General features: G+C 43.0%; 2 protein-coding genes and 1 pseudogene across 2 annotated transcripts; all 3 read right to left on the bottom strand.

Annotated features, from left to right (window-relative positions):
- Window positions 1-25,417: 25,417 nt before the first annotated feature.
- Window positions 25,418-27,232, bottom strand: LOC141022619 (uncharacterized). The gene is made up of 5 exons (XM_073498888.1): window positions 26,783-27,232; window positions 26,545-26,694; window positions 26,221-26,469; window positions 26,159-26,172; window positions 25,418-25,856 (listed from the first exon to the last, which is right to left on the bottom strand). Exons 1-5 carry the CDS (start codon window positions 27,230-27,232, stop codon window positions 25,418-25,420), a joined length of 1,302 nt encoding a protein of 433 aa, XP_073354989.1.
- A 227-nt stretch (window positions 27,233-27,459) lies between these two features.
- On the bottom strand, window positions 27,460-32,470 carry LOC120964609 (uncharacterized). Its single transcript, XM_073498887.1, has 3 exons — window positions 32,330-32,470; window positions 29,901-31,136; window positions 27,460-29,168 (listed from the first exon to the last, which is right to left on the bottom strand). Exons 1-2 carry the CDS (start codon window positions 32,468-32,470, stop codon window positions 30,216-30,218), a joined length of 1,062 nt encoding a protein of 353 aa, XP_073354988.1. The 3' UTR covers window positions 27,460-29,168; window positions 29,901-30,215.
- Window positions 32,471-50,133: 17,663 nt separating this feature from the next.
- LOC109743036 (F-box/LRR-repeat protein 14-like) lies at window positions 50,134-52,855 on the bottom strand (annotated as a pseudogene).
- Window positions 52,856-72,089: the final 19,234 nt, after the last annotated feature.

Raw genomic sequence — 72,089 nt, 5'->3', positions numbered from 1 at the left:
CAAGGCGCCTAGGGTTGGAAACCCTAGGGGGTCGTTGCCCCGAGGGGGCATGCGCCCCCTGGTTGGAAACCCTAAGGGGGCCGTTGCCCCCCCTCTAGATGGGATCTCCAAAGGGGGCATGCGCCCCCCTAGGCCCTATATATAGTGGAGGGGAGGGAGGGCAGCCGCACCCGAAGCCCTGGCGCCTCCCTCTCCCTCCCGTGACACCTCTTCCTCCTCAAGTAGCGCTTGGCGAAGCCCTGCTGGAATCCCGCTGCTTCCACCACCACGCCGTCGTGCTGCTGGATCTCCATCAACTTCTCCTTCCCCCTTGCTGGATCAAGAAGGAGGAGACGTCTCTGCTCCGTACGTGTGTTGAACGCGGAGGTGCCGTCCGTTTGGCGCTAGGATCATCGGTGATTTGGATCACGACGAGTACGACTCCATCAACCCCGTTCTCTTGAACGCTTCCGCTCGCGATCTACAAGGGTATGTAGATGCACTCCTCTCTCTCTCGTTGCTAGATGACTCCATAGATTGATCTTGGTGATGCGTAGAAAATTTTAAATTTCTGCAACGATCCCCAACAGTGGCATCATGAGCTAGGTCTATGCGTAGTTTCTATGCACGAGTAGAACACAAGTTGTTGTGGGCGTCGATTTTGTCAATTTACTTGCCGTTACTAGTCTTATCCTGATTCGGCGGCATCGTGGGATGAAGCGGCCCGGACCGACCTTACACGTACGCTTACGTGAGATAGGTTCCACCGACTGACATGCACTAGTTGCATAAGGTGGCTAGCGGGTGTCTGTCTCTCCCACTTTAGTCGGATTGGATTCGATGAAAAGGGTCCTTATGAAGGGTAAATAGAAATTGGCATATCACGTTGTGGTTTTGGCGTAGGTAAGAAACGTTCTTGCTAGAAACCTATAGCAGCTACGTAAAAATTTGCAACAACAATTAGAGGACGTCTAACTTGTTTTTGCAGCATGTGTCATGTGATGTGATATGGCCAGAAGAATGTGATGAATGATATATGTGATGTATGAGATTGATCATGTTCTTGTAATAGGAATCACGACTTGCATGTCGATGAGTATGATAACCGGCAGGAGCCATAGGAGTTGTCTTAATTTATTTATGACCTGCGTGTCAACTGAAATGTCATGTAATTACTTTACTTTATTGCTAACCGTTAGCCATAGTAGTAGAAGTAATAGTTGGCGAGACAACTTCATGAAGACACGATGATGGAGATCATGATGATGGAGATCATGGTGTCATGCCGGTGACAATGATGAACATGGCGCCCCAAAGATGGAGATCAAAAGGAGCAAAATGATATTGGCCATATCATGTCACTATTTGATTGCATGTGATGTTTATCATGTTTTACATCTTATTTGCTTAGAACGAAGGTAGCATAAATAAGATGATCCCTCGCTAAAATTTCAAGAAAGTGTTCCCCCTAACTGTGCACCGTTGCGAAGGTTCGTTGTTCCGAAGCACCACGTGATGATCGGGTGTGATAGGTTCTAACGTTCGCATACAACGGGTGTAAGCCAGATTTACACACGCAATACACTTAGGTTGACTTGACTAGCCTAGCATGTACAGACATGGCCTCGGAACACAAGAGACAGAAAGGTCGAACATGAGTCGTATAGCAGATACGATCAACATGAAGATGTTCACCGATGATGACTAGTCCGTCTCACGTGATGATCGGACACGGCCTAGTTGACTCGGATCATGTATCACTTAGATGACTAGAGGGATGTCTGTCTGAGTGGGAGTTCATTAATAATTTGATTAGATGAACTTAATTATCATGAACTTAGTCTAAAATCTTTACAATATATCTTGTAGATCAAATGGCCCACGCTAATGTCAACCTCAACTTCAACGCGTTCCTAGAGAAAACCAAGCTGAAAGACGATGGTAGCAACTATACAGACTGGGTCTGGAACTTGAGGATTATCCTCATAGCTGCCAAGAAAGCATATGTCCTTGAAGCACCGCTAGGTGAAGCACCCGTCCCAGCAAACCAAGACGTTATGAACGCCTGGCAAACACGTGTTGATGATTACTCCCTGGTTTAGTGCGGCATGCTTTACAGCTTAGAACCGGGGCTCCAAAAGCGTTTCGAGCAGCACGGAGCATATGAGATGTTCCAAGAGCTGAAAATGGTTTTCCAAGCTCATGCCCGGGTCGAGAGATATGAAGTCTCCAACAAGTTCTACAGTTGTAAGATGGAGGAGAATAGTTCTGTCAGCGAACACATACTCAAAATGTCTGGGTTGCACAACCGCTTGTCTTAGCTGGGAGTTAATCTCCTGGATGACGCGGTCGTTGACAGAATCCTTCAGTCACTTCGACCTAGCTACAAGAGCTTTGTGATGAACTTCAATGTGCAGGGGATGGAAAAGACCATTCCTGAGGTATATTCAATGCTGAAATCAGCGGAGGTGGAGATCAAAAAGGAACATCAAGTGTTGATGGTGAATAAAACCACTAAGTTCAAGAAAGGCAAGGGTAAGAAGAACTTCAAGAAAGACGGCAAGGGAGTTGCCGCGCCCGGTAAGCAAGCTGCCGGAAAGAAGACAAAGAATGGACCCAAGCCTGAGACTGAGTGCTTTTATTGCAAGGGAAACAGTCACTGGAAGCGGAACTGCCCCAAGTACTTAGCGGATAAGAAGGCCGGCAATACCAAAGGTATATGTGATATACATGTTATTGATGTGTACCTAACCAGTGCTCGTAGTAGCTCCTGGGTATTTGATACCGGTGCGGTTGCTCATATTTGTAACTCAAAGCAGGAGCTGCGGAATAAGCGAAGACTGGCGAAGGACGAGGTGACGATGCGCGTCGGGAATGGTTCCAAGGTCGATGTGATCGCCGTCGGCACGCTACCTCTACATTTACCTACGGGATTAGTTTTAAACCTCAATAATTGTTATTTAGTGCCAGCTTTGAGCATGAACATTGTATCTAGATCTCGTTTGATGCGAGATGGCTACTCATTTAAATCCGAGAATAATGGTTGTTCTATTTATATGAGAGATATGTTTTATGGTCATGCCCCGTTGGTCAATGGTTTATTCTTAATGAATCTCGAACGTGATGTTACACATATTCATAGTGTGAATGCCAAGAAATGTAAGGTTGATAATGATAGTCCCACATACTTGTGGCACTGCCACCTTGGTCACATTGGTGTCAAACGCATGAAGAAACTCCATGCAGATGGACTTTTGGAGTCTCTTGATTATGAATCATTTGACACGTGCGAACCATGCCTCATGGGCAAAATGACCAAGACCCCGTTCTCCGGAACAATGGGGCGAGCAACCAACTTATTGGAAATCATACATACTGATGTGTGCGGTCCAATGAGCGTTGAGGCTCGCAGTGGCTATCGTTATGTTCTCACCCTCACTGATGACTTGAGTAGATATGGGTATGTCTACTTAATGAAACACAAGTCTGAGACCTTTGAAAAGTTCAAGGAATTTCAGAGTGAGGTTGAGAATCAACGTGACAGGAAAATAAAGTTCTTACGATCAGATCATGGAGGGGAATATTTGAGTCACGAATTTGGCACACACTTAAGGAAATGTGGAATTGTTTCGCAACTCACGCCGCCTGGAACACCTCAGTGTAATGGTGTGTCCGAACGTCGTAATCGCACTCTATTGGATATGGTGCGATCTATGATGTCTCTTACCGATCTACTGCTATCATTTTGGGGTTATGCTTTAGAGACTGCCGCATTCACTTTAAATAGGGCTCCGTCGAAATCCGTTGAGACGACACCGTATGAATTATGGTTTGGAAAGAAACCTAAGCTGTCGTTTCTTAAAGTTTGGGGATGCGATGCTTATGTCAAGAAACTTCAACCTGAAAAGCTCGAACCCAAGTCGGAAAAATGCGTCTTCATAGGATACCCTAAGGAAACCATTGGGTATACCTTCTACCTCAGATCCGAAGGCAAGATCTTCGTTGCTAAGAACGGGTCCTTTCTGGAGAAAGAGTTTCTCTCGAAAGAAGTAAGTGGGAGGAAAGTGGAACTTGATGAGATGACCCCTCTCGAACCAGAAAGTAGCGCAGCACAAGAAAATGTTTCTGTGGTGCCTGCACCGAGTGGAGAGGAAGTTAATGATGACGATCATGATCAAGTTACCACTAAACTTCGTAGGTCCACAAGGACACGTTCCGCACCAGAGTGGTACATCAACCCTGTCCTGGAAATCATGTTGTTGGACAACGGTGAACCTTCAAACTATGAAGAAGCAATGGCGGGCCCAGATTCCAACAAATGGCTTGAAGCCATGCAATCCGAGATAGGATCCATGTATGAAAACAAAGTATGGACTTTGACAGACTTGCCCGATGATCGGCGAGCGATAGAAAATAAATGGATCTTTAAGAAGAAGACGGACGCGGATGGAAATGTTACCATCTATAAAGCTCGACGTGTCGCTAAGGGTTATCGACAAGTTCAAGGAGTTGACTACGATGAGACCTTCTCACCCGTAGCGAAGCTGAAGTCCGTCTGAATCATGTTAGCAATTACCGCATTCTACGATTATGAAATATGGCAAATGGACGTCAAAACGGCATTCCTTAACGGCTTCCTTAAGGAAGAATTGTATATGATGCAGCCGGAAGGTTTTGTCGATCCTAAGAATGCTGGCAAGGTATGCAAGCTCCAGCGCTCAATCTATGGGCTGGTGCAGGCATCTCAGAGTTGGAACATTCGCTTTGATGAGATGATCAAAGCGTTTGGGTTTACACAGACTTATGGAGAAGCATGTGTTTACAAGAAAGTGAGTGGGAGCTCTGTAGCATTTCTCATATTATATGTGGATGACATACTATTGATGGGAAATGATACAGAATTCTTGGAAAGCATAAAGGCCTACTTGAATAAGTGTTTTTCAATGAAGGACCTTGGAGAAGCTGCTTACATATTAGGCATCAAGATCTATAGAGATAGATCGAGACGCCTCATAGGTCTTTCACAAAGCACATACCTTGATAAGATATTGAAGAAGTTCAATATGGATCAGTCCAAGAAGGGGTTCTTGCCTGTATTGCAAGGTGTGAGATTGAGCAAAGCTCAATGCCCGATCACGGCAGAAGATAGAGAAAAGATGAGTGTCATCCCCTATGCCTCGGCCATAGGGTCTATTATGTATGCCATGCTGTGTACCAGACCTGATGTAAACCTTGCCGTAAGTTTGGTAGGAAGGTACCAAAGTAATCCCGGCATGGAACACTGGACAGCGATCAAGAACATCCTGAAGTACCTGAAAAGGACTAAGGATATGTTTCTCGTTTATGGAGGTGACGAAGAGCTCGTCGTAAAGGGTTACGTCGATGCTAGCTTCGACACAGATCTGGATGACTCTAAGTCACAAACCGGATACGTGTATATTTTGAATGGTGGGGCAGTCAGCTGGTGCAGTTGCAAGCAAAGCGTCGTGGCGGGATCTACATGTGAAGCGGAGTACATGGCAGCCTCGGAGGCAGCACATGAAGCAATCTGGATGAAGGAGTTCATTGCCGACCTAGGAGTTATTCCCAATGCATCGGGGCCGATGACTCTCTTCTGTGACAACACTAGAGCTATTGCCCTTGCCAAGGAGCCCAGGTTTCACAAGAAGACCAGGCACATCAAGCGTCGCTTCAACTCCATTCGTGAAAATGTTCAAAATGGAGACATAGATATTTGTAAAGTGCATACGGATTTGAATGTCGCAGATCCGTCGACTAAACCTCTTCCACGGGCGAAACATTATCAACACCAGAACTCTATGGGTGTACGATTCATCACAATGTAACTAGATTATTGACTCTAGTGCAAGTGGGAGACTGTTGGAAATATGCCCTAGAGGCAATAATAAAATGGTTATTATTATATTTCCTTGTTCATGATAATTGTCTATTGTTCATGCTATAATTGTGTTATCCAGAAGTCGTAATACATGTGTGAGCACATAGACCATAACATGTCCCTAGTGAGCCTCTAGTTGACTAGCTCGTTGATCAATAGATGGTTACGGTTTCCTGACCATGGACATTGGATGTCATTGATAACAGGTTCACGTCATTAGGAGAATGATGTGATGGACAAGACCCAATCCTAAGCATAGCACTAGATCGTGTAGTTCGTTTGCTAAAGCTTTTCTAATGTCAAGTATCGTTTCCTTAGACCATGAGATCGTGCAACTCCCGGATACCGTAGGAATGCTTTGGGTGTACCAAACGTCACAACGTAACTGGGTGGCTATAAAGGTGCACTACAGGTATCTCCGAAAGTGTCTGTTGGGTTGGCACAGATCGAGACTGGGATTTGTCACTCCGTATGACGGAGAGGTATCTCTGGGTCCACTCGGTAATGCATCATCATAATGAGCTCAATGTGACTAAGTAGTTAGTCACGGGATCATGCATTATGGAACGAGTAAAGTGACTTGCCGGTAACGAGATTGAACGAGGTATTGGGATACCGACGATCGAATCTCGGGCAAGTAACGTACCGATTGACAAAGGGAATTGTGTACGGGATTGATTGAATCCTCGACATCATGCTTCATTCGATGAGATTATCATGGAGCATGTGGGAGCCAACATGGGTATCCAGATCCCGCTGTTGGTTATTGACCGGAGAGTTGTCTCGGTCATGTCTACGTGTCTCCCGAACCCGTAGGGTCTACACACTTAAGGTTCGGTGACGCTAGAGTTGTAGAGATATTAGTATGCGGTTAACCGAAAGTTGTTCGGAGTCCCGGGTGAGATCCCGGACATCACGAGGAGTTCCGGAATGGTTCGGAGGTAAAGATTTATATATAGGAAGTCCAGTTTCGGCCACCGGGAGAGTTTCGTGGGTCACCGGTATTGTACCGGGACCACCGGAAGGGTCCCGGGGGTCCACCGGGTGGGCCACCTATCCCGGAGGGCCCCATGGGCTGAAGTGGCGTGGGAACCAGCCCCTGGTGGGCTGGTGCGCCCCACCCAAGGGCCCAAGGCGCCTAGGGTTGGAAACCCTAGGGGGCCGTTGCCCCGAGGGGGCATGCGCCCCCTGGTTGGAAACCCTAAGGGGGCCGTTGCCGCCCCCCCCCCTCTAGATGGGATCTCCAAAGGGGGCATGCACCCCCCTAGGCCCTATATATAGTGGAGGGGAGGGAGGGCAGCCGCACCCGAAGCCCTGGCGCCTCCCTCTCCCTCCCATGACACCTCTTTCTCCTCTAGTAGCGCTTGGCGAAGCCCTGCTGGAATCCCGTTGCTTCCACCACCACGTCGTCGTGCTGCTGGATCTCCATGAACTTCTCCTTCCCCCTTGCTGGATCAAGAAGGAGGAGACGTCTCCGCTCCGTACGTGTGTTGAACGCGGAGGTGCCATCCGTTCGGCGCTAGGATCATCGGTTTGGATCACGACGAGTACGACTCCATCAACCCCGTTCTCTTGAACGCTTCCGCTCGCGATCTACAAGGGTATGTAGATGCACTCCTCTCTCTCTCGTTGCTAGATGACTCCATAGATTGATCTTGGTGATGCGTAGAAAATCTTAAATTTCTGCAACGATCCCCAACAAACACATAGTAGGTGACTATAGACTTGCAAGATAGGATCAAGAACTCACATATATTCATGAAAACATAATAGGTTCAGATCTGAAATCATGGCACTCGGGCCCTAGTGACAAGAATTAAGCATAGCAAAGTCATAGCAACATCAATCTCAGAACATAGTGGATACTAGGGATCAAACCCTAACAAAACTAACTCGAGTACATGATAAATCTCATCCAACCCATCACCGTCCAGCAAGCCTACGATGGAATTACTCACGCACATCGGTGAGCATCATGAAATTGGTGATGGAGGATGGTTGATGATGATGATGGCGATGGATTCCCCTCTCCGGAGCCCCGAACGGACTCCAGATCAGCCCTCCCGAGAGAGTTTAGGGCTTGGCGGCGGCTCCGTATCGTAAAACGCAATGAATCTTTCTCTCTGATTTTTTTCTCCCCGAACACGAATATATGGAGTTGGAGTTGAGGTCGGTGGAGCTCCAGGGGGCCCACGAGGCAGGGGGCGCGCCCCCCACCCTCGTGGAAAGGGTGTGGGCCCCCTGGCCTTGATTCTTTCGCCAATATTTTTTATTATTTCCAAAAATAATCTCCGTGAAGTTTCAGGTCATTCCGAGAACTTTTGTTTCTGCACATAAATAACACCATGGCAATTCTGCTGAAAATAGCGTCAGTCCGGGTTAGTTCCATTCAAATCATGCAAGTTAGAGTCCAAAACAAGGGCAAAAGTGTTTGGAAAAGTAGATATGACGGAGACGTATCAACTCCCCCAAGCTTAAACCTTTGCTTGTCCTCAAGCAATTCAGTTGATAAACTGAAAGTGATAAAGAAAAACTTTTACAAACTCTGTTTGCTCTTGTTGTTGTAAATATGTAGAGCCAGCATTCAAGTTTTCAGCAAAGATTATGAACTAACCATATTCACAATAACACTTAGGTCTCATGTTTACTCATGTCAATGGCATAATCAACTAGCGAGCAATAATAATAAATCTCGGATGACAACACTTTCTCAAAACAATCATGATATGATATAACAAGATGGTATCTTGCTAGCCCTTTCTGAGACCGCGAAACATAAATGCAGAGCACCTTTAAAGATCAAGGACTGACTAAACATTGTAATTCATGGTAAAAGAGATCCAGTCATAGTCATACCCGATATAAATTAATAGTAATGGATGCAAATGACAGCGGTGCTCTCCAGCTGGTGCTTTTTAATAAGAGGATGATGACTCAACATAAAAGAAAATAGATAGGCCCTTCGCAGAGGGAAGCAGGGATTTGTAGAGGTGCCAGAGCTCGGTTTTTGAAATAGAGATAAATAATATTTTGAGCGGCATACTTTCATTGTCAACATAACAACCGAGAGATGGCGATATCTTCCATGCTACACACATTATAGGCGGTTCCCAAACAGAATGGTAAAGTTTATACTCCCCCTCCACCAACAAGCATCAATCCATGGCTTGCTCTAAACAACGAGTGCCTCCAACTAACAAGATTCCCGAGGAGTTTTCTGAAGGAAATATGCCCTAGAGGCAATAATAATGTATTATTTATTTCCTTGTATCATGATAAATGTTTATTATTCATGCTAGAATTGTATTAACCGGAAACATAATACATGTGTGAATATATAAACAAACAGAGTGTCACTAGTATGCCTCTACTTGACTAGCTCGTTAATCAAAGATGGTTATGTTTCCTAGCCATAGACATAAGTTGTCATTTGATTAACGAGATCACCTCATTAGGAGAATGACGTGATTGACTTGACCCATTCCGTTAGCTTAGCACTCGATCGTTTAGTATGTTGCTATTGCTTTCTTCATGACTTATACATGTTCCTATGACTATGAGATTATGCAACTCCCGTTTACCGGAGGAACACTTTGTGTGCTACCAAACGTCACAACGTAAATGGGTGATTATAAAGGTGCTCTACAGGTGTCTCCAAAGGTACTTGTTGGGTTGGCGTATTTCGAGATTAGGATTTGTCACTCCAATTGTCGGAGAGGTATCTCTGGGCCCACTCGGTAATGCACATCACTATAAGCCTTGCAAGCATTGTGACTAATGAGTTAGTTGCGGGATGATGTGTTACGGAACGAGTAAAGAGACTTGCCGGTAACGAGATTGAACTAGGTATCGAGATACCGACGATCGAATCTCGGGCAAGTAACATACCGATGACAAAGGGAACAACGTATGTTGTTATGCGGTCTGACCGATAAAGATCTTCGTAGAATATGTGGGAGCCAATATGGGCATCCAGGTCCCGCTATTGGTTATTGACCGGAGACGTGTCTCGGTCATGTCTACATAGTTCTCGAACCCGTAGGGTCCGCACGCTTAACGTTACGATGACAGTTTTATTATGAGTTTATGTATGTTGATGTACCGAAGGAGTTCGGAGTCCCGGATGAGATCTGGGACATGACGAGGAGTCTCGAAATGGTCGAGACGTAAAGATCGATATATTGGATGACTATATTCGGACTTCGGAAAGGTTCCGAGTGATTCGGGTATTTTTCGGAGTACCGAAGAGTTACGGGAATTCGTATTGGGCCTTAATGGGCCATACGGGAAAGGAGAGAAAGGCCTCAAAAGGTGGCCGCACCCCTCCCCATGGTCTGGTCCGAATTGGACTAGGGAAGGGGGGCGCACCCTTCCTTCTTTCTCCTTCCCCCTTCCCTTCTCTTACTCCCACAAGGAAAGGAGGAGTCCTACTCCCGGTGGGAGTAGGACTCCCCCCTTGGGCGCGCCACCTCCCCTTGGCCGGCCCTCTTCCCCTTGCTCCTTTATATACGGGGGCAGGGGGGCACCCCATAGACACAACAATTGATCCTTGAGATCTCTTAGCCGTGTGCGGTGCCCCCCCCCACCATATTACACCTCGATAATACCGTTGCGGAGCTTAGGCGAAGCCCTGCGTCGGTGGAACATCATCATCGTCACCACGCTGTCGTGCTGACGAAACTCTCCCTCAACACTCGCCTGGATCGGAGTTCGAGGGACGTCATCGAGCTGAACATGTGTAGAACTCGGAGGTGCCGTACGTTCGGTACTTGATCGGTCGGATCGTGAAGACGTACGACTACATCAACCGCGTTGTGATAACGCTTCCGCTGTCGGTCTACGAGGGTACGTGAACAACACTCTCCCCTCTCGTTGCTATGCATCACCATGATCTTGCGTGTGCGTAGGAATTTTTTTAAAATTACTACGTTCCCCAACAGTGGTATCAGAGCCTGGTTTTATGCGTTGATGCTATGCACGAGTAGAACACAAGTGAGTTGTGGGAGATATAAGTCATACTGCTTACCAGCATGTCATACTTTGGTTCAGCGGTATTGTGAGATGAAGCGGCCCGGACCGACATTACGCGTACGCTTACGCGAGACTGGTTTCACCGTTCGGAGCACTCGTTGCTTAAAGGTGACTGCCAGGTGTCTGTCTCTCTCACTTTAGTTGAAGCGAGTGTGGCTACGCCCGGTCCTTGCGAAGGTTAAAACTGCACCAACTTGACAAACTATCGTTGTGGTTTTGATGCGTAGGTAAGAACGGTTCTTGCTAAGCCCGTAGCAGCCACATAAAACTTGCAACAACAAAGTAGAGGACGTCTAACTTGTTTTTGCAGGGCATGTTGTGATGTGATATGGTCAAGACATGATGTGATATAATTTGTTGTATGAGATGATCATGTTTTGTAACAGAGTTATCGGCAACTGGCAGGAGCCATATGGTTGTCGTTTTATTGTATGCAATGCAATCACCATGTAATGCTTTACTTTATCACTAAGCGGTAGCGATAGTCGTAGAAGCATAAGATTGACGAGACGACAACGATGCTACGATGGAGATCAAGGTGTCGCGCCGGTGACGATGGTGATCATGACGGTGCTTCGGAGATGGAGATCACAAGCACAAGATGATGATGGCCATATCATATCACTTATATTGATTGCATGTGATGTTAATCCTTTATGCATCTTATCTTGCTTTGTTTGACGGTAGCATTATAAGATGATCCTTCACTAAATTATCAAAGTATAAGTGTTCTCCCTGAGTATGCACCGTTGCGAAAGTTCTTCGTGCTGAGACACCACGTGATGATCGGGTGTGATAGACTCTACGTTCAAATACAACGGGTGCAAAACAGTTGCACACGCGGAATACTCAGGTTAAACTTGACGAGCCTAGCATATAACAGATATGGCCTCGGAACACGGAGACCGAAAGGTCGAGCGTGAATCATATAGTAGATATGATCAACATAGTGATGTTCACCGTTGAAACTACTCCATCTCACGTGATGATCGGACATGGTTTAGTTGATATGGATCACGTGATCACTTAGAGGATTAGAGGGATGTCTATCTAAGTGGGAGTTCTTAAGTAATATGATTAATTGAACTTAAATTTATCATGAACTTAGTCCTGATAGTATTTTGCAAATTATGTTGTAGATCAATAGCTCGCGTTGTTGCTTCCCTGTTTTATTTTTGATATGTTCCTAGAGAAAATTATGTTGAAAGATGTTAGTAGCAAAGATGCGGATTGGATCCGTGATCTGAGGATTATCCTCATTGCTGCACAGAAAAATTATGTCCTTGATGCATCGCTAGGTGACAGACCTATTGCAGGAGCAGATGCAGACGTTATGAACGTTTGGCTAGCTCAATATGATGACTACTTGATAGTTTAGTGCACCATGCTTAACGGCTTAGAATCGGGACTTCAAAGACGTTTTGAACGTCATGGACCATATGAGATGTTCCAGGAGTTGAAGTTAATATTTCAAGCAAATACCCGAGTTGAGAGATATGAAGTCTCCAACAAGTTCTATAGCTAAAAGATGGAGGAGAATCGCTCAACTAGTGAGCATGTGCTCAGATTGTCTGGGTACTACAATCGCTTGAATCAAGTGGGAGTTAATCTTCCAGATAAAATAGTGATTGACAGAATTCTCTAGTCACCATCACCAAGTTAGTAGAACTTCGTGATGAACTATAGAATGCAAGGGATGACGAAAGAAATTCCCGAGCTCTTCGTGATGCTGAAATCGACGAAGGTAGAAATCAAGAAAAACATCAAGTGTTGATGGTTGATGAGACCACTAGTTTCAAGAAAAGGGCAAAGGGAAGAAGGGGAACTTCAAGAAGAACGGCAAGCAAGTTGCTGCTCAAGTGAAGAAGCCTAAGTCTGGTCCTAAGCCTGAGACTAAGTGCTTCTACTGCAAAGGGACTGGTCACTGGAAGCGGAACTACCCCAACTATTTGGTGGATAAGAAGGATGGCAAAGTGAACAAAGGTATATTTGATATACAGATTATTGATGTGTACTTTACTAGTGTTTATAGCAACCCCTCGGTAATTGATACTGGTTCAGTTGCTAATAGTAGTAACTCGAAATGGGAGTTGCGGAATAAACAGAGACTAGTAAAAGTGAACAAAGGTATATTTGATATACAGATTATTGATGTGTACTTTACTAGCATTTATAGCAACCCCTCGGTAATTGATACTGGTTCAGTTGCTAAAGAGTAGTAACTCGAAAACGGGAGTTGCAGAATAAACAGAGACTAGTAAAAGGCAAGGTGACGATGTGTGTTGGAAGTAGTTCCAAGATTGATATGATCATCATCGCACACTCCCTGTACTTTCGGGATTAGTGTTGAAACTAAATAAGTGTTATTTGGTGTTTGCGTTGAGCATGAATATGATTTGATCATGTTTATTGCAATACGGTTATTCATTTAAGTTAGAGAACAATTGTTGTTCTGTTTACATGAATAAAACCTTCTATGGTCATACACACCAACGAAAATGGTTTGTTGGATCTCGATCGTAGTGATACACATATTCATAATATTGAAGCCAAAAGATGCAGAGTTGATAATGATAGTGCAACTTATTTGTGGCACTGCCGTTTAGGTCATATCGGTGTAAAGCGCATGAAAAAACTCCATACTGATGGACTTTTGGAACCACTTGATTATGAATCACTTGGTACTTGCGAACCGTGCCTCATGGGCAAGATGACTAAAACACCGTTCTCCGGAACTATGGAGAGAGCAACAGATTTGTTGGAAATCATACATACAGATGTATGTGGTCCGATGAATGTTGAGGCTCGTGGCGGATATCGTTATTTTCTAACCTTCACAGATGATTTGAGCAGATATAGGTATATCTTCTTGATGAAACATAAGTCTGAAACATTTGAAAAGTTCAAAGAATTTCAGAGTGAAGTGGAAAATCATCGTGACAAGAAAATAAAGTTTCTACGATCTGATCGCGGAGACAAATATTTGAGTTACGAGTTTTGGCCTTCAGTAAAAACAATGTGAAATAGTTTCACTACTCACGCCACCTGGAACACCACAGTGTAATGGTGTGTCCGAACGTCATAACCGTACTTTATTGGATATAGTGCAATCTATGATGTTTCTTACCGATTTACCACTATAGTTTTGGGGTTATGCATTAGAGACAGCTACATTCACATTAAATAGGGCACCATCAAAATCCGTTGAGATGACGCCTTATGAACTGTGGTTTGGCAAGAAACCAAAGTTGTCGTTTCTTAAAGTTTGGGGTTGCGATGCTTATGTGAAAAAGTTTCATCCTGATAAGCTCAAACCCAAATCGGAGAAATGTGTCTTCATAGGATACCCAAAGGAGACAGTTGGGTACACCTTCTATCACAGATCCGAAGGCAAGACATTCGTTGCTTAGTATGGATCCTTTCTAGAGAAGGTGTTTCTCTCGAAAGAAGTGAGTGGGAGGAAAGTAGAACTTGATGAGGTAACTGTACCTGCTCCCTTATTGGAAAGTAGTTCATCACAAGAAACGGTTCCTGTGACGTCTATACCAATGAGTGAGGAAGTTAATGATGATGATCATGAAACTTCAGATCAAGTTGTTACTAAACCTTGTAGGTCAACCAGAGTAAGATCCGCACCAGAGTGGTGCGGTAATCCTGTTCTGGAGGTTATGTTACTAGACCATGACAAACCTACGAACTATGAAGAAGTGATGGTGAGCCCAGATTCCGCAAAATGGCTTGAGGCCATGAAATCTGAGATGAGATCCATGTATGAGAACAAAGTGTGGACTTTGGTTGACTTGCCCGATGATCGGCAAGCAATTGAGAATAAATGGATCGTCAAGAGGAAGACGAACGCTGATAGTAGTATCACTATCTACAAAGCTAGAATTGTCGCAAAAAGGTTTTCGACAAGTTCAAGATGTTGACGACGATGAGATTTTCTCACTCGTATCTATGCTTAAGTCTGTCTGAATCATGTTAGCAATTGCCGCATTTTATGAAATATGGCAAATGGATAAACAAAACTGCATTCCTTAATGGATTTGTTAAAGAAGAGTTGTATATGATGCAACCAGGAGGTTTTGTCAATCCTAAAGGTGCTAACAAAATATGCAAGCTCCAGTGATCCATCGATGGACTGGTGCAAGCATCTCGGAGCTGGAATATACACTTTGATAAGTTGATCAAAGGATATAGTTTTATACAGACTTGCGATAAAGCCTGTATTTACAAGAAAGTGAGTGGGAGCACTACAGCATTTCTGATAAGTATATGTGAATGACATATTGTTGATCGGAAATAATGTAGAATTATTCTACAAAGCATAAAGGAGTGTTTGAAAGAAGTTTTTCAAAGATAGACCTCGGTGAAGCTGCTTACATATTGAGCATCAAGATCTATAGAGATAGATCAAGACGCTTGATAAGTTTTTTCAATGAGTACATACCTTAACAAGATTTTGAAGTAGTTCAAAATAGAACAGTCAAAGAAAGAGTTCTTGCCTGTGTTACAAGGTGTGAAATTGAGTAAGACTCAAAGCCCGACCATGGCAGAAGATAGAAAGAGAATGAAAGTCATTCCCTATGCCTTGGCCATAGGTTCTATAAAGTATGCCATGCTGTGTACCAGATCTATTGTATACCCTACACTAATTTTGGCAAGGGAGTACAATAGTGATCTAGGAGTAGATCACTGGACAACGGTCAAAATTATCCTTAGTGGAATAAGGATATGTTTCTCGATTATGGAAGTGACAAAAGGTTCGCCGTAAAGGATTACGTCGATGCAAGTTTTGACACTAAATCTAGATGACTCTAAGTCTCGGTCTAGATACATATTGAAAGTGGGAGCAATTAGCTAGAGTAGCTCCGTGCAGAGCATTGTAGACATAGAAATTTGCAAAATACTTACGGATCTGAATGTGACAGACCCGTTGACTAAAATTATCTCACAATCAAAACATTATCACACCTTAGTACTCTTTGGGTGTTAATCACATAGCGATGTGAACTAGATTATTGACTCTAGTAAACCCTTTCAGTGTTGGTCACATAGAGATGTGAACTATGGGTGTTAATCACATGGTGATGTGAATTATTGATGTTAAATCACATGGCGATGTGAACTAGATTATTGACTCTAGTGCAAGTGGGAGACTGAAGGAAATATGCCCTAGAGGCAATAATAAAGTATTATTTATTTCCTTGTATCATGATAAATGTTTATTATTCATGCTAGAATTGTATTAACCGGAAACATAATACATGTGTGAATATATAAACAAACAGAGTGTCACTAGTATGCCTCTACTTGACTAGCTCGTTAATCAAAGATGGTTATGTTTCCTAGCCATAGACATAAGTTGTCATTTGATTAACGAGATCACCTCATTAGGAGAATGACGTGATTGACTTGACCCATTCTGTTAGCTTAGCACTCGATCGTTTAGTATGTTGCTATTGCTTTCTTCATGACTTATACATGTTCCTATGACTATGAGATTATGCAACTCCCGTTTACCGGAGGAACACTTTGTGTGCTACCAAACGTCACAACGTAAATGGGTGATTATAAAGGTGCTCTACAGGTGTCTCTAAAGGTACTTGTTGGGTTGGCGTATTTCGAGATTAGGATTTGTCACTCCAATTGTCGGAGAGGTATCTCTGGGCCCACTCGGTAATGCACATCACTATAAGCCTTGCAAGCATTGTGACTAATGAGTTAGTTGCAGGATGATGTGTTACGGAACGAGTAAAGAGACTTGCCGGTAACGAGATTGAACTAGGTATCGAGATACCGACGATCGAATCTCGGGCAAGTAACATACCGATGACAAAGGGAACAACGTATGTTGTTATGCGGTCTGACCGATAAAGATCTTCGTAGAATATGTGGGAGCCAATATGGGCATCCAGGTCCCGCTATTGGTTATTGACCGGAGACGTGTCTCGGTCATGTCTACATAGTTCTCGAACCCGTAGGGTCCGCACGCTTAACGTTACGATGACAGTTTTATTATGAGTTTATGTATGTTGATTTACCGAAGGAGTTCGGAGTCCCGGATGAGATCGGGGACATGACGAGGAGTCTCGAAATGGTCGAGACGTAAAGATCGATATATTGAACGACTATATTCAGACTTCGGAAAGGTTCCGAGTGATTCAGGTATTTTTCGGAGTATCGGAGAATTACGGGAATTTGTATTGGGCCTTAATGGGCCATACGGGAAAGGAGAGAAAGGCCTCAAAAGGTGGCCGCACCCCTCCCCATGGTCTGGTCCGAATTGGACTAGGGAAGGGGGGCGCACCCTTCCTTCTTTCTCCTTCCCCCTTCCCTTCTCTTACTCCCACAAGGAAAGGAGGAGTCCTACTCCCGATGGGAGTAGGACTCCCCCCTTGGGCGCGCCACCTTCCCTTGGCCGGCCCTCTTCCCCTTGCTCCTTTATATACGGGGGCAGGGGGGCACCCCATAGACACAACAATTGATCCTTGAGATCTCTTAGCCGTGTGCGGTACCCCCCTCCACCATATTACACCTCGATAATACCGTTGCGGAGCTTAGGCGAAGCCCTGCGTCGGTGGAACATCATCATCGTCACCACGTCGTCGTGCTGACGAAACTCTCCCTCAACGCTCGGCTGGATCGGAGTTCGAGGGACATCATCGAGCTGAACGTGTGTAGAACTCAGAGGTGCCGTACGTTCGGTACTTGATCGGTCGGATCTTGAAGACGTATGACTACATCAACCGCGTTGTGATAACGCTTCCGCTGTCGGTCTACGAGGGTACGTGGACAACACTCTCCCCTCTCGTTGCTATGCATCACCATGATCTTGCGTGTGCGTAGGAATTTTTTTGAAATTACTACGTTCCCCAACATTTTCTTGGCAATTATTTTTATTTGATTTGCATAAATCATGGGACTGGGCATCCCGGTGACCAGCCATTTTCTCGTGAGTGAGGAGCGGAGTCCACTCCTCTTGAGAATAACCCGCCTAGCATGGAAGATACAGACAGCTAGCCCTAGTTGATACATGAGCTATTCGAGCATACAAAACAGAATTTCATTTGAAAGTTTAGAGTTTGGCACATACAAATTTACTTGGAACGACAGGTGGATACCGCATATAGGAAGGTATAGTGGACTCATATGGAATAACTTTGGGGTTTAAGGGATTGGATGCACAAGCAGTATTCCCTCTTAGTACAAGTGAAGGCTAGCAAAAGACTGGGAAGCGACCAACTAGAGAGTGACAATAGTCATGAACATGCATTAAAATTAATAAACATTGAGTGCAAGCATGAGTAGGATATAATCCACCATGAACATAAATATCGTGAAGGCTATGTTGATTTGTTTCAACTACATGTGTGAACATGTGTCAAGTCGAGTCACTTGAATCATTCAAAGGAGGATACCACCCTATTATACCACATCACAACCATTTTAATAGCATGTCGGCACGCAAGGTAAACCATTATAAACTCCTAGCTAATGAAGCATGGCATAAGCAACTATAATCTCTAATTGTCATTGCAAACATGTTTATTCATAATAGGCTGAATCGAGAACGATGAACTAATCATATTTACAAAAATAAGAGAGGTCGAGTTCATACCAGCTTCTCTCATCTCAATCAGTCCATCATATATCATCATAATTGCCTTTCACTTGCACGAATAGTGCATGTGCATTGGACTAAGCTGGAATCTGCGAGCATTCAATAAACAGGAGAAGACAAGGCAATATGGGCTCTTGGTTAAATCAACAATAATGCATATAAGAGCCACTTCAACATTTTCATCATGGTCTTCTCCTCTCGACCCACAAAGGAAAGAAAAGAAATAAAACTATTTACACGGGAAAGCTCCCAACAAGCAAAAGAAGAACGGGAAATCTTTTTGGGTTTTCTTTTAATTATTGCTACAACAAGAAAAGTAAACTACCTAAAAGCTACAACTAATTTTTTGGTTTTCTTAAGGTTTTTCAAACACACAAGAAGAAAGCATAAAAAGGGAAAATAAACCAGCATGGATATTACAATGAAAAAATATGAGCACCGACATAGAGATATGAGTGTGTAAACATAAATGTAATGTCGGTGAGAAATACGTACTCCCCCAAGCTTAGGATTTTGGCCTAAGTTGGTCTATTGCCACGGCTGGCCTGGCGGATATCCATAGTTGTAGTTGGGGTCGTACTGAGAAGAAGCCTCGGATTGCCACTGGTTGGCAATCGCCTCCGGATCCCACTGGTAATTAGACTGTCGCGGAGGATCAAATTGTGGTTCCGGCTCTAGCTCTGTAGGGTTCCGGTAGGCGTGGATGGCCATCAGCGGAACGAGATACTGGCCTGCAGATAAATCAAACAAGGAAGGAGCAGGCAAGGTGATAGTCTCAGGATGATTCTTATCAAATAACAGTTTGTATTTAAGCGCCCTTTCCCTATTCATAACAATAAAATCATGTGCTACCATACTCTTATAATCTAGATAAACAGAAGGCAATAGTTTTTCTTCTTTCTCATAGTGCCTAATAGGTATGTTATAGTATGCAGCGAGGCGCGAGGCGAAGATGCCTCCCAAGATGGGGCCCTTAGTACGGTTAAGATTTAACCGCTTTGCAACAATAGCGCCCATACTAAATGTATCATCACGAAACAAGGCATGGCACAAAATAATAATATCAGGGACACTCAGGTTTCCACAGTTTCCGTGACCAATTAAGCACCTACTAGCAAATATAGCAAAGTAACGTAGAACAAGAAAATGTATGCTAGTGATTCGTGCATCGGAAACCTTCCTCGTTACCCCTACAACAATTGTATCAATAAACCCCTCCACATCGCTACGATGTGGTTCTTCTATGAAACCCGGAAAAGGTAACTTGCAAACCTCACAGAATTCACGAAGGGTCATGTCCTTATACTCATCATATAAATAAAAATCCATCGTAGGTGGTGACCTCCTAGAATGGAAATGAAAATTTTGCACAAAGGTATTGGTGAGTAAGAGATACTGTTCGCGTTGGTTGCGGAGGAAGTCGGTGAGGCCTGCATTCTCAGTCAACTCATAAAAATCATCATAAATCCTGGCTGCTATCAAGAAATCATCGCAAGGCCATTCACACGGCCAAACCTCCGCGGTACGAGGCAGATTATATTTGGGCCTCTCTTCTTCTTCACTTTGCTTTTCCTTCGAGCTTTGGCTCGACGAACCCCTCAAAAATCTCTTCATCATTTTCTAAAAATTTCTGAATTTTTTAGTAACTTCAAATAAAAGTGAACCAAACTCAACAAAATTGATAGCAACTACTCCCACAAGTGCCTAGAGCCTATATCATGCATTAGAACTACTTGGAACCATATAAATTTGACATGCAAGCTCAAGAACATGGTCACCTAGGCAGAACAAATTTGCAATGAATAAAGCACTAGAACAAAAAATGGACCAATGGAGGAGCCACATACCAAGGAACAATCCCCCAAAGCAGTTTTGTGAGAGGTGCTTTGAGCAAGGAGATCGAAAATCGCAGCAAAATGAGCTAGAACTCGTGCTTGAGCTGGTTGGTGATTTTTTTGGGAGGAAGAAGGAGTGTGTGGGTGCAGGAATAAGTGGAGGGGAGCCACCATGGGCCCACAAGGCAGGGGGCACGCCTAGGGGGTGGGCGCGCCCTGGACCCTCGTGGCCAGCTCCCCCTGCTGTGTTCTCAGTGCCAGATATTCTCAAATATTCCAGAAAAAATCATATTAAATTGGCAGGGCATTTGGAGAACTTTTATTTTTGGGGTATTTTTTTATTGCATGGATAATTCAGAAAACAGACAGAAATACTATTTTTACTTTATTTCAACTAAATAACAGAAAGTAGAAGGAGGGTACAGAAGGTTGTGCCTTCTAACTTCATCCATCTCATGCTCATCAAAAGGAATCCACTAACAAGGTTGATCAAGTCTTGTTAACAAACTCATTCCGACTAACATGGAACCGGAGAAATTTCGAATAACACTATGTTACCTCAACGGGGATATGCACGTCCCCAATAATAAGAATATCATATTTCTTCTTGACAGTGGGAAGCGGAAATTCAAAACCTCCAAAAATAATCGGTGGATTTTTTCCAATAGAGTTTATACTATGAACTTGAGGTTGTTTCCTCGGAAAGTGTACCATATGCTCATTACCATTAACATGAAAAGTGACATTGCCTTTGTTGCAATAAATAACAGCCCCTGCAGTATTAAAAAAGGGTCTTCCAAGAATAATAGACATACTATCGTCCTCGGGAATATCAAGAATAACAAAGTCCGTTAAAATAGTAACGTTTGCAACCACAACAGGCACATCCTCACAAATACCAACAGGTATAGCAGTTGATTTATCAGCCATTTGCAAAGATATTTCAGTAGGTGTCAACTTATTCAAATCAAGTCTACGATATAAAGAGAGAGGCATAACACTAACACCGGCTCCAAGATCACATAAAGCAGTTCTAACATAGTTTCTTTTAATGGAGCATGGTATAGTGGGTACTCCTGGATCTCCTAACTTCTTTGTTATTCCGCCCTTAAAGGTATAATTAGCAAACATGGTGGAAATTTTAGCTTCCGGTATCTTTCTTTTATTTGTAACAATATCTTTCATGTACTTAGCATAAGTATTCATTTTGAGCATATCAGTCAAACGCATACGCAAGAAGATAGGTCTAATCATTTGAGCAAAGCGCTCAAAATCCTCATCATCCTTTTTCTTGGATGGTTTGGGAGGAAAAGGCATGGGTTTTTGAACCCAAGGTTCTCTTTCCTTACCGTGTTTCCTAGCAACAAAGTCTCTCTTATCATAACGTTGATTCTTTGATTGTGGGTTATCAAGATCAACAACAGGTTCAATTTCTATATCATTATCATTACTAGGTTGAGCATCAACATGAACATCATCATTAACATTATCACTAGGTCCATGTTCATTACCAGACTGTGTTTCAGCATCAGAGATAGAAATATCATTGGAATTCTCAGGTGTGTCAATAACAAGTTCACTAGAAGCATGCAAAGTCCTATCATTTTTCGTTTTCTTCTTTTTAGAAGGACTAGGTGCATCTAAATTATTTCTCTGAGAATCCTGCTCAATTCTCTTAGGATGACCCTCAGGATACAAAGGTTCCTGAGTCATTCTACCCCCTCTAGTCATAACTCTAACAGCATTATCATTCTTCTTATTATTCAATTCATTGAGCAAATCATTTTGAGCTTTAAGTACTTGTTCTACTTGAGTGGTAACCATAGAAGCATGTTTACTAATGAGTTTAAGTTCACCTTTAACTTTAGACATATAATCACCCAAGTGTTCAATCATATAAGCATTGTGTTTCAATTGTCTACCAACATAAGCATTGAAGTTTTCTTGTTTGACAATAAAATTATCAAACTCATCTAGGCATTGGCTAGCGGACTTATAAAGAGGAATATCACCTTCATCAAATTTATAGAGAGAATTTACCTTTACTACCTGTGTCGATTTATCAAGACCGTGTACTTCTTCATTTGGTGATGAATTAAGACCATGTATATCTTCAACAGGCGGTAAATTAAGACCATGTATTTCTTCAATAGGAGGTAAATTCTTCACATCTTCAGCTTTTATACCTTTTTCTTTCATAGATTTCTTTGCCTCTTGCATATCTTCAGGACTGAGAAATATAACACCTCTTTTCTTCGGAGTTGGCTTAGGAGTTGGTTCAGGAATTGGCTCAGGAAGTGTCCAATTATTTTCATTAGTCAACATATTATTCAATAGAATTTCAGCTTCATTTGGTGTTCTTTCCCTGAAAACAGAACCAACACAACTATCCAGGTGGTCTCTGGAAGTATCGGTTAGTCCATTATAAAAGATATCAAGTATTTCATTTTTCTTGAGAGGATGATCAGGCAAAGCATTAAGTAATTGGAGAAGCCTCCCCCAAGCTTGTGGGAGACTCTCTTCTTCAATTTGCACAAAATTATATATATCCCTTAAAGCAGCTTGTTTCTTATGAGCAGGGAAATATTTAGCAGAGAAGTAATAAATCATATCCTGGGGACTACGCAGACAACCAGGATCAAGAGAATTAAACCATATCTTAGCATCACCCTTTAATGAGAACGGAAATATTTTAAGGATATAATAGTAGCGAGTTTTCTCATCATTAGTGAACAGGGTGGCTATATCATTTAATTTAGTAAGATGAGCTACAACAGTTTCAGATTCATAGCCATAAAAAGGATCAGATTCAACCAAAGTAATTATATCAGGATCAACAGAGAATTCATAATCCTTATCAGTAACAAAGATAGGTGAAGTAGCATAAGCAGGATCATATTTCATTCTAGCATTCAGAGTTTTTTGTTTCAGCTTAGCTAATAATTTCTTAAGATCACTTCTATCATTGCAAGCAAGAAAGTCTCTAGCAGTTTCTTCATCCATAACATAGCCCTCAGGCACAACAGGCAATTCATATTTAGGGGGAGAATCTTCATCATCACTTTCATCAATATTATCAGTTTCAATAATTTCATTCTCTCTAGCCCTAGCAAGTTGTTCATCAAGAAATTCACCAAGTGGTACAGTAGTATCAAGCATAGAAGTAGTTTCATCATAAGTATCATGCATAGCAGAAGTGGCATCATCAATAACATGCGACATATCAGAATTAATAGCAGAAGCAGGTTTAGGTGTCGCAAGCTTACTCAAAACAGAAGGTGAATCAAGTGTAGAGCTAGATGGCAGTTCCTTACCTCCCCTCGTAGTTGAGGGATAAATTTTAGTTTTCTCGTCTTTCAAGTTCTTCATAGTGACCAGCAGATATAAATCCCAAGTGACTCGAAGAATAGAGCTATGCTCCCCGGCAACGGCGCTAGAAAATAGTCTTGATAACCCACAAGTATAGGGGATCCCAACAGTTTTTGAGGGTAGAGTATTCAACCCAAATTTATTGATTCGACACAAGGGGAGCCAAAGAATATTCTCAAGTATTAGCAGTTGAGTTGTCAATTCAACCACACCTGGATAACTTAGTATCTGCAGCAAAGTATTTAGTAGCAAAGTAGTATGGAAGTAACGGTAGCGGTAGCAAAAGTAATATTTTGGGTTTTGTAGTGATTGTAACAGTAGCAATGGAAAAGTAAATAAGCGAAGAACAATATGTGAAAAGCTCGTAGGCATTGGATCGGTGATGGAGAAATATGTCGAATGCGGTTCATCATGTAACAGTCATAACATAGGGTGACACAGAACTAGCTCCAATTCATCAATGTAATGTAGGTATGTATTTCGAATATAGTCATACGTGCTTATGAAAAAGAACTTGCATGACATCTTTTGTCCTACCCTCCCGTGGCAGCGGGGTCCTAAGGGATATTAAGGCCTCCTTTTAATAGAGTACCGGACCAAAGCATTAACACATAATGAATACATGAACTCCTCAAACTATGGTCATCACCGGGAGTGGTCCCGATTATTGTCATTTCGGGGTTGCCGGATCATAACACATAATAGGTGACTATAGACTTGCAAGATAGGATCAAGAACTCACATATATTCATGAAAACATAATAGGTTCAGATCTGAAATCATGGCACTCGGGCCCTAGTGACAAGCATTAAGCATAGCAAAGTCATAGCAACATCAATCTCAGAACATAGTGGATACTAGGGATCAAACCCTAACAAACTAACTCGATTACATGATAAATCTCATCCAACCCATCACCGTCCAGCAAGCCTACGATGGAATTACTCACGCACGGCGGTGAGCATCATGAAATTGGTGATGGAGGATGGTTGATGATGACGATGGCGACGGATTCCCCTCTCCGGAGCCTCGAACGGACTCCAGATCAGCCCTCCCGAGAGAGTTTAGGGCTTGGCGGCGGCTCCGTATCGTAAAACGCGATGAATCTTTCTCTCTGACTTTTTCTCCCCGAACACGAATATATGGAGTTGGAGTTGAGGTCGGTGGAGCTCCAGGGGGCCTACGAGGTAGGGGGCCCCCCCAGGGGGGCAGGCGCGCCCCCACCCTCGTGGAAAGGGTGTGGGCCCCCTAGCCTTGATTCTTTCGCCAGTATTTTTATTATTTCCAAAAATAATCTCCGTGAAGTTTCAGGTCATTCCGAGAACTTTTGTTTCTGCACATAAATAACACCATGGCAATTCTGCTGAAAACAGCGTCAGTCCGGGTTAGTTCCATTCAAATCATGCAAGTTAGAGTCCAAAACAAGGGCAAAAGTGTTTGGAAAAGTAGATACGACGGAGACGTATCACTTGGCAGCCAGTTGCGGTGCCAGATCTCTGTTGTTCTCCCATTCCCAATTCTCCTAATGATTCCTAGTCTCAGCATGTCTCTCCCATCCAACAATGCACGCCATATTTGTGATGGTCTCCCTCCAAGCTCGGCTTCAGGCAGTGTTGTACCCGGGAAGTAAGCCGCTTTCAAAATTCTTGCACTCAGGAAACTAGGGTCATTCAATACCCTCTAGGCCTGTCCAAGCAAAGCCAGATTAAATATCTCCATATCACGAAAACCCAGTCCACCCAAATGTTTTGGCCTGGTCATGACATCCCAAGCCACCCAACTTGGTTTCCTCTTGCCCGCCTTGCTGCCCCACCAAAACTGTCGGATGATGGACATAATATTTTCGCACAGCCCCCTTGGCAACCTGAAGCAAGCCATCGAGAATACCAGCAAAGCCTGGGCCACTGCCTTAATCAAGACTTCCTTGCCAGCTGCCGATAAGAGTTTCTCCATCCATCCTTTCACCTTTTCCCACACCCTGTCTCTGAGATATCTGAAGGTGCCCATCTTTGATTGTCCCACATCTGTTGGCATCCCTAGGTACCTCTCATTCAGAGTCTCATTTTGGACATTGATAATGTTTTTCATATTGTGTCTCAATGCCTGTGGGCAGCCCTTGCTGAAAAATATAGAAGATTTATCATGATTTACTCGTTGTCTTGAAGCATTGCAATAAGTGTCCAACAGGTTTGATACTTGTACTGCCCCCTCCACACTTGACTTGAAAAGCAACAGGCTATCATCCGCGAACAGGAGTGGTTCACTGCCGGAGCTATGGGCGCCACCTTGATCCCATCGAGTGCAGACGACTGAGAACTGTTTTTTAAGAGGCACGAAAGGCCCTCTGCTGCAATCAAGAAGAGGTAGGGGGAGATCGGATCTCCCTGTCAAATACCCCATGATGGTTTGAACTTCTCTAACTTCTCACCATTGAACTGTACCGAGAAAGAAACAAAGCTGATCATACTCATAACAATATTTACCCAATGTTGGCTGAAACCAAGTTTGATCATGATAGCCTGAAGATAAGACCACTCAAGCCTGTCGTATGCCTTCATCGTATCCAGCTTCAGCGCACAAAAGCTGTTTGATTTTGCCCTGCTCCTCTTCATAAAATGTAGACACTCGTAAGCACATATGATATTATCTGTTATCAGTCTACCAGGGACAAAAGCTGATTGCTCCTCTGATATTATGTCCGGGAGAATGCTCTTCAACCTGTTTGCAATCACCTTCGATGAAATTTTGTATATAACATTACATAAGCTAATGGGGCGGAACTGGGTTAAGAGGGTCGGATTCATCACCTTTGGGATTACAACAAGGACCGTGTCATTCACACTTTCTGCACTTTCCTCTCCTCGGACAATTATGAGAACAACATTGGTGACCTCGTCTCTGCACAAGTCCCAGTGCCGCTGATAAAAATGTGCAGGGAACCCATCAGGGCCCGGGGACTTTGTAGGAAACATCTGAAAAAAGTGCAGCCTTCACTTCCTCCTTAGTATATGGTGCTAGAAGTGAATCATTCATTTGTTGGGTTACCTTGTCCGGAACATGCTGGAGGACCCGGTCCATGTCGCTGACTCCTTCTGAAGTGTATAGATTCTTGTAAAAATCTGCCACCATGACTCTCAGTTCTGCCGGATCATCAATAATGGCTCCCGGGGAATTGGCCAAGGCCTTAATCATATTCTTCTTCCTCCTCATGCTCTCTCTCAGATGGAAAAATCTTGTGTTCCTATCACCCGCTGATAACCACTCTATCCTCGAGCGCTGCCTCCACATTAATTCCTCCCGATGGTACCATTCCACTAATTTCTCGTTGACCTTAAGCTCTGCAAGTGTCGGGCCAACCCTGGTTGGTTCACTCCGAAGGCGCTCGAGCTCCGCTGTGAGTGCTTTAATCTCTTTCTGGACCAGCCCAAAAGTCTCCTTATTCCATCTACCCAAGTTACCTGAGATTGCATGCAATTTGTCCCGGAGGCCTTCCATCGTCACTGCCGGTTGTTCCTGACCCCAATTCTATGTGATCGTGTCCCGCCAAGTTTCATGGGACTCCCACATGACCTCATAATGGAAAGGTGGCTTCGCTGGAGGGCGGACTTGTTCGTCATGGAGTGACAAAAGGATCAGACAATGGTCCGAAGTGGCTGTTGTCAGATGCTTGAGGTGCGCCTCCGGAAACAGGCTGCTCCACTCTGCAGATGCAAGAGCACGGTTGTAACACCCACGATGCGGCTATATCTCCCACGTGTCGAGGCACGACTTAGAGGCATAACCGCATTGTGGTTTAGTCGCAAGAAGGGTCATCTTCACACAATCCCATGTAATGAACAAGAATGGGATAGAGAGTTGGCTTACAATCGCCACTTCACACAATACATGGATAAAAACATACATCATTCAGAGATACACACATAGGTCCGACTACGGAACCAAAATAAAAGAAGACAACCCAACTGCTAGATCCCTGATCGTCCCAACTGGGCTCCACTACTGATCAACAGGAACCGAAAACAACACAACGGACAAGATCTTCATCGAGCTCCCACTTGAGCTCAGTTGCGTCACCTGCACTGGTCTCATCGGCACCTGCAACTGTTTTGGAAGTATCTGTGAGTCACGAGGACTCAGCAATCTCACACCCGCGAGATCAAGACTATTTAAGCTTAAGGGTAGGAAAGGGGTAAAGTGGTGAGGTTGCAGCAGCGACTAAGCAAGTATGGTGGCTAACTTACGCAAACAAGAGCGAGAAGAGAAGCAAAGGAACGAACGTGAACTAGCAATGATCAAGAAGTGATCCTGAACTCCTACTTAGGTCAAACATAACCCAGAAACCGTGTTCACTTCTCGGACTCCGCCGAGAAGAGACCATCACGACTACACACGCGGTTGATGCGTTTTAATTAGGGTCAAGTGTCAAGTTCTCTACAACCGGATATTAACAAATTCCCATCTGCCACATAACCGCGGGCACGGCTCTCGAAAGTTTATACCCTGCAGGGGTGTCCCAACTTAGCCCATTATAAGCTCTCACGATCAACGAAGGATAAACCTTCTCCCGGGAAGACCCGATCAGTCTCGGAATCCCGATTTACAAGACATTTCGACAATGGTAAAACAAGACCAGCAAAGCCGCCCGATGTGCCGACAAATCCCGATAGGAGCTGCACATATCTCGTTCTCAGGGCAACACCGGATGAGACATCCTACGAGTAAAACCAGACCTCAAGTTTCCCCGAGGTGGCCCCGCAGTCTACTCATTTCGGACCAACACTCGAAGGAGCACTGGCCCGGGGGGTTAAAAATAAGATGACCCTTGAGTCTATAGAACCCAAGGGAAAAGGGGATAGGTGGTAGCAAATGGTAAAACCAAGGTTGGGCCTTGCTGGAGGAGTTTTATTCAAAGCGAACTGTCAAGGGGGTCCCATAAATCACCCAACCACGTAAGGAACGCAAAATCAAGGAACATAACACCGGTATGACGGAAGCTAGGGGCGGCAAGAGTGGAACAAAACACCAGGCATAAGGCCGAGCCTTCCACCCTTTACCAAGTATATAGATGCATTAATTAAATAAGAGATATTGTGATATCCCAACATAAATATAATCCAACATGGAGCAATCTTCATCTGCAACTAGCAACGCTATAAGAGGGGCTGAGCAAAAGCGGTAACATAGCCAAACAACGGTTTGCTAGGACGGGTGAAAAGGTTAGAGGCTGACATGGCAGTATGTGAGGCATGATATAGCAAGTGGTAGGTAGCGCAACATGGCAATAGAACGAGCAACTAGCAGAGCAAAGATAGAAGTGATTTCGAGGGGTGGTCATCTTGCCTGAGATCCCGCGAGGAAGAAGAACAAGTCCATGAAGAAGACAAACGGATGTAGTCGAACGAATCCTCACAACTTCGGAACGAAACCGAAGCTAACGAGAGAAGCAACCCGGAAAGAAACAAACAACATAGTAAACCAACCACCACAGAAACATGGCATGAAGCACAATCAAGTATGATGCATGTCCGGTTTAATGAGGCATGGCCTGGCAATATGCAACAAACAACACTACAAATTAAGTGGAGCTCAATATGCAACGAGTTGCATATTGACGAAACGCCACATTTAATTATTTAGTTCTCTCTCGTTTATGCACCCAACAATATTAAATGTTGTTAAACATGGCAAAAGGTGAAGCATAACAAAACTAACTATTTAAGCAAGTTAAATGAGGCCGAAAATAATCAACAACAATTCCGGAAAAATCCTCATATGCATATTTTAATTTGGTACTGTTCTGCCCTTAACACAATTTTAATGTTGTTAAATAGCAAAATGAAGTGCACCATGTTAAACTAGGCATTTTTCTACCCCATTTACATATATAATTTATTAGAATCCGAGTTACGGTTATTTAGTTATGAATTAAATCATTTTGCATGTTATTTGAGCAAATTTAATCAAACAACAATTTAAACAATTTTAACATGGGTGAAAGTGGCATATTATGAAACTAGACAAAAATCCAAGCATGTTTCATATATAGTTTATTCAAATCTGATGCATGATTAATTAGTTATTATATGCAAGAACATGAGGGGTTTTCTGTAAAACAGACGTTTCTGGGATAATTGCTAAAATCGCAGATCTGAAAAAAACCTACACGGGCCGAAACTGGCTGCACTGTTGGGCCAACAGAGAGGAGCTGTGGGGAGCTCACCCATGGGCCACGGCCCGTTGGTGAAGCGGCTGGGCTGCGGCTGAGGCGCGCTGGAGCTGGGCTGGATGGAGGCAGCAGCGCTGGGCTAGGCCTTGGAGAGGCTCGCAGCCCACGCTCGGAGTGGACCTGGCGGTCGACTGGACCGGGTCAACGAAGACGAGCGGGAGCAGGGTGCCCTCGCTGGTCCGTCTGACGCGGCTCGATGCAGGGGCAGCGGCGCATGAACGGGCGAAGCAGGGGTCGCGGGCACGGGGGCGGCTACCGACGAGCAGGCGACGGCGGATCCGGCCATGGGGCGCCGGACTTGGCCGGAGAAGGGGCGGAGGCGCGCCGGGTTGGGGCGGCAGTGGCTCTGCTCGTTGCAGGGGAAGCAGAAGGCAGCGGCAGGGAGTTGGCGGCGGCGAACGAGCGCGAAGCAGAGGAGGCAGGCACGGCGCGATGGGACGGGAGCGGGGGAGCTCTCCGGCGAGGCCGCAGCTTGGGGAGGCGGAGAGGAAGGTCGGCGAGAGGCGCATGCGCCAGTTGCAACGACGACGCAGATGAGGCAGGGGAGGTCGACGCGGTCGTGCGTGGCTGCTGGAGTTCCTCGAGCAGAGAAGAAAACGGCGCTGGCTGGGTTGTCGGGGACCTCGTCGGCGGCACGACTAGGAGGGGAACGAAGCAGGGGTCCGACGAATCCGGGCGACTTGCAACAAGGGCGGCAGAGGAGGAGCAGCGGGGACCCGAGCCGATCCGGCCGGAGCCTGCCGGCGTCGACGCGGACGAGCGCGAGACAGAGGAGGCGGGGATGGCGCTGCGGAGCTCGGGGCCTGGGATGCTGGCGAGGTCTCGGGCGCGAGGGAGAGGAGCTCGGCTGAAGGAGAGGTCGGGCGGGGCAGCGCGTGGAGGAGGGCACGGGCATGGCTGAAGGAGAGGTCGGGCTTGGGCGGCGGCGAGGCCAGTCTCTGGCGAAGCAGAGGCGCGGAGACGAGGAGGACAACCTCGAGCGTGAGGGAGCTTGTGGGTGGCTGGTGGAGTGGATGGATGATCGAGGAGGGCTTGCTGTGGTTGGGCGGCGACGCAGAACGAGGGAGGTGGTCGGAGCGATCTGGTTGGGTGGAATGGATCCCGATGGGGATTTGGTAGAGTAGCGGCGCGGCTGGGAGGATGGGACAGGTCCCTAGATTTTAGGGTTGTCCACTATTTATACTGCAATGAGATTAGGGTAGGGGCTACCTCGTCCCTCCGATCGCAATCGGACGATCGAGAATAAATAGGTAGGGAGTCCAAATAACAAAACGGAGATGTTTTGTAGATGTTAGGGGATGATCCGGACCCAACGGTAACAACAAACCGGGTCGGGTACGGAACAACTTTCGGACGCGCGGGAGGGGATCACGGGCTGAGGAGAGAGGTTAGATGGTTTGACAAGAGGGAACCGAAAACACGGTTGGTCTCAGAACGGTCAATGAAAGCAAGGGGAACGCGGCAACTACGAGCGAAAGCAAGTTTTTAAAAACAAAGACGGCAACGAGTGCCGATGCAATGCGAATGATGCGATAAAGAATGCAACAAACAAACGAAACACATGACAACAACGAAAAACATGGAAGCCGTCTGGAGCGTCGGTCTCGGGGCGTTACAACGGTCCAATCTTACTCTGGTGTAGCTGCCCCCCGTAACTTTTTTCTCAAAGGTCCAGAAGTTGCCTATGTATCCCAAGTCCATCAACATGCAAATATCAGCAGCATCCCAAAAGCCTTGGATCTAGGCGTTACTTCTCTCTCCTATCCCTTCCTGTTCTTCCGGACGTAGGACTTCGTTGAAATCACCAATGCAAACCCAAGGGAGATTGCTCACATTTGCTATCCCTTTCATTGTGTCCCATGTCTGGTTTCTTAAGTTGGTGTGTGCTTCGCCATAGAAACAGGAAGCCCTCCACGGAGCAGACCCGGGGTCAGCTATAGAGCAATCAATATGATACACAGAACACCCCAAAATCTCAATCTTTATTAGATTATTCTAGAAAATACCCAGGCCACCGCTATGGCCCTGACTACTAACAGCAAAAGCATTATCAAAACCAAGAGTGCCAGCTAAACTCTCTACCCTTACTCTATCCAATTGAGTTTCAACAATACACAAGAGGGCATGGGCAAATTTCCTCGCTAAATCGCGAAGCTCTCGAACCGTCGCAGCTTTGCCCGCACCACGATAGTTCCAACTTAGTATACTCATTGCGCCCGGCGGTACTCCTCGAGGGAGTTCGCCGATGTTGCTTCGGTTGTCTTGCCGCCCTTCTTGGTGAAATTCTTGTCCTAACTATTCTTCTGTCCATTATCAGATGTTTTTGGCCGCTTTGGATCTTGCTTTGGTGGAGGGCTTTGCGGGACAGGCGCCGGTGGGAGAGCCAACAGCGCGCTCTCGTTTGAGCCCGACGATTTGGTCGTCCGTGCACCCAGCGTAGCAGCGGCTGGTTCAGAGGCTTGAGGGCGCTTCCTGTTGTTTCCAGCATCCATCATCTGCTCATCCATGTCCTCCCTTGTATGGTCCTGTTGCCTTCTGTTACCATTCGGGGCATCTTTATTTTTGTTTCTAGATGCTCCCGGACCTGGTCCTGCTCCTCTGAACCACTCTGCCTTCAAGTTTTTGAAAACAAGGGCTGACGGAGGATGCACTCCATCACCATGTTCCTTATACATATGACCTAGCCTCCCACAGACGGCACACCAGTTGGGGAGACGTTCGTATCTGACACAAAAAATCATCCTTTTCTCTCCCACCGTAAGAGAGACAGCGTTCCTCGGTGGTTTGTTGACATCAATCTTCACCCAGACCCTGTAAAAGTTGCCTTCGAGGTCGTGCAAAGCCGGTTCAGCATAGACCAGCTCCCCAATCTTAGCTGCCAGAGACGGAATCTGAGATACATAGCCATCTGGGAAGTCGTGGATCTGCGCCCAAATTTCCAGCAGGTCCAACTTGATTGACGACGGCTTGGTGAATCCGTCATATGGTGCAAGAATCACCACATAACCACGAAAGGCCCAGGGTGTTGGGGAACGTAGTAATTCAAAAAAAATCCTACGATCATGCAAGATCTATCTAGGAGATGCATAGCAACGAGAGAGGAGAGTGTGTCTACGTACCCTCGTAGACCGAAAGCGAAAGCGTTTAGTTAACGCGGTTGATGTAGTCGAACGTCTTCACGATCCAACCAATCCAAGTACCGAACGTACGGCACCTCTGTGTTCAGCACACGTTCGGCTCGGTGATGTCCCTCGGGCTCTTGATCCAGTAGAGGGTCGAGGGAGAGTTCTGTCAGCACGACGGCGTGGCGACGGTGTTGGTGATGTGATCCTCACAGGGCTTCGCCTAAGCACTATGGTACGTCTCCAACGTATCTATAATTTTTGATTGTTCCATGCTGTTTTATTATCAATCTTGGATGTTTTATAATCATTTTATAGTCATTTTTTGGTACTAACCTATTGACATAGTGCCAAGTGCGAGTTGCTGTTTTTTCCATGTTTTTACATCGCAGGAAATCAATATCAGACGAATTCCAAAGGCCACGAAACTCCATGATGATTTTTATGGGCCAGAAGGAAGGCAATGGGCCCTGGTTGCACCTGGGGGGTGCCCCGAGGGGGGTACAACCCAACAGGGCGCGCCAGGAGGCCCAGGTGCGCCCTGGTGGGTTGTGCCCACCTCGGGTGCCCCCGGACCGCCTCTTTGCTCTATAAATGCCCAAAAAATACCAGAACCCTAGAACGATCGACTAAATATACATCCAGGCGCCGCAGAGTCCAGAACCACCAGATCCAATCTAGACACCATCTCGGATGGGGTTCACCACCTCCATTGGCGCCTCTCCGATGATCCAATCTAGACACCATCTCGGATGGGGTTCACCACCTTGGGCCGCACCCCTCCCCTTCCTATTCGGACTCCCCTTGGGGAGGGGGTGCGCGCCTCCCCCTTGTGGGTTGTCCCCTCTTCTCTCCCATGGCCCATGAGGCCCCTGATTTCCCCTGGGGGGTTCCGGTAACCCCTCGGTACTCCGATAAAATACCCGAATCACTCGGAACCATTCCGATGTCCGAATACAACCTTCCAATATATGAATCTTTACCTCTCAACCATTTCGAGACTCCTCGTCATGTCCGTTATCTCATACGGGACTCCAAACAAACTTCGGTCACCAAAGCACATAACTCATAATACAAATCGTCATCGAACATTAAGCGTGCAGACCCTACGGGTTCGAGAACTATGTAGACGTGACTGCTACCTCTTGAGCATGCGTTGGTTTTCCCTTGAAGAGGAAAGGGTGATGTAGCAAATTAGTGTAAGTATTTCCCTCAGTTTTTGAGAACCAAGGTATCAATCCAGTAGGAGACTACACGCAAGTCGCCTAGTACCTGCACAAACAATCAAGAACCTTGCAACCAACGCGATAAAGGGGTTGTCAATACCTTCACGGCCACTTGCAAAAGTGAGATTTGATAAAGATAATAAGATAAATATTTTTGGTATTTTTGTTGTATAAATTGCAAAATAAAGATTGTAAAATAAACGACGACAGAAATAGCTAGTTGACGGGAAAATAATATGATGTAAAGTAGACCCGGGGGCCGTTTCACTAGTGGCTTCTCTCAAGATAGCATATATTACGGTGGGTGAACAAATTACTGTCGAGCAATTGATAGAAAAGCGCATAGTTATGAGAATATCTAGGAATGATCATGAACATAGGCATCACGTCCGTGTCAAGTAGATCGAAACGATTCTGCATCTACTACTATTACTCCACACATCGACCGCTATCCAGCATGCATCTAGAGTATTAAGTTCATAAGAACGGAGTAACGCATTAGGCAAGATGACATGATGTAGAGGGATAAACTCAAGCAATATGATATAAACCCCATCTTTTTATCCTCGATGGCAACAACACAATACAATATGTGTCGTTTCCCTTTCTGTCACTAGGATCGAGCACCGCAAGATTTAACCCAAAGCTAAGCACTTCTCCCATTGCAAGAAAGATCAAGTAGGCCAAACTAAACCGATAATTCGAAGAGACTTGCAAAGATATTAAATCATGCATAAAAGAATTCAGAGAAGAATCAAATATTGTTCATAGATAATCTGGATCATAAACCCACAATTCATCGGATCTCGGCAAACACACCGCAAAAAGAATTACATCGAATAGATCTCCAAGAAGATCGAGGAGAACTTTGTATTGAGATCCAAAGAGAGAGAAGAAGCCATCTAGCTAATAACTATGGAACCGAAGGTCTATGGTAAACTACTCACACATCATCGGAGAGGCTATGGTGTTAATGTAGAAGCCCTCCATGATCGAATCCCCCTCCGGCAGATCGCCGGAAAAGGCCCCAAGATGGGATCTCACGGGTACAAAAGGTTGCGGCGGTGGAAAAGTGGTTTCGCGGCTCCCCTGGATGTTTTCAGGGTATAAGAGTATATATAGGCGAAGGAAGTAGGTCGGTGGAGCTATGAGGGGCCCACGAGGGTGGGGGCACGCCCACCCCCCTAGGGCGCGCCCTCCTGCCTCGTGGCTTCCTCGTTGCTTCCTTGACGTCCACTCCAAGTCTCCTGGATTGCATTTGTTCCAAAAACGATCCTCACGAAAGTTTCATTCCATTTGGATTCCGTTTGATATTCTTTTTCTGCGAAACACTGAAATAGGCAAAAAAAACAGCAATTTGCACTGGGGCGGTTAATAGGTTAGTCCCAAAAATAATATAAAAGAGCATATTAAAGCCCATTAAACATCCAAAACAGACAATATAATAGCATGGAAATGCCCTAATAGGTAGGTATGGTGGCTGTTTTGAGGAAGATATAAGGAGGTTTATGTGTGATAGAGCGTATCATATCACGGGGTTTGGATGCACCGGCGAAGTTTGCACCAACTCTCAAGGTGAGAAAGGGTAATGCACGGTACCGAAGAGGCTAGCAATGATGGAAGGGTGAGAGTGCGTATAATCCATGGACTCAACATTAGTCATAAAGAACTCACATACTTATTGCAAAAATCTACAAGTCATCAAAACCAAGCACTACGCGCATGCTCCTAGGGGGATAGATTGGTAGGAAAAGACCATCGCTCGTCCCCGACCGCCACTCATAAGGAGGACAATCAAAGAAACACCTCATGCTTCTAATTTGTCACACAACGTTTACCATACGTGCATGCTACAGGACTTGCAAACTCCAACACAAGTATTTCTCAAATTCACAATTACTCAACTAGCATGACTCTAATATTACCATCTTCATATCTCAAAACAATCATCAAGTATCAAACTTCTCATAGTATTCAATGCACTCTATATGGAAGTTTTTATTATACCCATCTTGGATGCCTATCATGTTAGGACTAATTTTATAGCCAAAGCAAATTACCATGTTGTTCTAAAAGACTCTCAAAATAATATAACTGAAGTATGAGAGATCAATAATTTCTATAAAATAAAACCACCACCGTGCTCTAAAAAGGTATAAGTGAAGCACTAGAGCAAAATTATCTAGCTCAAAAGATATAAGTGAAGCACATAGAGTATTCTAATAAATTCCGAGTCATGTGTGTCTCTCCCAAAAGGTATGTACAGAAAGGATGATTGTGGTAAACTAAAAAGCAAAGACTCAAATCATACAAGAAGCTCCAAGCAAAACACATATCATGTGGTGAATAAAAATATAGCCTCAAGTAAAATTACCAATAGATGAAGACGAAAGAGGGGATGCCTTCCGGGGCATCCCCAAGCTTAGGCTTTTGGTTGTCCTTGGATTTTACCTTGGGGTGCCTTGGGCATCCCCAAGCTTAGGCTCTTGCCACTCCTTATTCCGAAATCCATCAAATCTTTACCCAAAAACTTGAAAACTTCACAACACAAAACTCAACAGAAAATCTCATGAGCTCCGTTAGTATAAGAAAACAAACCACAACTTTAAGGTACTATAATGAACTCATTCTTTATTTATATTGGTGTTAAACCTACTGTATTCCAACTTCTCTATGGTTCATACCCCCCGATACTAGCCATAGATTCATCAAAATAAGCAAACAACACACGAAAAACAGAATCTGTCAAAAACAGAACAGTCTGTAGCAATCTGATTTGTTCTAATACTTATGGAACTCCAAACATTCTGAAAAACTAGGACAACCTGGATAATTTGTATATTGATCTACTTCAAAAATAATTGGTAATTTATCACGTTCTGGTGAATTTTAACAATTATATTCGTGAGTGCAAAGTTTCTGTCTTTTTCAGCAAGATCAAACAACTATCACCCAAGAAGATCCTATTGGTTCTACTTGGCACAAACACTAATTAAAATATAAAACCAAATCTAAACAGAAGCTAGATGAAATATTTATTACTAAGCAGAAACAAAAAGCAAGGAACAAAAATAAAATTGGGTTGCCTCCCAACAAGCGCTATCGTTTAAGGCATAAAAACAAGAATAGATCTAGGTATTGTCATCTTTCGTTTTTATCTTTTTAGCGGAGTCATGTTCGAATCCGGGAGGTTCTTTGCGTTTCCCTCCATATTCGGAAATCTTTAGATCTAAAGAATCCAACCACTTATTGCAAAGGGTGATCAACATGTTCATGCGGTGGAGGTTTCCGCTAACACTTTTGAAAGGTTCAAGAGATTTTTGTAATATTTTCGTTACTTCGCAAATTTTCTCAAAAACTTGTGTCTCTTCCTAAGTATGATGTGATCCCTTTTTTGGGGGGAGTGCTCCTACTATTCCCTCTATAGTTTCATACGCAACACTGGGATGAATTTCGATAAATTTTCCTTTGGCAGCGAAATCCAGGAGTTGTCTATGGGACATATTTAACCCAACATAAAAATTGCGAAGCAAAATTCTAAAATTTACCTCAAGGGTGCAACTATGATAAGATTCCATCATCCATACCAAGCTTATTTTAAGTTTTCTCCTTGTCTTTGTTTGAAGTGAAGAACTTCAAACTCGGGAGACATAGGAAGAGATAAAGGACTCGCCATGAGGGTGAAACAAACGATCTAACACACGGACACAAAGGAAGCAAGCGGAAAGAAACGGACAAAAAAGGGGCAAATTAAACGGCAAGGGTGAAGTGGGGGAGAGGAAAACGAGAGGAAAATAATGTAATGCAAGGGAGAAGAGTTTGTGATGGGTACTTGGTATGTCTTGACTTGTGCGTAGATCTCCCCGGCAACGGCGCCACAAATCCTTCTTGCTACCTCTTGAGCATGCGTTGGTTTTTCCTTGAAGAGGAAAGGGTGATGCAGCAAAGTAGCGTAAGTATTTCCCTCAGTTTTTGAGAACCAAGGTATCAATCCAGTAGGAGACTACATGCAAGTCGCCTAGTACCTGCACAAACAATCAAGAACCTTGCAACCAACGCGATAAAGGGGTTGTCAATCCCTTCATGGCCACTTGCAAAAGTGAGATCTGATAAAGATAATAAGATAAATATTTTTGGTATTTTTGTTGTATAGATTGGAAAATAAAGATTGTAAAATCAACGGTGATAGAAATAGCTAGTTGACGGGAAAATAATATGATGTAAAGTAGACCCGGGGGCCATAGGTTTCACTACTGGCTTCTCTTAAGATAGCATATATTACGGTGGGTGAACAAATTACTGTCGAGCAATTGATAGAAAAGTGCATAGTTATGAGAATATCTAGGCATGATCATGAACATAGGCATCGCGTCCGTGTCAAGTAGACCAAAACGATTCTGCATCTACTACTATTACTCCACACATCGACCGCTATCCAGCATGCATCTAGAGTATTAAGTTCATAAGAACGGAGTAACGCATTAGGCAAGATGACATGATGTAGAGGGATAAACTCAAGCAGTATGATATAAACCCCATCTTTTTATCCTCGATGGAAACAATACAATACGTGTCGTTTCCCTTTCTGTCACTGGGATCGAGAACCGCAAGATTGAACCCAAAGCTAAGCACTTCTCCCATTGCAAGAAAGATCAATCTAGTAGGCCAAACTAAATCGATAATTCAAAGAGACTTGCAACGATATTAAATCATGCATAAAAGAATTCAGAGAAGAATTATTGTTCATAGATAATCTGGATCATAAACCCACAATTCATCGGATCTCGACAAACATACCGCAAAAGGAATTACATCGAATAGATCTCCGAGAAGATCGAGGAGAACTTTGTATTGAGATCCAAAGAGAGAGAAGAAGCCATCTAGCTAATAACTATGGACCCGAAGGTGTGGTAAACTACTCACACATCATCAGAGAGGCTATGGTGTTGATGTAGAAGCCCTCCATGATCGAATCCCCCTCCGGCAGATCGCCGGAAAAGGCCCCAAGATGGGATCTCACGGGTATAGAAGGTTGTGGCGGTGGAAAAGTGGTTTCGTGGCTCCCCTGGATGTTTTCAGGGTATAAGAGTATATATAGGCGAAGGAAGTAGGTCGGTGGAGCTACGAGGGGCCCACGAGGGTGGGGGGCGCGCCCACCCCCTGGGGCGCATCCTCCTACCTCGTGGCTTCCTCGTTGCTTGCTTTACGTCCACTCCAAGTCTCCTGGATTGCGTTTGTTCCAAAAACGATCCTCGCGAAGGTTTCATTCCGTTTGGATTCCGTTTGATATTCCTTTTCTGCGAAACACTGAAATAGGCAAAAAATAGCAATTTGCACTAGGCCTTCGGTTAATAGGTTAGTCCCAAAAATAATATAAAAGAGCATATTAAAGCCCATTAAACATCCAAAACATATAATATAATAGCATGGAACAATCAAAAATTATAGATACGTTGGAGACGTATCAAGCATCCCCAAGCTTAATTCCTGCTCGTCCTCGAGTAGGTAAATGATAAAAACAGAATTTTTGATGTGGAATGCTACCTAACATAATTTTCAATGTAATTTCTTTATTGTGGCATGAATGTTCAGATCTAAAAGATTCAAGACAAAAGTTTAATATTGACATAAAAATAATAATACTACAAGCATACTAACTAAGCAATTATGTCTTCTCAAAATAACATGGCCAAAGAAAGCTCATCCCTACAAAATCATATAGTTTGGTTATGCTTCATTTTCGTCACACAAAAGGCTCTCATCATGCACAACACCGATGACAAACCAAGCAATTGTTTCATACTTTAGTATTTTCAAACTTTTTCAACTTTCACACAATACATGAGCGTGAGCCATGGACATAGCACTACGGGTGGAATAGAATATGATGATGGAGGTTGTGTGGAGAAGACAAAAAAGGAGAAAGTCTCACATTGACGCGGATAATCAACCTATGGAGATGCCCATCAATTGATGTCAATGCGAGGAGTAGGGATTGCCATGCAACAGATGCACTAGAGCTATAAATGTATGAAAGCTCAACAAAAGAAACTAAGTGGTGTGCATCCAACTTGCTTGCTCACGAAGACCTAGGGCATTTGAGGAAGCCCATTGTTGGAATATAAAAGCCAAGTTCTATAATGAAAAATTCCCACTAGTATATGAAAGTGACAATATAAGAAACTCTCTATCATGAAGATCATGGTGCTACTTTGAAGCACAAGTTTGGAAAAAGGATAGTAGCATTGTCCCTTTTTGCCCTTTCTTTTTATTTGGCCTTTTTTTCTTTTCTTTTTCTTTTCTTTTTTTATTTGGCCTTTCTCTTTTTTTCTTTTGCTTTTTTTTTCTTTGGGACAATGTTCTAATAATGATGATCATCACACTTCTATTTATTTACAACTCAAGGATTACAACTCGATACTAGAACAAAGTATGACTCTATATGAGTGCCTCCGGCGGTGTATCGGAATGGGCAATGAAACAAGAGTGACATGTATGAAAAATTATGCATGGTGGCCGTGCCACAAATACGATGTCAACTACATGATCATGCAAGGCAATATGGCAATGATGAAGCGTGTCATAATAAACGGAACGGTGGAAAGTTGCATGGCAATATATCTCAGAATGGCTATGGAAATGCCCTAATAGGTAGGTATGGTGGCTGTTTTGAGGAAGATATAAGGAGGTTTATGTGTGATAGAGCGTCTCATATCACGGGGTTTGGATGCACCGGCGAAGTTTGCACCAACTCTCAAGGTGAGAAAGGGCAATGCACGGTACCGAAGAGGCTAGCAATGATGGAAGGGTGAGAGTGCGTATAATCCATGGACTCAACATTAGTCATAAAGAACTCACATACTTATTGCAAAAATCTACAAGTCATCAAAACCAAGCACTACGCGCATGCTCCTAGGGGGATATATTGGTAGGAAAAGACCATCGCTCGTCCCCGACCGCCACTCATAAGGAGGACAATCAAAGAAACACCTCATGCTTCTAATTTGTCACACAACGTTTACCATACGTGCATGCTACAGGACTTGCAAACTCCAACACAAGTATTTCTCAAATTCACAATTACTCAACTAGCATGACTCTAATATTACCATCTTCATATCTCAAAACAATCATCAAGTATCAAACTTCTCATAGTATTCAATGCACTCTATATGGAAGTTTTTGTTGTACCCATCTTGGATGCCTATCATATTAGGACTAATTTTATAGCCAAAGCAAATTACCATGCTGTTCTAAAAGACTCTCAAAATAATATAATTGAAGCATGAGAGATCAATAATTTCTATAAAATAAAACCACCACCGTGCTCTAAAAAGGTATAAGTGAAGCACTAGAGCAAAATTATCTAGCTCAAAAGATATAAGTGAAGCACATAGAGTATTCTAATAAATTCCGAGTCATGTGTGTCTCTCCCAAAAGGTGTGCACGGAGCTACTCTAGCTAATTGCTCCCACTTTCAATATGTATCCAGCTTGAGACTTAGAGTCATCTGGATCAGTGTCAAAGCTTGCATCGACATAACCCTTTACGACAAACTTTTTGTCACCTCCATAACCGAGAAACATGTCCTTATTCCATTAAGGATAATTTTGACCGTTGTCCAGTGATCCACTCCTGGATCACTATTGTACCCTCTTGCCAAACTCATGGTGACGTACACCATAGGTTTGGTACACAGCATAGCATACTTTATAGAACCTATGAATGAGTCATAGGGAATGCCTTTTCATTCTCTTTCTATTTTCTGCCGTGGTCGGGTTTTGAGTCTTTACTCAACTTCACACCTTGCAACACAGGCAAGAAATCCTTCTTTGACTGTTCCATTTTGAACTACTTCAAAAACTTGTCAAGGTATGTACTCATTGAAAAACTTATCAAGCGTCTTGATCGATATCTATAGATCTTGATGCTCAATATGTAAGAAACTTCACCGAGGTCTTTCTTTGAAAAACTCCTTTCAAACACTCCTTTATGCTTTCCAGAAAATTCTACATCATTGCCGATCAACAATATGTCATTCACATATATTTATCAGAAAGGATGTAGTGCTCCTAGTCACTTTTTTGTAAATACAGGCTTCACTGCAAGTCTGTATAAAAAATATATGCTTTGATCAACTCATCAAAGCGTATATTCCAACTCCAAGATGCTTGCACCGGTCCATAGATGGATCGCTGGAGCTTGCACACTTTGTTAGCACCTTTAGGATTGATAAGACCTTCTTGTTACATCATATACAACTCTTCTTTGAGAAATCCATTAAGGAATGCAGTTTTGACATCCATTTGCTAGATTTCATAAAATGTGGCAATTGCTAACATGATTCAGACAGACTTAAGCATCGCTACGAGTGAGAAAATCTCATCGTAGTCAACACCTTGAACTTGTCAAAAAAAATTTGCGACAATTCGAGCTTTGTAGATAGTAACACTACTATCAGCGTCCGTCTTCCTCTTGAAGATCCATTTATTCTCAATGGCTTGCCGATCATCGGGCAAGTCAACCAAAGTCCACACTTTGTTCTCATACATGGATCCCATCTCAGATTTCATGGCCTCGAGCCATTTTGCGAAAACTGGGCTCATCATCGCTTCCTCATAGTTCGTAGGTTCGTCATGGTCTAGTAACTTGACTTCCAGAACAGGATTGCCGTACCACTCTGGTGCGGAACGTGCTCTGGTTGACCTACGAGGTTCGGTAGTAACTTGATCTGAAGTTTCATGATCATTATCATTAGCTTCCTCACTAATTGGTGCAGGCATCACTGGAACTGATTTTTGTGATGAACCACTTTCCAATTCGGGAGAAGGTACAATTACCTCATCAAGTTCTACTTTCCTCCCACTCACTTCTTTCAAGAGAAACTCCTTCTCTAGAAAGGATCCATTCTTAACAACGAATATCTTGCCTTAGGATCTGTGATAGAAGGTGTACCCGACAGTTTCCTTTGGGTATCCTATGAAGACGCATTTCTCCGATTTGGGTTCGAGCTTATCAGGTTGAAATTTTTTCACATAAGCATCGCAGTCCCAAACTTTAAGAAACGACAGCTTAGGTTTCTTGCCAAACCATAGTTCATACGGTGTCGTCTCAATGGATTTAGATGGTGCCCTATTTAACGTGAATGCAGCTGTCTCTAATGCATAACCCCAAAACGATAGTGGTAAATCGGCAAGAGATATCATAGATCGTACCATATCTAATAAAGTACGGTTACGATGTTCGGACACACCATTACGATGTGGTGTCCCAGGTGGCGTGAGTTGTGAAACTATTCCACATTGTTTTAAATGAAGGCCAAACTCGTAATTTAAATATTCGCCTCTGTGATCAGATCGTAGAAACTTTATTTTCTTGTTACGATGATTCTCAACTTCACTTTGAAATTCTTTGAACTTTTCAAATGTTTCAGACTTGTATTTCATTAAGTAGATATGCTCATATCTGCTCAAATCATCTGTGAAGGTCAAAAAATAACGATACCCGCCGCGAGCCTCAACACTCATCGGACCGCATACATCGGTATGTATTATTTTCAATAAGTCAGTGGCTCGCTCCATTGTTCCGGAGAACGGAGTCTTAGTCATCTTGCCCATGAGGCATGGTTCGCAAGCATTAAATGATTCATAATCAAGTGATTCCAAAAACCCATAGCATCTAGTTTCTTCATGCTCTTTACACCAATATGACCTAAACGGCAGTGCCACAAATATGTTGCACTATCATTATCAACTTTGCATCTTTGGCATCAATATTATGAATATGTGTATCACTACAATCGAGATTCAATAAACCATTCACATTGGGTGTATGACCATAGAAGGTTTTATTCATATAACCAGAACAACAATTATTCTCTGACTTAAATGAATAACTGTATTGCAATAGACATGATCTAATCATATTAATGCTCAACGCAAACACCAAATAACATTTATTTAGGTTCAATTCTAATCCCGAAGGTAGAGGGAGTGTGCGATGGTGATTGTATCAACCTTGGAATTACTTCCAACACACATTGTCACCTCGTCCTTAACTAGTCTCTGTTTATCTTGCAACTCCTATTTCAAGTTACTACTCTTAGCAACTAAACCAGTATCAAATATTGAGGGGTTGCTATAAACACTAGTAAAGTACACGTCAATAATATGCATATCAAATATACCTTTGTTCACTTTGCCATCCTTCTTATCCGCCAAGTATCTAGGGCAGTTCCACTTCCAGTGACCATTTCTTTTGCAGTAGAAGCACTCAGTTTCAGGCTTGGGTCTGGCTTTGGGCTTCTTCATGGGAGTGGCAACTTTTTTGCCATTCTTTTGAAGTTTTCCCTTTCTTTCCCTTGCCCTTTTCTTGAAACTAGTGGTCTTGTTAACCATCAAGACTTGATGCTTTTCTTGATTTCTACCTTCGCTGATTTCAGCATTGCGAAGAGCTTGGGAATCGTTTTCGTCATCCCTCGCATATTAGAGTTCATCACGAAGTTCTAGTAACTTGGTGATAGTGACTAGAGAACTATGTCAATCATTATCTTATCTGGAAGATTAACTCCCACTTGACCCAAGCGATTATTGTACCCAGACATTCTGAGCATATGCTCACTAGCTGAGCTATTCTCCTCCATCTTGTAGGCAAAGTACTTTGTAAGAGGTCTCATACCTCTTAACACGAGCATGAGTCTGAAATACCAATTTCAACTCTTGGAACATCTCATATGCTCCATGTCATTCAAAACACTTTTGAAGTCCCGCTTCTAAGACGTAAAGCATGGTGCACTGAACTATCAAGTAGTCATCATACCGAGCTTGTCAAACGTTCATAACGTCTGCATTTGCTCCTGCAATAGTTCTGTCACCTAGCGGTGCATCAAGGACATAATTCTTCTGTGCAGCAATGAGGATAATTCTCAGATCACGGACCTAGTCCGCATCATTGATACTATCATCTTTCAACTTAGTTTTCTCTAGGAACAAATCATAAATAAAACGGGAAGCTATACGCGAGCTATTGATCTATAACATAGATATGCAAATACTGTCATGACTAAGTTCATGATAAATTTAAGTTCAATTAATCATATTACTTAAGAACTCCCACTTAGATAGACATCCCTCGAGTCATCTAAATGATCACGTGATCCATATCAACTAAACCATGTCCGATCATCACGTGAGATGGAGTAGTTTTCAATGGTGAACATCTCTATGTTGATCATATCTACTATATGATTCACGTTTGACCTTTCGGTCTTAGTGTTCCGAGGCCATATCTGCATATGCTAGGCTCGTCAAGTTTAACCCGAGTATTCTGCACGTGCAAAACTGGCTTGCACCCATTGTATGTGAACGTAGAGCTTATCACACCCGATCATCACGTGGTGTCTCGGCACGACGAACTGTAGCAACGGTGCATACTCAGGGACAACACTTGTACCTTGAAATTTAGTGAGGGATCATCTTATAAAGCTACCGCCGTACTAAGCAAAATAAGATGCATAAAAGATAAACATCACATGCAACCAAAATATGTGACATGATATGGCCATCATCATCTTGTGCCTTTGATCTCCATCTCCAAAGCACCGTCATGATCTCCATCATCACCGACTTGATACCTTGATCTCCATTGTAGCGTCATTGTTGTCTTGCCAACTATTGCTTCTACGACTATCGCTACCGCTTAGTGATAAAGTAAAGCAATTGCATGTCGATTGCATTTCATACAATAAAGCGACAACCATAAGGCTCCTGCCAGTTGCCGATAACTTTTACAAAACATGATCATCTCATACAACAATTTATATCTCATCACCTCTTGACCATATCACATCACAACATGCCCTGCAAAAACAAGTTAGACGTCCTCTACTTTATTGTTGTAAGTTTTACGTGGCTGCTACGGGCTTCTAGCAAGAACCGTTCTTACCTACGCATCAAAACCACAATGATTTTTCGTCAAGTTTGCTATTTTAACCTTCAACAAGGACCGACCATAGTCAAACTCGATTCAACAAAAGTTGGAGAAACAGACACCCGCCAGCCACCTGTGTGCGAAGCACGTCGGTAGAACCAGTCTCATGAACGCGGTCATGTAATGTCGGTCCGGGCCGCTTCATCCAACAATACCGCCGAATCAAAGTAAGACGTTGGTGGTAAGCAGTATGACTATTATCGCCCACAACTCATTGTGTTCTACTCGTGCATATATCATCTACGCATAGACCTGGCTCTGATACCACTGTTGGGGAACGTAGTAATTCAAAAAAAATCCTACGATCATGCAAGATCTATCTAGGAGATGCATAGCAACGAGAGGGGAGAGTGTGTCTACGTTCCCTCGTAAACCGAAAGCGGAAGCGTTTAGTTAATGCGGTTGATGTAGTCGAACGTCTTCACGATCCAACCGATCCAAGTACCGAACGTACGGCATCTCCGTGTTCAGCACACGTTCAGCTCGATGACGTCCCTCGAGCTCTTGATCCAGTAGAGGGTCGAGGGAGAGTTCTGTCAGCACGACGGCATGGCGACAGTGTTGGTGATGTGACCCTCGCAGGGCTTTGCCTAAGCACTAGGACAATATGACCGAGGTGATAAACTGTGGAGGGGGCCACCACACACGGCTAAGAAACATCTGTTGTGCCTTTGGGGTGCCCCTGCCCACATATATAAAGGGGGGAGGAGGATGCTGGGGGCCTAGGAGGGGCGCGCCAAGGGGGGAGTCCTACTTGGACTCCTAGTCCAAGTAGGATTCGGCCCCCGCCTTTTCCTTCCAACGGAGGGGAAAAGAGGGAAGGAGAGGAGGGGAAGAGGGAAAGGGGGCCGCGCCCCCTCCCCTTCCTATTCGGACTCCCCTTGGGGGGGCGCCTCCCCCTTGTGGGATGTCCCCTCTTCTCTCCCATGGCCCATGAGGCCCATGATTTCCCCCGGGGGGTTCTGGTAACCCCTCGGTACTCCGATAAAATACCCGAATCACTCGGAACCATTCCGATGTCCGAATACAACCTTCCAACACATGAATCTTTACCTCTCGACCATTTAGAGACTCCTCGTCATGTCCGTGATCTCATCTGGGACTCCGAACAAACTTCGGTCACCAAAACACATAACTCATAATACAAATCGTCATCGAACGTTAAGCATGCGGACCCTACGAGTTCGAGAACTATGTAGACATGACCGAGACACATCTCCGGTCAATAACCAATAGCGGAACCTGGATGCTCATATTTTCTCCTACATATTCTACGAAGATCTTTATCGGTCAAATCGCATAACAACATACGTCATTCCCTTTGTCATCGGTATGTTACTTGCCCGAGATTCGATCGTCGGTATCATCATACCTAGTTCAATCTCGTTACCGGCAAGTCTCTTTACTCATTCCGTAATGCATCATCCCGTAACTAACTCATTAGTCACATTGCTTGCAAGGCTTATAGTGATGTGCATTACCGAGAGGGCCCAGAGATACCTCTCCAATACTCATAGTGACAAATCCTAATCTCGATCTATGCCAACCCAACAAACACATTCGGAGACACCTGTAGAGCATCTTTATAATCACCCAGTTACGTTGTGACGTTTGATAGCACACAAAGTGTTCCTCCGGTATTCGGGAGTTGCATAATCTCATAGTCAGAGGAATATGTATAAGTCATGAAGAAAGCAATAGCAATAAAACTAATCGATCATAATGCCAAGCTAACGGATGGGTCTTGTCCATCACATCATTCTCCTAATGATGTGATCCCGTTCATCAAATGACAACACATGTCTATGGTCAGGAAACTTAACCATCTTTGATTAACGAGGTAGTCAAGTAGAGGCATACTAGGGACACTCTGTTTTGTCTATGCATTCACACATGTACTAAGTTTCCGGTTAATATAATTCTAGCATGAATAATAAACATTTATCATGATATAAGGAAATATAAATATAACAACTTTATTATTGCCTCTAGGGCATATTTCCTTCACAGGGCCCCTCCTCCATTACGCGCTCCCAATCCCCCAAGCATGAGAATTGTAGTGTATACAGATTTTCCTCCAGGGGGCGGATGTTGACCTTTTGTGCAAGATCCCACGCCATCTTAAGTATTCCGCTATGCACAAGAAACATTAGCGACTTCTGGACATGGTGCGGTGAGAAAAGGGGCGGTTTCTCTGTCAAATCAGCATACAGAATTATATTGAACACTAAGCTCACTAGGGAGAGCTGGATTGAGGAGGTTGCAGGATCTTCCGGGTCGGAGCGGGAGATTAATGCTTGGTCTACCCTCTGGAAGGCTAAACTACCACCCAAGATCAAGTTCTTCCTCTGGAGGCTAGCGAGGAGCTCGATATCCACAACGGATGTGCTTGAGCATAGACGTATGTCTGATTCTGCAGCATGCATGATCTGTGGAGCCCCAGACTCTTGGCGCCATACTTTGATTGACTGCACTATGGCCATGTGTATTTGGGCACTAGAGGACGACAGTTTAGTGCAGGAGATAAGCCAGCATACCAACATTAATCCCAGGGATTGGTTATTTGCTCTGAATGAAGCTCTGTCATCCGACATGTTCATGCATATGGCAGTCACCCTTTGGGCGGTTTGGGGAGCGAAGAGAAAGGTTGTATACAAAGATATCCACCAGAGCCCCTTGTCTACCCACTTATTCATCAAATCTTACTTGACAGACATACATACTTTGAGCAAACCACCGGTGGCAGGAGCTAGCACAAGGGCACCGAGACCCATGCACTGGATTGCCCCCCGGCTAGGGTGGCGAAGATTAATGTGGATGCTGCCGTCGCGGGAAGGTTAGGGGTGGGAACCATTGCAGCCATAGCAAGAGATTCTGATGGATCATACCTGGGTGCATCCACTATTGGCTTTTCAGCTATCACCGACCCATCCACCCTAGAGGCATTGGCGATGAGAGAATCAATGGCGCTGGCGGGTGATTTTACAACTTCACTCCATTCAGGTGGCCTCGGACTGTAAAGTTGTGGTCGATGACATCAAGCAGATTAATGGGACAGTTTACGGTGCAATTATTCACGAGATCATAGAACATTCTCGTAGCTTTACTTTATGTAATTTTGTTCATGAGTTTAGGGGCTCAAATGTCGAGGCTCATAAAATTTAGCAAGCATGCTCTAAAGTTAGGGGCGGGTCACCGTGTCTAGTTAGGCCACCCCAATAATCTTTCTTTCATCCCTGTAACTGTGGTGACGGATTAATAAAGGCTTCGCGAATTGTCTCAAAAAAATTCAAAGAAAAGGTAAACCTCGATAGATGCTCACCGGAAAGTCAAAGGAAAAGTCAACCTCAATAGATGCTCAACCAAAAAAAAAAACTCCTCGATAGTCCCGTTTTATGATATTGTCTTTTATCTGGCTTTCCGTATTTGGATTCTTAGTCAATGAGATGAGGCAAAACTTTTGCCTCCGTATTTTGAAACATATGAACACTGCGTCTATTTTGCAGCATGTATGTATCTGGAGTCAATCTTTTGCAGTTGCGAGTAAAACTCACACATATCCTTGCAAATTGCCCTTGCCCAGCCTACAAAAAGGTCTTCTTTTTCATTTAAAACCAGCTAGGCCTTCAACCCCTTTGCTAACTTAAACAAAACAGACTATGGGAATCATCGATGCTTGCTAGGTACCGTACATATGCACGTCAGGAAAAAAAGGGTCGAGAGAGAGCATGCTACAGCCATATTCAAAACTGTTTCCGCAATATTACAGGTTGCAGAAGTACAGCGAAAGCAAACAGCCAAATAATTATGTTGAACACCGCATGGAGAATCAAGTTGCACTGCTACGATCTGCAAGTTCACAACCTGAAATACCGAATCTTGGGCAGAATAAGTGAATTTTGTCAAGTGCAAACACAGAAAAATACACAAAGTAGTACTCCCTCTGTCCCATAATTTAAGATGTTACTACAACAAATATGTGAGTATATGGTTGTAATAACATCTTATATTATAGGACAAAGGGAGTAGCAACGTAGAGCAACACACTAGTGGTGCACCGTCTGAAGTCGTCCGAAGTCCAGCATGAACCCAGCAGATGGTTTTAAACTCAACAGCATTAGTAGCGAATTCTTTTTAATTCGGCCGGGCTTGCAGACTCGGCGGAGTACTGAACCGATCTTTTTTTGGAAGTGTGGCACTGAGCTGATCATCTTTTTTTGGAAGTGTGGCACTGAGCTGATCCACCAACCCTCTTCACAGCCTTCTTAGAGACCCGGTCGCAGCCTTCAATGATCAGAGACTCTAACTTCAGTGCATGTACTAGCATGGCCACTCCAGCATCAGTCACTTGTGCACAGATCCGGAGTGTGAGATTGATCAAGCATGGGGCACGCACAATGAAACGCATCTGTTATCGCTCTGCAGCACACAAGCTCGAGTGTCTCCAGTAATGGAGCAGATGAGAGGGTCTTCATCCCCTTGTCTGCAAAAAAGTTGGCACCCCTTAGCACAAGAACACGAATCGGACAAGACTGAATGAGCATGATAAGGCCATCCTGTGTGAAGCCTATTTCTGATGGATATAAGGGCTCACAACCATCAAATGTGAGTTCAATAGACTCAAGCATAGGACAGCTGACAGCTAGAGATTTCAGGCTGTCATCAGTAAATGCCGTCCTGAAATTGCCACCATAGAACTGTGGCAGGAGCCAAAGTGAGATGCTTCTAAGGTTTTTGCAGCACTTGGATAGCGTGATCATGTCACTGTCATTTAGGCCATTGATATACTCCAGACGCAGTTTCTCCAATGCTTTGCACTTCCCCAAGAGAAAACGAAGTCCTATTCCTGGCTTAGTTGCAATGTGTGCCAATGACAAATCCGTCAAACTCTCGCAACAAAAATCGTATTTATATGGGTAGTGAGCCACATACGAGAGATCATCACTACCATATATATTCCAGGAACAACTCATGGGGTCAGGGTCAAATTTAAACCTCAGGAGCTTCATCCATCCCGGTCCAAACTTTAGGAGGTCATACTGGCTGATTCCTTTGCAGTTCTCCACAACAAGCTCTTCCAATGATCCCTCACAACCAAGGTTCTCCAGCCAGCCTTCGCTCCCGATTTTCACAGTCAATAAGGTGGAGAGCAGATAGAGTCTTGCAACCAACTACCACCGAGAGGATCCCACCTGAAGTTATTTTTTGGACGGAGTTCAGCCTCAGAGACATCAATTTTTTGCAATTAACGAGATATCCAAGACCAGAATCCTTGATGCGTGAACAGAAGCTTAAGGTTAGATCAGTTAGCGAGGGGCAGCATGACGAGATCACAAGGAGGCCTTTATTGCCCAATTGATTCCCATGGCCACTGGTCCAACCAGAGTAATCAATTTCCACTTTCCACAAATTGGGGAACCGGGAACACAGTGATGCCAAGGCTTTTCTAGCAGGGTGAAGGCCAGAGCCGACATGGATGGCACCCCTTTGTGATGCCTCAATGGAGTAGAGCTGCTTTGACACAAGGGAAAACGAATTCAGATCACTTCTCTTGGCAACCTTCTTGACAATCTCTGCTAGCAGTGACTCTGGGAGATCCTCCATCGAGGAAAGCAGCTGTGTTGATGGGTAATCTTAACATTCAGCAGGTATACATCATACTGCACTGAAATTAGAGACATTAGAGCGAAGCATACGAAGATTATTAGGTTACAGTACCACAGGACATCAAGAAGCATATGTATACCAACAAATGTGAACCTTTCCGTGTTGACATACATACATAAAGAAAAGCAAATATGCGTCCGCAAGATAACACTTATCTGTTGAACAGACATAATAGGAAGTGTTTAACTGAGCACTGTGAAAACCACAACATGTAATGAGGACTGAGTTGTCAGTGCTACTTAGACCTGGGAATGTTGCACGCATCAATAGAACCAAAGCTATTAGCTATATCATGCATGCTCTGAGATTTCTAGGTTTGCTTCTTGACATTTACAGAATCAAGGTCAAAAAAGGATCGAATTTTTGAAGCATATAGGATAATCAGACAGTAGCGAGAGCTGATCTCATGAATTTTGACATATTTTACTGTAAACTTTGGAAATGCCGGTGTCTAGCTTCAGAAAGAACATTAATTAAAGCATCTGGCATAACTTGCAAAGAACAAAGAACATTAGTTCCGGCCTCTGTGAAGTAAACAGTATACAGGTAACCTAAAAGCAACAAGATCAAACAAAATCACAACCCTAGGCATCTGGATTGATGGAACAATGCAAGAGAAAACGCCTTCACGAACAACAGGACTAGAATTATTGCAAGCTTACAAGATAGTATAACGCCTGTCTGCTGAAATCGAAATTGTAGGGGCCCTAAGTAGCTTACAAAATAGTACAGTGTGGCGCCTTCAGCCCGGCCAGGAGAGAAGAAACGGACAAGATGACGGCGCGTCGGACGCGGTCGCGGTCGTGAATTGGGGGGCGGCGGCGGCGGCTGAGAAGGAGTAGGGCAAGAGCAGAGCTCCACTCTAATCTCGGGGGAAGGACCGAAAGAGTTCGGCCGCAGATCCTATACAGCGCATATGGCCGGCCCATTTTGCGGTTTATTTTCCACCGGTTTTGGAACCCAAAATCCTTTTTTTCTCTACCCGTTTTTCTATTTCATTGTTTCTTTCCTAATTTATTATTTTTCTTTTTTAACCTTTTCTTTATTTTCTTATTGTTTCCCTTTTTCTTTTCTATTTTTTCTTCTTTAACTTTTCACTTTTTCCACATTTTTCTTTTCAAATTCATGAACATATTTTTGTTCATTTCATTCAAAAAATGTTCAACCATGTAAAAAAATGTTCAAAAATTCAAGTAATGTTCATCAAAATATATTTTCTGTTTATTAGGTTAAAAAAATTATTCATCTAACTAAAAAGATGTTCATCAAATTCTATTTTTGTTCGTAGTTTCCAAAAAATGTTCATAAAATTCAAATTTTGTTCGTCATTTTTTTCAAAAAAAGTTATACAAATTTTGTTCATCAAGTTAAAAAATTGTTCATCAAATGCAAAAATTGTTCAAAGACAAAAAATTGGTCATCATTATTTGAAAATGCTCATAAAAATGGTTCGTAAAAGAGTTCATCAAAGTTTTAAAAAGTTCATTCTTTTGTAAATCAAGAACATTTTTTGAATTCAAGAGTGGTTTTTGTAAATTCACAATATTTTAAAATTTTAGAAACATTTTGTAATCCCAAATTATTTTAACATAGAATAAAAGAAAAACAGAAAGTAAAAAAGGAAAAGAAAAAATGAAGAAAAAAAAATGAGCATCTAACACGCGCATGGGCTAGCCCAACTTGGCGAGCGGGGGGGGGGGGGGGGGGGGGCTGGAGGGAACGCGCTTTTCGCGATTGGGGGCGCCCAGGTTGCCAAATAGGGGCGCCCGAATTTGGCGATGGTCGTCAGCTCAGAACAAACCTGGCCACAGCCATAAAAAGGCCTGTCACAACACGACCCATGTGAAAGAACATGCGGTGCCCCCATGTTTGGTTTTGGTAATTGATGACAATCTCTATGGACTAATGGTTGCCTTGAGTTATATTTGAAGGATTTGTCCATAGGCATTTCTTGAAGTCCATGTGTTGGTTTCAAGGAGTTTATCCAAAGATTGGTCATGTGAGAGTTGAGCTTATTGCAAGCATGTCTTGAAGAAGAAGATTGTGTGATCATTCATGTTTACCTTCAAGACATCATCCAAATGAAGAGAGTTGGAAAGAGTCAATGTTGATCAAGACTAAGTCAAGAGTGAATCAAGTTGATCAACACACAAAGCGCACAAGATGTACCGAGGGATCAAGCGATCCCATGGTATGGTAAGCATTGTCAATTACGCTTTGTGTACTAACCCATGGTCTTCGTGAGAGTTCTTTGTGGGGTTAGGTTGCGGTGTGCAAGTTCAAGTGAAGCGGGCAAGTTCAAGTAAAGCATCACGAAGAGATCAAATGCTTGAAGCCATTGTGGTGACAATGGACTTGTGAAGATGTGCGGAAGGGTGGCTCACTCATAGTGGAATATGGGGGAGCAATCAACTAGTCTTCATCGAGCCAACGCAATCAAGAAAGATGGTCCATCTTGAGGGAGTCAAGATCGTCATCATCTAGCTCAAGTGGACCATGTGCAAGGCAAAGGTTTGCTCTTGATAGGTTTTCTATTTTACCGGTCTCATGATGGTAGTTGGGAGACCGGGTTATAGGATCGATTGCCGTACTATCAAGGGGGGCTCTCGATGAGTAGCTTGCTCGTATCGTTCATAGAGAGCTCAAACCATTGCATCCTTGCATCATCTTTATTGGTTTTTGTTTGGTTCTTCTCTTTGTGAGTTTTGGAGCTTATGGTCATCTTGATGACAAGCTCGAGTTCATCGAAAACGGAGTTCACTCGCATCTTCTATGATGTTTTTGATGTTGGAAGGTTATGCTGGTTCTTCTCAGTTGGAGGTTTCACTCCTCTATTTTGTTGGCATACCTTCCTTGCCTCTTCTTACTATAACCAGTCGTTGTTTTGATGCTACTCGTCGTCTTGTATCCAACAAGCTTGAGTTTGCTCAATTCGGAGCTCATATGCAGAAGTTATGGCAGTTTTGGTTTCCCGTGGAGTATTCTTGGTTTCGTGGAAGTGGCTTTAGGATGGTCCCAGCGGTAGTACTGCTTAGGGGTCACAAGCGGCAGTACCGCTCCGCAGCGGTAGTACCGCTGGTGGGTCCTCAGCAGTAGTACCGCTATGGTACCAGGCCCCTACCGCGTCGACTCGAGGGGTCATTTTTCGTGTCGGATAGTGCGGTACTTCGCAGCGGCAGTAGGGCGGCAGTACCGCTCACGAGCGGTAGTACCGCCCAACCACCGCGGCAGTACCGCTCGGGTCTGTCACTCTCCTGCCCTCCAGACTCCACGGTAGTACCGCCCGGGGGAGCGGTAGTACCGCTGTGATCAGCGGTAGTACCGCTGCCTCCTGCGGTAGTACCGCCCTCTGCGGGGCTATTTTGGGGGTAACGGTTGGATTGTTCCCCCCACTATATAAGGGGGTCTTCTTCCCCATTCTACCTTATCTTTTGAGCTCGTGTTCTTCCCCCATTGTTGACCTTCTTCGAGCTTGCTAACTCTCAATCCCTCCATGGATTCTTGCTAGTTTTTGAGGGAAAAGAGAGAGGAGATCTAGATCCACATTTCCACCAATCACTTTCTCCTCTATGTGAGGGGAACCCCTTGGATCTAGATCTTGGAGTTCTTGGTGTTCTCCTTCTTGTTCTTCCTCTCATTTTCCTCCCTAGCATTAGTTGCTTCGGTGGGATTTGAGAGAGAAGGACTTGGGCACTCCGTGTGCCCTTGCCATTGCATTCGGTGCATCGGTTTGAGTTCTCCACGGTGATACGTGGAAGTTACAAGTTGAGAAGCTTATTACTCTTGGGTGCTTGGTACCCTTGAGCTTGTTCCTCTTGGGTGCTTGGGCGCCCTAGACGGTTGGTGGTGTTCGGAGCTCAATCATTGTGGTGTAAAGCTCCGGGCAAGCGTCGGGGTCTCCAATTAGGTTGTGGGGATCGCCCCGAGCAATTTGACGGGTTCCGGTGACCGCCCCCAAGGGTTGCCAAAGTGTACGGGTTCGGTGACCGCCCCCAAGGGTTGCCATTTGTACGGGTTCGGTGACCGCCCTCAAGGGTCCCTTAGTGAAATCACGGCATCTTGCATTGTGCGAGGGCGTGAGGAGATTACGGTGGCCCTAGTGGCTTCTTGGGGAGCATTGTGCCTCCACACCGCTCCAAACGGAGATTAGCATCCGCAAGGGTGTGAACTTCGGGATACATCATCGTCTCCGCGTGCCTCGGTTATCTCTTACCCGAGCCCTTTACTTATGCACTTTACTTTGTGATAGCCTTATTGTTTCTTGTCATATATCTTGCTATCACCTAATTGTTTATCTTGCTTAGCATAAGTTGTTGGTGCACATAGGTGAGCCTAGTTGTTGTAGGTTTTGTGCTTGACAAATTAACCGCTAGGTTTATTCCGCATTTGTTCAAGCCTAAACCGTAATTATTTTAAATCGCCTATTCACCCCCCCCCCTCTAGGCGACATCCACGACCTTTCACCATGTCAGCCCGTTCATATAAGGGTTGTGCCATGTCGGCCCGAAAGCTTACACGCGTGGATCGGCCTGCGATGCCTATAGGACAACATTCCTTTATTTTCTGCCTTGTGGGCCGTTTCGGTGAGCTGGTACAGGCCACGATCCACGCGACTTCAAGGATGAAGAGGAGAGGAGCTATTCCATTGTGTTACCCCATATCTAATTTTTCAAGTGAATTGTTCACAACATATTGTAGTGTATATTCATCACATATGGCTGGTAGCAATTATGCAAAAACAACTTTGTTCCATTGCTTCTGGTTAATGCTATGCTCGATGATTGGATCTGCTTGGGGCAGATCATATACAACGCGTAGGTCGCGCACTAGCGACGTAGCGCGCACCCCCCGAGCTCCCGATCAGCGTATGGGCCGGCCAATTTTGTAGTTTATTCCCACCGGTTTTGGGAAGAACCTTCGCAAAACAATTTTTTTCTCTACCGATTTTTCTTTTTGTCTTTTTCGTTTTTATTTTCTTTCCTTTTTTTTTCTTTTTGCCTTTTTCTTTCTTTTCTTATTTTTCTTTCATATTATTTTTTCCATTTTTTTCCTTTCTGCTTACCTTTTCCTTTTCTATTTTTTCTTTTTTACCTTTTCACTTTTTTCTTTTCAAATTCATGATTTTCATCACTTTCAAATTTGTTCTTTGAATTCAATTTTTTTTTCATCATTTTCAAGAAAATTTGTTCTATTTTTGTTCATCATTTTGAAGAAAATTTCATCACTTTCAAATTTGTTCTTGAATTCAAATTTTGTTCATCATTTATTAGAAAAATGTTCTTGAATACAAATTTTCTTCATCAAGTTCAAAATGTGTTCATAAAATACAAAAAGTTGGTAATCATTATTAAAATAATGGTTCATCAAAATGAAAAAATCATTAAAATTAAAAATGTTCATTCTTTTGTAAATCATGAACATTTTTTTGAATTCAAGAACTGTTTTTGATAATTCACAATTTCTTGAAAATATAGAACCTTTTGTAGTCCCGAATTATTTTAACATAGAATATAACAAAAATAAAAAACAAAAAAATGTAAAAACGAAAATGAAAAAAACAGGGAGCGTCCCACCCCAAGCATGGGCCGGCCCAACAGGGCGGGGTGGGGGGGGGGGGCGCCCAGGTCGCCAAATAGGGGAATCTGAGTTTGGCAATGGTCGTCGGTGCAGAACAAACCTGGCCACGCCCATAAAAAGGCCTGGCACGGGGTGGCCCATGTCAACCCGAAAGCTTATGCGCGTGGAGCGGCCTGCCACGCCAATTAAAAGGTCGCATGCCTATAGGACGACCTTAGTTTATTTTCTGCCTTGTGGGCCATTTTAGTGGGCTAGTACAGGCCACGATTACTATAATTCGGGACCTCCTATTTGACGCGCTCTGCTGCAAATTTTCAGGAGCGCCTATATGGCGACCTACGCGCTGCGGAAGAAGCGAGCGCGCACCCCCCCGCTCCCCCCTTGGCGCACTGCTGGGCCGGCCCATGTGCGGGCCAGGACGCCGCCTTGTTTTGTTTTTTGTTTTTTACTTTTTTTCAGTAACTCGGGATATCAAAAAGTTCTAAAATTTCAGAAAAAGTTGCTAATTTAAATAAAACAATCACGATTTCGAAACGTATTCATGATTAGAGAAAAATGCTCAGGAATTCAAAAATTGTTCACGAATTTGTAAAGAGATGTCCACAAACTCAAAAAATGTGCATGATTTTGAAAAAAAATCATGATTCAAAAAGATGTTCGTTAATTCAAAAAAGGTTTTGTGGATTGGAAAAAAAATCATGATTCAGAAAAATGCTCGCTAATTTGAAAAATATTGACGAATTTGAAAAAAAATCATTAATTCAAAAAATGTTTGTGAATTTGAAAAAAGTATTCATGATTCAAAAAAAGCTTGCTAATTCAAAAAATATTCACAAATTTGAGGAAAATATTCACGATTCAAATAAATGTTCGCTAATTTGAAAAATGTTCGTCAATTTGAAAAAATTGTTTGCGATTCAAGAAAATATTCGCTAATTCGAAAAACATTCACAAGTTTGAAAAGAAATGTTCACGATTGAAAAAAATGTTCAGTAATTCAAAAAATGTTCACGAATTTGAAAAAAAATGTTCATGATTCAAAAAAGTTGTTCACTAATTCAAAAAATGTTCACAAATTTCGAAAATTTATTCTATAATATTCAAATGCTCATTATTTAGAAAAGTTATTCATTAATTCAAAAACATGTTCATGACTTAAGAGAATGTTCACAAATTTCTAAAAAATGTTCGAAAATTTAAGAAAATGTTCGTGAGTTATAAAAAGTGTTTATGGTTACAAAAAAATGTTCATGATTTTGGCGAATGTACACGATTAGTAAATATAAAACCACGGTTTTGAAAAAATGTTCATCATTCCAAAAAAAGTTAATGACTTAAAAAATAAATCACAAATTAATAGATTTTCGGAAATTGGAAAAAAAGAGTAAAAATGAAAACATACAAGTAAAGAAAAACGAAAAGAAAACAGAAAAAAAGGAAAAAGAAAAAAAACCCAGGGAAGGTTCTAGAACCTTCCCAAAACCGTTTGGGGGTGAAACCCCGAAATGGGCCGGCCCATGTTAACAAATTTCCGTCGCGACGCACACAAGGGAGCCCCGACTGGGCCCGCCCATTTAGGTGCCGTGACGATTTAAAAATACATCGAAATATCAGTCTAAGATGGGAATAAAATCCTTACCTGTAAGTCTCAGGAGGCATTCTCGATGGGACCAACGCCGGTTAGTGCAATAGGCGCTCACGCGCCGCGCTGCTAGGCCGGCACAACAATCGCAGTAACCACGCCGCGAAAAAAAATTAAGATGATTTTTATCCTGAAACTGTTTCTCTAGGAATAGCAGAATTCAAACTCGGCACACAGGCGTCGACAACAGTAGCTCATAACCGCTAGGCTGAGATCATATCGTTGTCCAGAACTAGAAACTAGTACTATTTGACCTTTCCTTCAGTTAACATATACTATATATACCCAGCATAAATTATTTTGAAAACAAGTATAAATTGGAAAATAATTCTAAAAGTATTGAAAACAGCCACGAATTAAAAAGATTCAGAATTACTTTTTAAAACTTCAAGAATGTGAAAATGTGCATGAATTTTTTAAAAAAGTTCACAAAATTTTGAAAAAAAGTTCATTGGATTTGAAAAAAGTGCATCAAATTTGAAAAAGTTCATTGAATTTGGAAAAAGTTCATCAAGTTTTAAAAAGTTCATCGTATTTGAAAAAAGTTCATTGAATTTCAAAAAAAGTTTGTCGAATGTGAAACCAAGTTCATCGAATTTGGAAAAAGTTCATCGGATTTGGAAAAAGTTCATTGAATGTGAAAAAAAGTTCATCAATTTGAAAAAAAGTTCATCGAATTTGAAAAAGTTCATCAATTTCTACAAATATGTGAAAAAAAATCATTGATTTTGAGAAGAACATGATTTTTTTAAAGACGCACTTAAAAAACAAAAAAGAACAAAAGAAAAGAAAAAAGGAAACCTGAATAAAACCTCACCTGAAAATGACCAACGAATCAAAAAAACAGTCTCGGAAGCTTCTGGAGTTCCCGCAACTTGGGAAGGAAATAAAAATACGGAAAGAAGTATTAGAACACTAGTCGGTCTATGGCTTGGTGGTTGCGGTCGTTGGTGGTTGCGGTCTATGGCAGATGCAGGGGGGAGATGCGTTGCAGGCGCCGGTTTGCCAAATAGGGATTACCTTCTCGATAGCCACTCGGGCTGACGAGTGCTAGGGCATTCACGCAGCTACGCATCCTTTTTATTCAAAGTTTTCGACCATTCTCTTTGGAAATGTGAACAAAGTTTTTTAAAAATGTGAGCAACGTTTGAAATCATGAACATACATTTGAAATACTGAACAATTTTTGAACACTTAGCCAAACATGTGAACAAATTTTGAAATTCGAACACAAAATGAACGATTTTAAAAAATGTCATGAACAATTGGAAAATGTGAACATATTTGAAAATTTGGAAGATTTTGAATTTGATAAGGGCTATTGAAAATAGGGACATTTTTTTGTACTTTTTGAACATTTTTAAAAAATGCAAACAATTTATAAATTCCAGAAGATTTTTTCAAAACACAAACATTTTTAAAATTTGAGAACAAAGTTTAGAAAACAGGAACATATTTTGATGTTTTCAACATATTTCGGAAGAGGAAAACAAATTCTGAAAATTTCTGAAATTTATTAAAACCCAAACATTTATTTTATAAGAAAAACAAAAATAAAAACATGAATAACTTTATGAAACACAAACATTTTGAAACATGATTTTTTAAATGGCACCTATTTTTTAAAAATTTGATTTTTTTTTTGAAAAATGTGAACAAATTTCGAAAAATGTGAACACTAAATTCTGAACATTCTCCGAACGTAGAACAATTAGTAAAAGTTGTGAAGAAAATTTGAAATTCCAAACATTTTTTCAGAAGCATGAATAAATTTGAACAATTTTTGAAATGGAAACATTTATTGATATTTTGTACATTTTCTGAAATGTTTTGAAAAGTTTGTACAAAAATATGCCAAACAATTTTTTAATAACTGGAAGTTTTTTTAAGTCGTGAAGAATATCTAAAGAAGCGATGTTTTTGAATTTAAGAGCAAAATTTGAAATCACAAACAATTTTTTACATTTGAACATTTTTCAACAATGTGGAAAAAATGAAGAAAGAAAAAATAAACTTGAAAAAGAAAAAAAAGGATAAAAAGGAAAAATAAAGAACATGAAGAAAGTAAACAAAAAAGTGACAAAAGGAAAAAGAAAAACGAAAAACATAAATAAAAGTAAACCTGGTAAAAGAAAATAAACCGGTTCAGGGAGATGATGTTGTACGCGAACTGCATACGCAAATAGGGTCGGCTCATCACGACGCTCGGTCGCTTCAGCTATGTGAAGCGCTGGCAGTTTGATGCAAAGCGCGTCAAATAGGGAATCCCCTATAATTGGCTCGAGCCCCTCTTTTACGAAATCACTGGTACCACTCCCACCTTGCGCATAGCAACGTGCGCCATTTTTCGCAATATGTGAGCTTTCTTTTTCATAGATTCATTTTTTAATATATATTTTTTATTTCTTTAACCGTGTGCCCAAATCAAACTATTTTCATCGTTGGACCTATCGCGTCGAGATCTTCGTGACTAGATCTTATTTTAATATATTCCAACAAACTTTTTTCACGAAAAAACTAAAAAATCAGTTGGAAGCATGTTTTTTAACTGTTCGTGAAGCACATATATTTATGCCTCCATGAGATGAAAATGTGTGCTTCTACATAAAAACACAGAAAAAATCCCCTTTCTGAAGAAGCGTAACTTTGTTTCTCACGGAAGCAAATCTCTGCCTTCACGAGAAGCAAATATGTGCTTCTCGTCAAAGCAAAAAAAAACTGCACAAAAAAGAACGATTCTTGATTTGTTTTCTTTTTGAGAAGTACAACTGTGCTTCTCACGGAAGCAAATATGTGTTTCGCGTCGAAGAAAAAAAAATTGCGAAAAAAATGATTTCATGATTTTTTTTCCTTTTTCAAGAAGTACAGTTGTGTTTTTCGCACAAACAATTTTTTGCCTCCACGATCACCTCCCGAAGTGATCACGGTCCAGTAGTATAGCATGGCAGACGGACAAGAGTGTAGGGCCACTGATGGAACACTAGCATCCTATACTAAGCAGTAGGATAGCAGGTAAGGGTAACAAGTGTAGCAACAATGACAGGCTATGCATGAGTATAGGATTAACCGAAAGCAGTAACATGCTACACTACTCTAATGCAAGCAGTATAGAGAAGGAATAGGCGATATCTGGTGATTAAGGGGGGGGGCTTGCCTGGAAGCTCTGTTGTACATGGAGAAGGGTCGTCGGTGACGTAGTCGTACTCGGTGGTCTCAGCGCCGGTCTCGGGGTCTACCGGAGAAGAAGAGGGGGGAAGAAACAGTAAATACGGAGCAAACAAAGCATCACAAAACATAACGAGGCAATACGCGGTGCTAGGTAAGCCCTAACGCGGTAGTAAGTGATACCGGCGAAGGAGGAAACATCCGGGAAAGTATTCCCGGGGTTTCACGTTTTCGGACAGATGAATCGGATGGGAAAAGTTGCGAGTTTGCTATGCTAGGGATGTGTGACGGATGAACGGGCTGCATATCCGGATTCGTTTCGTCGTTCTGAGCAACTTTCATGTAGAAAGTATTTTCATCCGAGATACGGATTATTTTATATGATTTTCTAAAGATTTAAGCATTTTCTAGAATTTATTTAATTAATTTAAATCAACATTATCCAGAACAGTGTTTGCTGATGTCATCATGACGTCAGCAGTCAACAGAGGTGTTGACTGGTCAAACTGACGTGTGGGCCTAGTGGGACCCACCTGTCATACACTGTTAGGTTAATTAGGGTTTAGGTTAAACTAATTATTGTCTAATTAAACTAATAGGCTAATTAGATTAATTAAATAGGATTAATTAACTTAATTAATTTAATTAATTAAATTTATTATTATTTTATTATTTTTATTATTTTTAATCCTTTTTTTTGAACCGTTCTGTGCGTGGGCCCCGACTGACATTGGGCCAGGGGCCTTAGCGGGCGCGCGGGGTTACGGGCGCGGGCGCACGGGCGTGGCCGTGGGCGCCCATGCCCGAGGCCACGGGCGAGGGGACGCACCAGTGCGCGCCGGTGAGGCGCGGTGGGGGCGAGCCGTGGCAACGGTGGGCGGAGTCGGCGCGGCCCGGCGGGCATGGCCGGTCGGAGCAAACGCGGCGGGGCGAAGGGGAGCCGGGCGGCGACTAGGGGAGGTGCCGCGACAGAGGCCCGAGGCGAGCAGCGGGGAAGCCCGAGCGCGGGGGGGGGGGGGGGGAGCCCGAGCGCGTGCGCGAGGCGGGCGGCGGCGCAGGCAGCAGGGGGTGACGGCGTGGCGCAGCTGGGCCGGTGAGTGGCCATGCGGGCGCGGGGCTGCTAGGCGGCACCAGCAGGCGGCAGGGGCGCGGCCGGAGCGGGCGAACGGCACGGGCGACGGCGCGTCGAGGGGAAGCAGAGGCGGCCACGCGCGAGGAGCGGATGGCGCGACGCGCACGCGGGCGAGCGGCATTGGCTGCGGGAGGCCAGCGGTGCGGGCGGCTGAACGCGTGTGCGGCGAAGCAGGGCAGAGGAGAAGGAGCGGTGCTCACGGCGGGGTCGTAGGGTCGGGGGCAGTGGGGCGCGGGGAGGAGACGGAGACGACGGCGACGCGGTGACGAGGTGCAGGCCGGCGAGGAGGAGGAGGCTGGCTGGCGAGGTGGCGCGGGCTCCGGGCGGCGGCGCCCTGGCGCGGGGCGGCGGTTGCCGCTGCGAGCCCCGATCCGATCTGGATCGGGGGAGGGGGAGGAGTGGGACGAGTGGGGGGGGGGGGAAGTGGGTGCGTGGGGGTTTGGGTTTCGGGGGCGTGGGGGGGGGGGTTAAGTGAAGTGGGGGGTCGACCGGCTGGGCCTGTGGCCTGCTGGGCCGAAGCCCGGGGGTTCTTTTCTCTTTTTTTTTTGTTCTTTTGTTTTCTGTTTTTTTGTATTTTCTTTTCTTTTCTTTACTTATTTTATTTTCTGTTTTAATTCATTTCAAAACAAAACTAGTTTTAAAATACAAGAATTGCATCTAAAAATCCTATTAATTTAATCTACTATCACCTTTAGTTTGATAGGCAAATAAGTTAGTTTGTATTTGTTTAATATTGTAAAATCATTTAAATATTTGTTTTAGCCACTGTTTTATTTACTAGAGTGCATTTAAACATTTTATTTAAATATGGGTTCTTCACCATATCTACCTATGCAACATTTGTCACAACCCGAACATTTTAGTTTTCACATTTGAAATTTTTTGTTGTTTGCTTTGATTTTGAATTTGAATCCGTTCCTAATCAACGCAAGTTTAACAATAGTAACCGAGGTGATGTGGCATTATTACGAGGGGGTTTCTGTAGCTTAATTATCCGGGCGTCCCAAATATGCTGTGAACAATTCACTTGAAAATTAAATATGCGGTAACACAATCGAATAGCCCCACTTCATCTTTGAAGTCGCTTGCTTTTTTTTTTTTCTGTCCAATTTGGTCGGTTTTGTTCATTTTTCGCCTTATTTTTTCTTTTTCTGTCCATTTTGGCTGGTTTTTATTCTTTTTAAATTATGTATTCACTTTATTTTTCATGAACTTTTCTTTTACAAATTCACGCACTTTTTCCTAATTTGTAAACTTTGTTTCAAGTCTGTGAATTTTTTCCAAATTCATGCATATATTTATATTCAAGAATATTTTTCAAATTTGCCAGCTTTTCTAGTTCGTGAACTTTTTCAAATTTGTGAATATATTTTTTACTTTTCCCAAACTCTCATGAATGTTTTTTATTTGCAATCTTTTTTCCAAATTTACGATCTTTCTCAAATTATTTTTAAATTATTTTTTTCGAACTCTTGAATATGTTTTTGTATTCACGGACATTTTTCAAATTCATTATTTAAATAAATTTGAACCCTTTTTCATATTCACAAACGTTTTTGAAATTCATGTATTTTTAAAATAGGACAATTGCATTTTTACCCCTAGTTGGTTCCTACCCACGGGTTTTGCCCTTACTTTTCGGGCTTGCTCAGTTTTGCCCTTACTTTTTCCGTCAAGATGCCTCGAATGCCCTTTGACTGTTTGACCAAAACTTTGAAAATTCATATCAACTCAGAAAAATGCAAATAAGATATCAAAATGTTCAGATAAACATTAACTTTATGTGCATATCATTTGCATTCAGGACAAAAGCATCGTTTAAACTACCTGAGGTAATTAATGTTATTAACATTATTAAAAATAAAAAAGGTATAAACAATATTTTTTCATGAATAAAAGTTACATGCAAATGTAGGTGATGTTTTCTGAACATCCTGATATCTTATTTGCATTTTTCTGAGTTCGTATCAACTTGTTATGAAGTTTCCAAATAATGGTCAAAGTCGTTAGAACATTCATAATAAGATGATACGAACTCAGAAAAATGCAAATAAGATATCTGGATGTTCAGAAAACATCACCTACATTTGCATGTAATTTTTATTCATGAAAAAATATTGTTTATACCTTTTTATTTTTAATAATGTTAATAACATTAATTACCTCCGGTAGTTTAAAGGATGCTTTTGTCCTGAATGCAAATGATATGCACATAAAGATAATGTTTATCTGAACATTTTGATATCTTATTTGCTTTTTTCTGAGTTCATATGAATTAGTTAAGAATTTTCAAAGTTTTGGTCAAACGGTCAAAGGGCATTTGAGGGACCATGACGGAAAAAGTAAGGGCAAAACTGAGCAAGCTCGAAAAGCAAGGGCAAAACCCGTGGATAGGAACCAACTAGGGGTAAAAATGCAATTGTCCCTTTTAAAATTGTTTGTAATTTTTCAAGTTTGTGAGCTTTTTTTTAGTTTTGTGAAATTTCTTAAATTCATGAATTTTTTAAATTATGATCCTTTCCAAATTCATGTAAGTTTTTTAAGAAATTTGTGATATCTTGCAAATATGTAAATATTTTTTTGTATTCACGAAAAATTTACAAATTTGTTATTTTTAAATTTTTGAATCTTTTGCAAATTCACAAACTTTTTCCGAATTCATGAACTTTCTAAAAATGTGTGAACTTTTTCCAAATCATTGGAACTCTTTTTCCAAATTCTTGGACTTTTTAATATGCCTTTTTTGTATTCATGAATATATCTTTCCATTCACGAACCTTTTCCAAATTTGCAAACTTTTTTAATTCATGAAAAAATCAAACTCATGAATAGTTTTCCGAATTTGTGCTTTTTGAAACTTCAAGATTTTTTTTAGAAAGTAGACAGTCAACAACCTTGGTCAATGGTCGTGGGAAAGTTAAGGGCAAACCAACGAACGAGCAATCCAACCGCTGACCGAGCGAGTCGATGGAGAGGCAACTCGCTAATGGGTCGCAACACCGTGAATTCTGCGCTTGCGCCTTGGAGCTTCCAGGCGTCTGAAGCGTTAAGAGGAGGCCTCACATCCAAACTGTGTGGATATTTAGAGGCCGCATTGCATGACAAAAGTGTCTGGTCCATGTGGTCTAGACTTTTACATGCACTTTAAGGTACCGGAGATGCCTTAAGAGCAAGTCTAATAAGGTACACTTAGTAAACTGTAAAGATTAAGTTTTTTGCTGAGTTGGATGAGAGGGAAGATGAAAGAGAAGAGAAGTGGGTTGTAGATTAACAACGAGCTGCAACACAGGCTTCAAAAAATATTGTGAGAATATCAAGTGGGCTAGATATTAATAAAGTAGTAGTCACACTGTACCATAATACAGTGTGTGCCCCAGACCCGGCAAGTGGGTAGGTTGTGGTCTCAGGTCTTAGATGTTAGGCTTGGCTGCGATGCCTATTAGGCCCAGGCTATCTACGCCCCTTCATCAACTGGATAGGTGTAGCGACATTTGTTGCTTAGACGGCGGTTTTAGTCTTACTGTTGTATGCCTTTGTAAGGTCTTGTGAAAATAATTAATAAAGTGGCTGTATGCATCGCCCAGATGCAGAGGCCGGGATCATCATCCTTTTCTAAAACACTGTACCATAATACTCCCTCAGTCCGAAAAAGCTTGTCCCAAGTTTGTCTCTCAAATGGATGTATCTAGCACCAAGTTGGTGCTAGATACGTGCTAGATACATTCATTCGAGGGACAAGTTTTTTCGGATGGAGGGAGTATGAGTCATTTGTTGAAACTGTGTAGTGTTAAAAAGGGTTTTATATTATGGAACAGAGGGAATACTTCTTAATAACATACTAACATATTAACTATTGCGAACCAACCTGTGGTTGGATGGTTAGATGGTATCCCTAGCCCATCAGAATTCAAGTCCTAGTGCTCATATTTATTTCTGGATTTATTTCTGGATTTCCGGCGATGCCGGCTCAGTCTTTCGGAGGTGCTTATAGGGGTAGGGTGTTCGTGTGTGCGTTCATAGAGGTGAGTGTATGCGCGTGTATATAAGCGCTTGCGTCTATACTGTGTTAAAAACATATTGACTACTCCTTCTGTTCCTAAATATAAGTCTTCTTAGAGATTTCAATATGGACTACATACGGTGCGAAATGAGTGAATCTACACTCTAAAATAAGTCTATATACATCCATATGTAGTCTTTATTAAAATATTAAAAAGACTTATATTTAGAAACAGAGGGAGTATTAAATTGGCTATAAATGACGTGTCAATTTCATATAACCTTTTGTTTTACAATCATATAACTGGTTGTTGCCTATGTGTTTGACTATCAAAGCTAGGAGACAGGCACCTTGTACAAAGAATCTGACAAAGTAACGGGGCACGATCTCTGCAATCGGTTGGAACTTGCAGGTATACGCGTGTATTCACGCGGTTTTTCTTACCTAGGAATCTGTCAAGGAGGGCCATATGCAGATTGGTTGCGATGTCACCGTATGTCCTTCTGAAGGCTACTACTAAAACCTGGCTTTCGTTCAGGAATCAAGATCAAATCTGATTAGCGATCTAATGATTTTGTCCAAGGTTGGTAGCGCGCCGGTTGTCGGCTTCCGTGAGGAGGGAGGGGGTTGTCACTGTCGCAGCAGGCCAGAATGAAGGGAGGCAGGTTTCAGGCGGGAAGGGGCCTGCAAGTTGCACGCCCACTTGCGCGGAAAGGGTGAGGAACATACCAGACAGGGCCAGTTGACCACTTGTAGCCGCCCCACTGCCGGTGCTTACTGGAGCTTGGATTTATGCGCTTTTCAGTTGTTTATAGATCATGAGTTCACTGTACATGCCTCGAGATGCTTGAGATGGATCAACGGCCGAGTCGTCCTAGGGTTAGGGTTTGCCCGGCTAAAACTAAAGCGGGCGGTGCTTATAAAATAAGCTAGAGGATATCCCATGAGTTGCCGTGGGAATTGATCGACGAAAACTTAGGCTAAGAATATGAGTATCAAAATTTAAAATACATATGATTTATTGTACTCCCTCCGTTTCTAAATATAAGTCTTTTTGGAGGTTACAATATGGACTACAGACGAAGCAAAATGGGTGAATTTAAACTTTAAAATATGTCTATATACATCCATACATATTGAAATCTTTAAAAAGACTTATATTTAGGAACGTATGGAGTATTTGATTATGTATAGTTGTAACAATATTTCTTAAATATAAGTAAAATTATTGAATCGGAGACATTTTTCATGCATGGTTGACCTTTGTGGTGGGTCTTTTCTCCTATATGGTTGTTTTTTGAGGCGAGTCTTATCTCATTCATTATTGTATGATGAGGTGACATGCTTATCTTTAGTTAAATAAGTTTGCAGGAACGACTCTTAGGTATATAGGAATTGTTTCGTTTTCGGAAGGAAGGTCGAGGCCTGACCATGATGTCCACAACCATCATCATTCATGGAAGTCATGGCATAAAAACAAAATCGATGCTCCGAAGATGCTACTTTCAAAAGCATTTTGGAGCACTGATTTTATGTTTTTTGCCACGACTTCTACGAATGTGATTTCATGCTGAAAATTTGTAAGCACTCAAAACATTCCTTAATGTTTGCCACACAAAAAATATGAATTTTTTGAATTTTCAATAATTTTTTATTTTACTATTTATGCAAGAGCATTTGAGCTCGAGCTCAGAGTAGGACTTCGGCTAACAAATGGACTACATAGCATATACAACAACAACTTAATCATTTCAAGATATGAAATTTATAAACTTATGGCTAAGTCAACTTCTTCAGTAACCTTCAAGAAGGATAAAAGCCTTCACGCCCGTGTTGCCATGTCTGGGCGGAGACAACTAGTGTGAGCATCCAAGGAGACAGGGTCCTCGAGATCCGCTAAAATGGTCCGACCCCGGCGCTGCACCATCCCAAAAGTGCGAGTCTCCTAGTGTGTTTGCAGCCCGGGATGATTTCGCGCCTCCCAAATGTGGTACCCCGGCTCAGAGAGATCGGAACGCCCCGTATTCCAGCCCAGAGATCGAGGTAAGTCTTTTGGAATACGACACTGCTGGCATAGAACAAATCAGCTCTTTATTACAATCGATATGGGTACAAGGGGATTACAACGGCACGACGACGCTACGCCTGCCAAGGTTGCTCTATGCAAGCAGTAGAACAACTCGAAGCAGCGGAATAACTACTAGCAGCGGAACAGCGACGACGGTGATGGACTCCACTCCGTAGGGACTCTGGCTGGAACGTTTATCCTAGCTCGCAAACTCAAGATCCTCGGCAAACAAGCAAGCAGACAAGGCATGACCTGCAAACTGGCATGATACGCCAGGTCAGTACATTGAATGTACTTGCAAGCTCACAACAACCAAAGCAATCAAGACAAACAACAACATGACATTTACAGGTTACTTAGCAATGTTGAACATGATACTATCACGACACATGGCATGGACATGGTGAACAAAATAGCACTAGAACAATATCAGATGAGCATGTCATGAACATATGATGATACTACTATGCAACATGTTAACAATATCATGCACCAACTTACTCTGTTCGGGGTTACCTCATAACCACCACATGTATCACTTACCATCATGGTCATCACACGATCACCTCAGGATCAAATCAAGCATGGTATTAACAATACCGTAGTAATCATTACATAACCACAAGGAGCTTGATCTTTACCCTTGATTCTCGCATAATACCATAAACCTCAGCCATCTTCGGTATCCTCGATACCACTGTGATACTCTCGCGATCACATAAGGATCAACCACTTCTTTCATCATCGAATCGTGGTTGTAATTATACAGGTTATTATTACTGTTGACCCATAGTGTGACCTACTACGAACTGGGCCCTTATCCGCGGGCACGGCTATCGATAGATTAAACACTCAGCAGAGGTTAGCACACTGTACCCACACTACGGAACCCAAGGCCTCGTGCTCCCATTCGAGTGGACCAACGACGTTTCAACAAAACTGATCTACTGCCATGACACTCTCCCGGCCACTCCGACCAACTCCCCTTTGGGCTAAGTCATGGGTGGCCCCGATGTCACCTCGTGACACCCAACGGCCACTGCCGTGGCAAAACAAAATGGTGCCAAACGGGGACATGTGCACATAACCAAACTCGGGCTCACAAGGCTTATACCGGCCTACTTGATCAGGGTAGTGCACGCGTATAACCTTCCCTAGTTGGAGGCACCGGCGAGAGGCATGACAATAGACCCAGTTAGGACCCTCCCATAAAGGCAAGTGTGGCTGCACTGGTCAACTCGATTCGATTGCTATGACTTAGCCAACATGTGTTCAAGTTTAACTAATGTCCGGTTAAACTTGAATGCAAAAGATGCTGAGTCATAATAACATGATGAAATAATAATGCGCATGAGCATGATATTAACGTAAGCATGGATGAGCAACATAACCATATGAATCATTAGCATCAACAATAATGCAGCACTTCGACTACTAGATGCAGATGAACATGGCATAGCGATGATCATGCATATCACAGATACTCTTCATAACTGACACTAATCATGCATCAGATGACATAACTATCACTAGCATGACATGAATACCAACATGAAGTACGAGAACAATACTACTAGCAAGCAAACATACGACTAACAGAGTGCAGCATAGCATAACATGATGATAAGCAGGGATCCACAAGCATAACCGAAACATCAACATCAGTGGTAAAAGAGCAAACATTTATTAAACATTTAAGTAGAAACCATGGCTACTGCAAATCCATCATGCAAGTGGCTATTGTGGCTTGCCTGGGGATGAAGAATACCCCGGGAAGAAGTGCGATGAAGCCGCGGGACAATTCGCCGGACGCTTCACTCTTGGAGGGGGCTGATAAGGGAAAGGGTATAAAGGTCATTTTCATAGTGGGACCACCTAGTGAAAATGATACTATCAGATAGAGCTGGATGAGACGAAGAAGTGAACTTTGGTTTCACCTCAAACGGAGTTACGGTTGCAGAGATATGAGAGTTGGAAGATCAGGGACCAATATGTAAATATTCCTCCACAAACAGGTCCCTGGGCTGAAAAACAGAAAGCGCCTTCAGTCAAATACACTTACTGGAGAAGAAAACGTACTCAGAGCCGTAGTAGAAAGAGAATACGCTTTCATGAACTGAAAACGTATTTCAGCGAAAGGCGTCTCCACTTACGTGACATGGCGGGGCTGGGTCAACGGCCAGAGGCCAACATGCGGGCCCCGCGGCCAGAGGGGAGGGGGGGCAGGTGCAGACGCAGCTTCAGTGACTTCGTGAAGCTAAGTCTCACCGTAACTTAGCCCCCTCTATCAGCCGTCCATTGATGATCCGACATATCAGATTGACCCAATTTTCGAACGATTTTTTCAAAACTATCTAGAATTTTTTTTAAAAATTCCAATAAATCATAAATGTTTCATTTTGTATTCTGTGAAAATTTCAATCCATTTGGATGTATCGTTTGTGAATAAACCTTTTTTTATTTATTTGAGCTCAAAAGGCTATTTAATCACAATCATACATCCAAATGGGTTGAAACTTTCCCAGAATACAAAATGAAA

This window comes from Aegilops tauschii, chromosome 5, assembly GCF_002575655.3.
Source record: "Aegilops tauschii subsp. strangulata cultivar AL8/78 chromosome 5, Aet v6.0, whole genome shotgun sequence".
Lineage (NCBI taxonomy): Eukaryota > Viridiplantae > Streptophyta > Magnoliopsida > Poales > Poaceae > Aegilops > Aegilops tauschii.
This window is presented reverse-complemented; position numbering and strand designations above follow the sequence as displayed.

What these genes read in the sequence shown, in the direction of transcription:
- LOC141022619 (XM_073498888.1), bottom strand. Translation starts at nt 27,232, where the DNA reads ATGGAAGGCCTCCGGGACAAATTGCATGCAATCTCAGGTAACTTGGGT. An exon ending in TCCAGCATGTTCCGGACAAG is followed by an intron (nt 26,695 to 26,782) that starts GTAACCCAACAA and finishes TTTCCTACAAAG; the next exon opens with TCCCCGGGCCCTGATGGGTT. An exon ending in TCCTTGTTGTAATCCCAAAG is followed by an intron (nt 26,470 to 26,544) that starts GTGATGAATCCG and finishes ATTTCATCGAAG; the next exon opens with GTGATTGCAAACAGGTTGAA.
- LOC120964609 (XM_073498887.1), bottom strand. Translation starts at nt 32,470, where the DNA reads ATGGATGAGCAGATGATGGATGCTGGAAACAACAGGAAGCGCCCTCAA. An exon ending in TGGCTCTCCCACCGGCGCCT is followed by an intron (nt 31,137 to 32,329) that starts GTCCCGCAAAGC and finishes CAGTATAAATAG; the next exon opens with TGGACAACCCTAAAATCTAG.